The sequence below is a fragment of the Schistocerca cancellata genome, chromosome 6, assembly GCF_023864275.1.
Source record: "Schistocerca cancellata isolate TAMUIC-IGC-003103 chromosome 6, iqSchCanc2.1, whole genome shotgun sequence".
NCBI lineage: Eukaryota > Metazoa > Arthropoda > Insecta > Orthoptera > Acrididae > Schistocerca > Schistocerca cancellata.
The window spans coordinates 625,770,659-625,842,747 of NC_064631.1; positions in this window are offsets into that span (position 1 = coordinate 625,770,659).

The following is a 72,089-nucleotide window of genomic DNA, read 5'->3' on the forward strand; positions in this document are numbered from 1 at the left end:
TAAGCTGTAGGTTGGTACTGAACTTTGTTACGTGAACAATGACTTTCAGTGGCCTCAACCTAATGTCATCAAATAAATTTAGAAAGAAGAGCAAGCACTTTTACTTTGCAGTTACTTATTTTGAAAATTGGATTTCAAATTATTGTCTGAACAACTGAGACTTATTTTTTATCTCGAACAGAAATAAATAATAGAATACGTACCACACCAAACAGCCATGAGCTCCAAGTTATATGTAAAATAAATAAAACTTCTGCACTCTTAGTTTGAGAATTTCTTTAGATTTGGATTTTTTCCAGTATTTGATTCTCAAACTTGAAAAATGAAATTGCTTTACTTTAGTCATATACTGAAGGCTCTGTTGTACGAACGTTAATTGAAAGCAGTCTGAGGCTAAAATTCTTAAAAGTGCAATTTTTCATTAATAAACTGGCTGTAACTATTCAATTTGTTTCTTATGTCACTTGGTTACCATAAAAGGAAAAAAAAGAAACGAGGACCCTGCTTGGTAACAATGTCTGAGGACAATGAGGACTCAATCGCCCTGAGTTTAACTGATTATTATTTAAATAAATTTTATCAATCGAATCACATTCAGTTGTGTTGCTGGGTTAGCCATCAATATTTTCTAGCAATGAACAGTCTTACTTCAGTGCTGTGCATACGACGAAACTCGGAGCCGACGACGAATCTGTGTTGATGGAACTGCTGCTGTTGTTGAAGACGGTAGCATCTTGTGGGGCCACGGCTAATTCCAGGAACGGGCAATCATAATTAATACAACTTCTTCCGCCCGTCCACTGTCCGTACGCCTGCTCTAGACATCTGGCCGGCTCGTATGCAGCCGAAATGGTACTCTCTACTGCGAGAGCGGTAACACCACACTTCCGCACACCACAAGCGCTGGAACCCGTCTCCCTCTACCGCCGCGCGCTCCGCGCAACAACTCCCTACCCAAAGATTTTACAACACACAAGTACTGCTAATATCGTTGTTAGTCGATGCAAATAACAATTCTTCAGGCTTTTCCCCAGAGCTTATAAGTTTCACAGTAAGACACAAATAAATACAATGAAATATCGACAGACTTCTACCTAAATTTACACATACAGTGAAGGAATGTCCATACTTATTAAAAGAAAGCATTTATATTACAAATATTTACATAGAATTCAGCAAATAAAGTTTATATATTGGTAGTAGGTGCCATGCAGCTGAATTTTCGGTGTTACAAGTGGTGGCTTCCTTCGATAACTCGGAGTTACATAGAGATTTGACAGGTGCACCGACGACAGGTTACACAATAAATCTATAACGGAAGACTGCGTCACTACGTCACTAGATGCAGATATTTTATTTCGATGTGTTCAGTTAATATTTGTGTGGAAAACACTGCTTACTTTATCCACAAAAGTAATTCATTTGTAATTATATATTTATAAACGTTGGGTGATTCTAAAGCATGTTAATAAACTGCGACGTATTTCGTTAAGTACTAGATCTCTAACTGAAGACATCGACATACACCGCAAGTCAACATTCGGTGCGTGGCCACTACTGCTCCTTTCCTGCTAATTTCTCTAGTCTTGTCTTCGTGGTCCTTCCACCAAATGTATGTTGGTGGTAGTACAGTTGTTCCGAAGTCAGGTTAAAATAGCAGTTCTCTATATTTTCTCAATAGCGTTTCTCCGGAAGATCGCTGCCTTCCCTCCAGGGGTTCCTACTTGCGTATGCGAAGCATCCACGTAACACTTGCGGTTGTTCGAACTCACTGGTAACAAAACAAGCCGCCCGCCTCTGAACTGCTTCGATGTCTTCCTTTAATCCGACCTGGTACGATTCACGAACACCCGAGCAGTAATCAATAATAGATCGGTCTAGCGTCCTGTAAGCGGTCTCCTTTACAAGTGGAGCTTACTATCCCAAAAATTCCCCCAGTAGACCGAAGTCGACCATTCACCTTCTCCACCACAATGTTCGATCCATTTCACACAGCTTTTCAACCTTTCTCCCCGACATTTAAAAGACTTGACTATGTCAGGCAGTATACTTTTAATGCTGCAACCGAACATTGTTTTTTCTACTCATCCTTCTGTGTTTAGAGATAGCTGTCATTTATCACACCGATTAGAACTCCTTCCTTTCCGCCAGATCATTTATGTGTACAGAAAATAATAGCGGGCCTATCACACTTCCCTGGGGCACACTTAACGAGGATCCAGTTATCCTATGTGGTAATTAAAGCACAGTGTTTGTCAAGACTCGAAAGAACTCTTAATACAGGGATCATGGAGAAGGATAAATATATCAGTTTGATATAGCGTACTCTTGCCTGGAAACGACAGAGTAAAAAGATATAGGCGAAAACCGTTCTGATACATCTCCCAGTGTTCCTATTCTACTGCAAGGTCTTTGCTTTCCATTTTCTTGGAGGAAGTAGGAGAGCCCAAAACAAGAGAACTTTGTCAGACATGGGCTCTAAAATGCATACCTTATGAGCTATGACCATTTGTTCAGTAGAAGAGACGTGTTTCACAGTAGCAAAGATGAACAAGTGCTCATACCTCTTAAGGCGTGCACTTTAGAACTGATATGGAATTTACATATTTTCTTATTTTCCTTCAAACTATCTCCTCCCAATGTATGGAAAGCTGTAGAAGAGGTCGACAGTCAGAGGTATCAGAACGATTTTCGCTTTTCAAGTTTCGACTTGGTCGTTTCCGGATAAGGGTCCAATAGGTCAGATTACTAGTGTTCCCCTCCTCCATAATCTCTGAAAGTCTTGAGCATAATCACGGAATCGCCCCTACAATGAGGAAGAGTTAACGAAGAAACATCTGAAACATAGCTTGAAGGAGATAGTCGGTTTTTCTGTACGACAGAAGCATAACAGAAACATACAAATGGTTGGGAGGTGGCAGTCTGCCACAGAATTATGTACACTGATGAGCAAAAACGTTATGTCTACCCTAATAACGCGCTGATCTGTCGTTGTAGCACAGCGCAGCAGCTATTCTGTGTGACACGCTTTCGACAATAGTTTAGTAGATCACGCAATTCCACTGTATGAACAGTAGGTGTGTTGTGGGGGCGAAAAAGGAGACCGGCACCATATGAGATGAGATCCATCTCATTCAGATGAATCTGGTGTCCGAGACATCAACGTGAGGCTGCTGTCGTACTCCTAAAACCATTTCAGCGTAATTCCGGCATTGTGACAGGCGCTATAGCAATCGGGGAAGACGCCAAGCATGGAGGGATTTGGTTGGTACGCAATAATGTTCACGCGATTCACAATAGTGAAGTTACACCCGTTTACTACCAAAGGTCCCATGGAAGCTCAGATGACTGTCCCCAACAGCTTAATACTGCCTACACTGGCCACAGTTCCTGGAGCATCGCATCTTTCGAACAGCCACTCGCCTGTGTTAATTTTTATTAACAATTTATAGATTCTAGCATACGTATCTTTCAACTAACACAAGTTAAAAGAATTTGCAAATATATTAAAGTAACACTAGGCCATCTTCTTAGATACGTTTAGCCCACACAATCTTAAATTTACCTTCAAACTGAAATTGTTATGTGTAATTATACTAGTAGGTACAAGAAAGCTAACCACTTGATTGTATTACACATTTATTTCACTTCGTTAATTAATTTCAATGTCAGGGTGTGATGAACTGGAGTAGTGCAAAGTGCCAGACGATGCTTTGCGGATAGCAAAAATTGTTCAAATGGCTCTAAGCACTATGGGACATAATATATGAGGTCATCATTCCCGAACACATCCATGCCCGAGGCAGGATTCGAACCTGCGGATAACATTTTCACTGAAGTAGGATCTGTTTTACGTCACCTATTGCGTCGTAAACATACTGACATCTGGGTTTCTAGAATAACACGATTCTATATAAGTTGGTGGGGAAAGATTCGTGATTGAGATACATTCTCACAATGCCATTGTTTTCCCCGTCTTCCTGGACTGTATTTAACCATGGATTTCTTGGTATGAATGCCCATATATGAACAGCTTTTTATCGCTTGTTTTCTTGACTTCCTCTCCATACTTCCAGATAAGAGAGATTAATTTTCAGGAGGTAATCTGCGCACAGGAGTTCTCTGGCGACGCGTCTTCCGTTGTTAATGCATTTCTCGGTGGTCGATCTTCTTTAACGTAGTGTGTAACGCCCATACGAGATTTAATCCATAAAAATTCTGTAGACTGGCCAGGCTTCTTTGCTTGATAATACTGATCTACTAGGTCCAGGAAGTAATTACTATTTGCTTCGCTGATATATCTTTAACTAAGTAGTTTCTAAACACTTTGTGGTCTGTTGTTATTACTATTTTCGGGATTTTGAGGGATATATGTTATGTGTTTTACGGCCCCCAGAGCAGCAAATGTTTCAGTTAGAAATAAAGAAGCATCACCTGCTAGTTTCAACTTCCTTCCTTCCGCAGTCTGTAGACAGGAGAAAGTGCTTACAGTGTGATTTTCGGTCTCCAATGTTTATAAGTTGGTCTATATTTGAAAATAACCTGCCCACGTTTCTTCGAGATGCGATGTAACTGAAAACTGCCCGTTTCCTTTTCTTTCGGTGGGACAATTGACAAATGGTACAGAAATATTTTGATAGGTCCTATGTTAGTCCACAGGAACACTGAGAGCACTTCGGCGTATTTTATTTTGCAGATTTTTCTTGCGTCAATACCTTTTGTAGATATGATGCTGCCTGTTCCCCTGTATTATTATAATGCCCAATTTGAGAGAGTGTTTCACCCTTTTCTATTATTAGCAGTAGCTGTTTAGCATCTGCCGTTTTTTGGAAGATATAATGATCACACAGTATTCTTCTGAGATTATGTAGAGGAATTTCTGTTGCTTCCGGGAGAAACGCTTCGGTGGCGATGAAGTGGGTGGGGATGGGGTAAGGGGTAGGGTGGAGGGAGGGAGGGGAAGAAAAGCTAGCTCCGAAGCTAATGCGTTGGCTTTCGTACAGCACTCTGTGCAGCAGCGCTGGGTGCTTTTGTGCAGCGTTGTGGTAGACATGCATCTCTATAAACAGAATGTAGGGGTCAACTCTTCACCGAACTCGCGTTGCCGATCTCGTAAGTTTCAATGCTTTTTGGCATAGACAATTTAAGTTTTCTGTGTGACGTCCCCAACTCATTCTTGTGTCAAATATAACGCCCAGATATATGAGCTGGGATTTTTATTTGTGCATTACCTGTGGAGAGTCTTAAACTGTTCTAACAGCTTGGTACCGATTTTTCTGTAGAGTGCTTACGTTATCTCCTAATGGGCAAGAACACGTGGAACAATTAATTTATTCCGGAAGCGAACCCATATCCTTTTTGGTCGACAAAAGTGCTAATTCCTTAATTGAGATGTGGCGGTATTCCGAAGGTTTCCAACTTCTTTAGCTACACAGATAACACTGTTGTAGGCTACAACGATGTCAAGATTTTTTTTTTTTTGCTTCTTACATGCCACAGGTTAAGATATTGAAATCATCATCTGCTGCTTATCCTTTCTAAACTCAAACTGATACGATCACACGGTTGATTCCAGCCACCATCACAAACGGTTTTTGATCAGACCCTCTACAGTTCCGCAGGTGTGGAGAGAGAGAAAGATGTAGGTCTGTATGGTGTGGCTTTCTCATCATTTTTATGTCGCTCCAAGATAGGTAACAGTATTCGAATTATTGAATCCTCTATTAGTTTTTCGTTCATTCATATCTGGTTAGATATCTGCAAAAGTTTCTAAGAGTTACTTAACAGATATTGAAACGTCCTCTTTGAAAAGTTATTAAGAATGACTGTGCTGGGAAACTACTTTATTTGATTTTTCAAACAGCTGAGCAAAACTCAACGTACTCAAACAGTTTTCTCTTTACTTATACTGACACACAATTTTTTAGGGCGAGGGAAGGAACCTCAAAGTTTTTATTTCTTCTCCATGGATTTTAATACCTACTCCGAATTTTTCTTTTGTTTCCTTTACTGCTTGCTCAATATGCAGATTGAATAACATGGGGGAGAGGCTACAACCATGTCTTACTCCCTTCTCGATTCTTAAGTGAAGGGCCTTGTCCACAATCTTGACACTGTGATTGTCGGAATATTGAATTCCCTGAATATTTCCGAAATCGAATGTCCCATTTGTCCAGCTCCAGATACCGCTCCACATTCAATGTCTGTTAGTCTCCATCGTGCGGCCATGATCACTTTGGAAATCTTCTCACATGAATCACCTGAGTAGAAATGACAGTTCCTCCATGCATTGCCCTTTCGTACCTTGAGCATGCTGCGCTAACGCCATCTGTACATGCCCACTACGGAATAGAAGTCCACTTATCTTCCTCAGTAATTGAAGTGAACGGTGTATAGGCATCTTTCAGATCTTAAAATGCTCTGGGAGGTAGTTGTGTAGTTCGGCCATTCAGCTTCCTTCATTTTCCACCTACTGTTTAGACAGATACCTTTAGCTGGATTTGTAGGTGTATCTATTGTTATTTCCATAAGAGCGTGATTTAAGCCACGACATTCTCGTTTAACAGTTGACTTCTTTACACGGTGCAAATCTGCAGCGCTCAATATCAGATACGTGGTCGATGGTCCTCTATACCTTAAGTATCATGGTAGGAGAGCCATCGTGTAGAGTTACTTAACTGAAATTTTCTTAAAGTTCAGTCAAATCTGACCCATCTGCCTAATCTGTTTCACATCCTCATAATGAGTGGTGCGCATGGAAATCTGTACATGTAACATATGGCACTGGAAACAGTGCGATAATTTGGTACAGAAGCAGGTGTCCTATTTTATTCTTAGGGGGTGTGTAAATGATGACAATGGCCATCGGAGGAATAAATTACAACAGCAGATGCTTGGTAATCTGTCGTTCTAAGAATGATGCGACATTTTTTTAAACCAAATTATTTCTTTAATCAAGTTGGATGCACCTTCATCTCCACCGACTCTGTCTTTCCTAAACGTTGAATATCACTTCAGTTTCGGCTCTGTTGTTCCTGAACGTTACATATCCTATGACTTTTATTCGAGTAGTTGGCCTGAACCACAGTTTAACAAATACAAGCTACTTTTATGTGGCTGCTGTTAACTTCCCTATACAGACGTTCTTTGTTCTGTATTGTAGATCGTTTATTCACCTGGAGGACTTTAAAGGGCAGATTTCAAGAATATTCAACAGCGTTCCTTTTAAGAGCCTCGCCGGTCGGAGTGGCCGTGCGGTTCTAGGCGCTACAGTCTGGAGCCGAGCGACCGCTACGGTCGCAGGTTCGAATCCTGCCTCGGGCATGGATGTGTATGATGTCCTTAGGTTAGTTAGGTTTCATTAGTTCTAAGTTCTAGGCGACTGATGACCTCAGAAGTTAAGTCGCATAGTGCTCATAGCCATTTTAAGAGCCTCTGTCGCTTCTATATTTGTTCGATATTTTAGGGAAAGAAATATCTATGTAATTAAAGCACAAAAATTGTTAATACGAGCTTCTCCATGTGGGTGAGATGTGTCCAGTGGCGTGGGAGGACAAGGACTGTTTCGTATAGAACTCTTTGGACACTGAAATTCATGTAACATCCTCAGAATAGCCGCCTCTGTACGGACTGACAATGAACTTTTAATTTTTGAATGATCTTGGAGATGGACCTGATGTAACCGCATGATTAGCTCCTTACTACGGACGTTTCTCTGTCTTGTTTATACCATCTGATTTCCCACATCTTTATGCCAGTCACAAGCGGAGCTCAGTCACGTCGTGGTAACATCAGCAGCAACCTGTGCAAATGATATGCTTATATGGATATGGTGTCTGTTCTTTCGGACATGTCTTCCAAGAGTAATGAGTGTTTTGGGTAGGGAAACTACGAATGTAGTGTGTGGACATATAAGGTAAGAATGTGGGTCTCGCGGGAGGCGTGCGCGAGATAGTCCCTGCAGTCGCACTATCCTCTGTGCCCTTGGTGACTCAGATGGATGGAGCATCTGCCATGTGAGCAGGAGATCCCGGGTTCGAATGCCGGTCGGGCCACACATTTTCACTTGTCCCCGTTGATATATATCAACGCCCGGCAGAAGCTGAAGGTATTAATGTATAATTCTGATTAGTGCAAATGATGGTCGCAAGCATGAGGCATAATACGGGTGCCTGGCAACCACGTGCTGCCAAGTAGTTGGGTAACTGCAGTCAGCAGAGGCGTGGTTTTCTGTCCTCTCCGTTAAACGCGAGAATATGAAGTCTCTGATGCACATTTGCTCAAAGGCCACTACAACAACATTGTGCACTTAAATGAAAATATGTAAGACAATTATGACATTTCAGAACTGACTGAACGTGCAGAGCAACTGGTTAGCGCATTGTGAACAAATGCACATATTGGTGAAGTTGCTGAGATTTGAATGTTACGAAGCATTTATGAATTGTACAGACTTTCACTTCTCCGTCTTGAATTATCTTTGACAACCTTCTTATGTCGGTTACTAAATATTCAGACTTCCTTTCTGCAGTGATATTGGCGTTAGATACTGCTCCGTCAACATCGCGAATAACTCCCCGCCTATTTATTAGAAAATTAGTAATGTAAACGTCAATACTTTTCTCCCGAAAGATATCGAGATATCTTAATCTGTTTGTTGACTGTCCAGATTTGGTTTCAGTTTTATGTTTCTGCCAATAAGTGAAATATTAATATCATGTTGTAAATTATTACTTTCTTTAAACATTCTCCTGAAGGCCATGGAATCTAACTATCCCACATTACCATTTTCTCCATCAGCAAAGACAAATTGTCCTATGTCTGCCAATTTACAAGTGTTTTATTTGATAACATGTTTCTGTTGCTACGAAACGCATTATATCCTGTAGAAGCTTCAGAATTTATCTCTCAGCTGTCCACGTCCTTGCGACTACCAGACGTTTGGGAAGCAGGATGACCTTTTCAGTTTCTGTCTACTGAAATAACACTCAAGTCGCTGTACTTCTATAAATTCTGCTGTGTAGTCTGTATCTGCAGTATCTACCATAACTGCGTCTGCTACGACATTACTACTAAGCATTCCACTTTTTTCATTTTCTTTGGTTCATTTGTGTCAGAAGGAGATACTTGTTTTCATGGTGGTGGTCATGACTTTGGATGTTGTTTGTGTGAGACGGCAACGGGACAAAACTGCGCAACTGATGATGTTCCACTTCCATCTGATAATTCTGAGCACAGTGATTTTAGAATCCCATTTCAGTGCTGATCCGCAGTTAGTGCTGCTAGAGAATATTAGGTCACGAGTTGCTCGACGATGTGACACTTTTGCAGTGCCATAGGAGACCACTGTCTGGCTGGGAACCCTTAATTATTTTCAATTTTAATTAAGGCGCTGAGAACAAATTTACAGCGACCTTGCTTTGCGCCCGTTGCAAGCAATTCGATGCATAAACGAATTCGGGGAAAGCCATACTGACATGCTCTCACTACGGTGTTGACTCTACTACGTTTCTGATACAATTATTCACCTACATGTCAGTGTATCCAGACACAACCACCGTCTGGTATAACAAAGAAACGTGATTCACCCCAACAGGCGACACGTTTGCATTGAGACAAGGTCCAATTTCGATGATCGATGTCCACGATATAGTTGGGTCAACAGAGGAACACACACACACAATGTTGAAGACGGGCCTCCGTAGTACACAGTGCGGAGGTCCATCTTCAACAGTGTGCACGGGACAGTGTGTTCCGAAATACATTTTCCCGCTCGAGCATTGTACGTCGACAGATGTGCCACAGATCTCCGCCTTTCCTACTTAACAGAGCCTGCAAATCTGGGACCTGCGCATTCATTAACGAATGACGAGGTGCAGATGTCAGTCACCTGGTTGCCTACTCGTTATTTCGCCGCACCCCTCCCCCCTCCCCCCCGCCCTGCCTCCAATACCTTTCCGCAGACGCTCATGATAGCAGCACACAAACTGTTGACCAGTTTTGCCGTTTCCTAGATGCTCATAGCGCCACTATGGGCATACTTATCAGGTTTGCTTTAAATACACTCTTTTATGGTTATGGGCATTACTTACCTTTGTGTTTATAACCTAGTATGCTGTAATGTTGGCCTACTCGATCATCGATGTCTCCAATCGAGCACATATGGGGCGTCATCAGACAAAAATTCCAGCGTCATCTACAACCAGAATTAACCATCGCTGTATTGACTGACCAAGTGCAAAAGGCATGGAACTCCGTCTCACAAACTGACATCTGACATCTATACAAGACATGCACTTTTGCAAACTTGGATTAAACATTCTGACAGCTACAACGGTTACTACCACAGAATCAATTTACTTTTGCAATGATCTCGCGCTTACTTTAATCTGTGACGTTGCAATGTTAATCACTTAAATACGTTACCTAGATCAATGCATCTCCAAACTTTGACTGGTTTAAGTTAATTGTTTGTAGTATTGCGATTATTTTCCGTCAGTGTACTTCCGGAAATTTCAGTCAGCAAACACTGGCTAAAATTTTAGTTGAAATATTCTAAATGGGATTATCTGGGGTTTATTAGTGCACTTCTTAGAGCAATCAAACAAAAAGAAGCCCCACACTTTCCTACGTGATAAATATCTCCACTGAAGATATTTAACCAGCAGTAGACTGTAGCATGGATGCAGCTACACTTCCAGTAATCTCATTCGCAAAATAGTCTGTGATGTGGTAGAGGCCTGTTGCTCGGTGAATGCAAATCGCCGTCGCGTGGTGGACCCCCATCTCTGCACCACACGTCTGTGGCTATTGCAGACTCCGACACAGCAGGCAATCTGCCAGTCCTAATAGGACTACAGTGGCTTCCTTGGCAGGAGTGCGGCTCAAGCTAGCTTTCCTCATACAGTTCCCTTTCCTTCAGTACGCACCCGTCTGTTTTCGGGAGGGCCAAGCAGCTCACTAAACATATTCAAATGAATTCCATGCGACGAGTTCCGTGTGAATATGCAGAGGGATACCCGCGCACACGATCGCCGGCTGCGCAGAATCTCCCTCTTCCTGGCGAGGCGTCCCTTTCGCTCCGCCCTGGCTGCTGCGCCGCTGCCGGCATAAATATTCAGCTCGTTTGCGTCGGCGCCGCGCAGAACGCCGTCGCGGAAGCTTGACGCGGACGCCTGCAGCGTAGGCAACCCGCTGCGCAGATGCCAGGAACCTTGCAACGCCTTATGCATGTTCTCGTCTCCCCCACACGCCAGAAGATCTTTACCTGCCTTGTTATAAACAGGGTGGTTCAATGGGAATGTCACATAATTTGTGAAGTGATTTTACTTGTAAAAATAAACGGAAGAGTGTTGTGAGCATGTTTCGATTTTCAGTCGTTACGGAACTGGAACAGGTTGAAGACTACACGCTTCCTTGAGTGAATTTGAAGACAAATCTAAATATTAGTTACCGAAAAGGTGTGTAGGGGCTGTGGTGGAGAGAATAATGGTGGGGCAGATAACTGATCGATCCTACAAGATGTGTGCGGGTTCTCCAAAATACGGTAGCACTTTGTTTCGTACAGGCAACAGCTGTAAGCGTACCCAATTTACGTGGGTTGCATTAGTGAGCTGTCGTATGTCTGTGTGCGTGTCGTGCTTGAGTGTACTTTAATTGAGCAAGGTATAATGTCCGTGGATACCAACGTCCAGCACACATTCAGTCATGCAGAATGTACAGATATGTTGTATGTGTATGGGTACTGTAATGACAGTTCCCATGCTACTGTGACAGTAAACCAGACATGTTTCGCTGAATGACGCAACCCTATGCCAGGACACGGCGCATCTGCATCCAGGTGACTCATTAGGTAGAAAACTATTGTAATGGTTGTCTGGATTCAGAGACTTCTTGAAATACAGGTAATTTACAAATGAGGCTACATTTGCGAGCAGTGGTATGATGAACACCTGCAATTCTCATGCTTGGGCGATGGAGAACCCACATGACACTCGCGAAATAAGATTCCAAGTTACGTTCTCAGTGAACTTGTGGTGTGGTATGATTTGTGATCTGATGATAGTGCCCATGTTCCTGCCAAGCCGACTGATAGCCGCAGCATACGCACATTTTCTGACAGATGACCTACCTGCACTTTTGGAAGAAGTGACATCAGAGCAACGACGACAAATGTACTTGCAACATGATGGATTACTGACTCACTGAACCAGAAAAGAATCATAGTATTTGAATAACACATTTGCCAATGGCCTTGCCGCATTGGTAACACCGGTTCCCGTCAGATCACCGAAGTTAAGCGCTGTTGGGTTTGGCTAGCACTTATATGGGTGGCCATCCGGTTTGCCGAGCGCTGTTGGCAAGCGGGGTGCATTCAGCCCTTGCGAGGCAAACTGAGGAGCTACTTGATAGAGATGTAGCGGCTCCGGTCTCAAAAAGTGATATACGGCCGGGACAGCGGTGTGCTGTCCACATGCCCCTCCCTCTCCACATCCAGTGATGCCTGTGACTGAGGATGACACGGTGGCCTGTCGGTACCGTTGGGCCTTCATGGCCTGTCCGGGAGGAGGAGAGGAATAACACATTTCCTCAATGGTGAATTGATCGTGGCGGACCCGCTAACTGGCCAGCCAATTCACCTGACATAACCTCATCAGACTTCCGTTTATTAGGCTTGTTAACGGGTAATGTGTCCGCTACCAAAACGGATACAAACGAAGAATTTGCAGGTAGCATCGCCGCCGCTGTTGCTCTCTTTAAAACTAGAGATGGGGGATCCGCTCTTGAACTGATTCATAGAGTTGAATCTTTCAAAGGAGTAAACAATCAGTGATTCAGAAAAAAAGAACGGTAGCTTCAAACGTTTCCCACGGCAGAGAAAGAGACAGAGAGAGAGAGAGAGAGAGAGACAGAGAGATGGAGCATATCAGCGGTGCCTCTGCTGGTCGGAGCACAGTGCACGCCACACAACACAGCCGGCGCCGGCCTCTGCCCTGCTTCTGCCTTGGCTGCCTGCATTGTGCAGTGCCCCATTGGATTTTGTGTTTCACATGTGCCGTACCGTCTCTGTGCGTCCTGCCACGTGCAGTGTCTGGCGCAGCTTAACTTAGCATCGCACTCTGTCGGCGATCGTTTCAGTCGCACGTCCTGCCCTCTGGGCAGTTGATGCGAGCAACAGGACAGAGAGCCTCCTAGCGGAGAACATAAGAACTACTTGCAACAACCTGCTCGCAAGAGAACGGACGATTTGTCTCGGAGCGGGTGACTGGTGGCCGTTCACCGCTCCCCCCATCCTCGAAACTCGCCAGCTCAACGCTCACTGCACCGTTCTCGACTCTAGCCAGAGCGTTGAGCAAAGCAACTCAGGTGTCACTCTGGTCTCTGCGGTCTTAGCTCATGCAGTAATACAGCTCGCAGCTCGACCTGCTCGACTCAGCGCCTCTGCATCGGAGTTCGTCTCTACTGGATATTGTTCTTCGTAGTAATACCGCTATGTATATTACATTATTATGTTATGTATACATCATTTGTTTTTATTTTATTTTTATTTGTTTAAACTGATCAGATTAGGTTCCTGACGACACCTCTTACTATAGGATTTTTATTATGGACACTCGAATTTACGCTTTAATTACGAGCGAACTGATAAACGTATCGCAAAATGTGATACACCAATATTTTCCTTGTTTTATTCTGCGTAAGGCTGTATGCAGCACTTTATACTTACAGTCAAATTTATATTTTTTTTCTTATTCTGGTACGGATTTTGCGATTTTAGGCATCTTCGGAAGGAAACGTTCACTTTAAAAATACATGGCTTGCGATGTATTTGTAAGAGGTTAATGAAATTTTAATACATCGTAGCCAAATATATTGTTAATGTAAATCTCAAGTTACAACATTTTCCGATCACCCAAAAAACCACGATAGTGCAAAATAAATCAATAATCAAAAACTTTGTCATATCGTGGAAACTTCAATAAACAATACAAAATTCTTACTCATTATCTGTGTTACTTCAAAATAGGATCAAATAAGATCAAAATATAGGTATAGTACTGGAATAAACCAAGTTTAAAGGGCAATGTGCCTTCCATTTATTTTCTATTGTGAATGAGTGGTGAGTCATGGAAAAGAGCTAGTTCATTTCAGGGAGTGAACAGTTCTGATCCGAATTCTGAAAAGAACAGTTTTGCCCATCTCTAGTTAAAACCTCCAACGTGATGTTCGATGTCAACATTTCTTGTAGGATTGATCAGGCATCTGTCTCACCATTATTGTGTCCACCACAGCGTCTACACACCGTTTCGGTAAGTAATGTTCACAGCTGTCTTCATAATCATTCATGGATATGTGTAGTCTTCCACCCGCTCCTGTCACGTAACGATTGAAGATCAGACACAGGTTCATAACACTTTTTCGGTTTATTTTCACATGTAGAATGATCTTACAAATTATTTGACGTTCCTTCTGAATCACCCTGTATATCAGTAATACTGTAGTCCTAATATCAAGCTTCTTTTCTGTTCTTTAATTAAAGAAAGGTATCCAACGAAGAAAAATACATTTTGTCTTGGGATTATTTAGTATTCAGAGCAGCGTTATGCAAGTGAGTGTCAACTCCAGTGGCAGAAGCTATATTAGAGGTACTTTGCTTCACGGAGAAGGTTGCTGTTGAAATTCCGAAACCCTGCCTTGTAAGAGGAGTCGGCAACATATTAGTTACTCCCGCTTGGAGAGAATGCGTATTAAATCAATTAATTGGAGCAATTGAAACGTGGCGTGAAGAAACAACCTTTTCGTGTGACGAAGATAAGCAAGGAAACACACCAGCGTTGTTCAAGTAGGAGGATCATGAATCTCAAAATCATTCTTAAACTGCACGGTAGGAAAAAGGCTCAACATTGCTAAATGAGAAGGTGTAACGTTTTCAAACTCTACCGTCTGGCCGGAAACGGCCACCTGAGCCTTCTCTCTCAAAAGACACCTTCCCTGCACCAACAGGCAAAGGCACTAGCGTCGTAACGGGCTTCGGTCCAGCTCTCCGTTCGAACGATCCTAGTGCCAAAATTATAAGTATTACTGAAAATTTTCCCTTCAACTCACAAGGGGAGGATACGACTTTGCGATCGCGGGTTTACTTCAAACTTTGTATGCCTTTAGTAGACCATTAAAACAACATAGTATGCAAATAGTAAGGTGCACTACTCTGGCGATTACAAGGAAATCGCAACAGAAATTTTACGTGTCTATTATGTGACTAATACATCTGTGCGTACGGGTCAAACGTTAGAGTTCATTGTGGTCAAATGGTTCAAATGGCTCTGAGCACTATGAGACTTAACTTCTGAGGTCATCAGTCCCCTAGAACTTAGAACTACTTAAACCTAACTAACCTAAGGACGTCAAACACATCCATGCCCGAGGCAGGATTCGAACCTGCGACCGTAGCAGTCTCGCGGTTCCAGACTGTAGCACCTAGAACCGTTAGGCCAGCCCGACCGGCCGTTGTGGTTAAGTTGTTAGCTTTCAACCTTCGTAGGACGAACGTTTATCAGACGAAAGTTCCATTGCCGGTCAAATTTTCATTTTTGCAGTGCAAGTGTAAATTCTGTGATACTACAAAAATTTGCATCTTCACTATTCGTTCTTGCTCCATTACCAACGTCTCACCGCTAAGCAGGTTAACTGAAAAAAGGGGCATGCCTTTGCGCCTGCAACTCGAAGCGTCGAGGTGTAAAGTAGTTCCGTGTACCTTACCATATTGCATGTTGGAGGTGAGCCACCATCTCTCTCTCCACGTCCACCACTGCTGGCGGCACACCTCCAACTGCGCAACGCAATGCGCTGTTAACAGCCAACTGCCCAACTTTACTATAGCGAATATTACAACAATGCTAACCAGACACAGACTGCGCACGGCACAGCCAGTGATTTTCATACAGAGCGCTACGTGGCGTTACCAATATAAAAACCTAAACAGCCTACTTTCAAAGGGTGCAGAGGTATTCAGACGTGCAAATAGTGACTGTGCGTTGAAAATGGCTAAAGAAACACATTGATTTCAGCAGACAGGAAACGTATCCAGGCGCTACAACACAGGACGTCCACAGTGTACAACACCACAAGAAGACCGATATCTCACCATCACTGCCCGCAGACGGCCACGGAGTACTGCAGGTAGCCTTGCTCGGGACCTTACCGCAGCCACTGGAACAGTTGTCTCCAGACACACAGTCTACAGACGACTGAACAGATATTGTTTATTCGCCCGGAGACCTGCAAGGTGTATTCCACTGACCCCTAGTCACAGGAGAGCCCGCAAAGAACACAGTACATGGTCACTGGAACAGTGGTCCCAGGTTATGTTCACGGACGAGTCCAGGTATAGTCTGAACAGTGGCTTTTCATCTGGTGTGTACCACGAACCAGATACCATCCCCTTAATGTCCTTGAAAGAGACCTGTATGGAGGTCATGCTTTGATGGTGAGGGGTGGGGTTATGATTGGTGACAGTCTTTGACAGAGGAACTGTAACAGGTCAGGTGTATCGGGTCGTCACTTTGCACCAGTGTGTCCACCTATTCAGGGGTGCAGTGTGTCCCACCTTCTTCCTGATGGACGATAACGCACGGTCCCACCGAGCTGCCATCGTAGAGGAGCACCTTTAAACAAAAGATATCAGGCGAATGGAGTGGCCTGCCTGTTCACCAGACCTAAACCCTATCGAGCACTTCAGGGGTGCTCTCAGTCGACATATCGCTGCATGTCTTCAAACCAATACGACACTTCAGGAGCTCCGACAGGCACTGGTGCAAGAATGGGAGGCTATACCCCAGCAGCTGCTCGACCACCTGAGCAGAGTATGCCAAACCGTTGTGCGGCGTGTGTACGTGTGCACGGTGATCATATCCCATATTGATGTAGGGGTACATATGCAGGAAACAGCGGAGTTTGGTGACACATGTGTTTCGGGACGGTTTACTAAACTTATCACCAATACTGTGGAGTTAGAGATCTGTGTCGTGTGTGTTCCCTGTGTGTCTCTGCTATTAGCGCCAGTTTTGTGTAGTGTCACGTTGTGTGGCACCATATTCTGCAACTATCCGTAATATATGAGCATGAATGTATCAAAACACGACAGGCATACTTTTTCAGGAAAACTCTATACGTTTCTTCATTTAATTGCCGACAGTATGTTTGTTCTAATAATTAAATTAATGAAAATAGAAATTCATTGAACTTCATGCAAATAAAGGTGTTTTTTAATTATTTTACCTCTCAAATGTCATATAAATTAAATGATATGACCAGTGATTGAAAAACATGTATTAACATTTACGTTCGAGCACGAGTCGAACAGTAACTTCATATACGTTCACCTATCAAGGCTAAAAACACTAACTACTTGCCCGGCATGAACTTCCCACTTGCAGCTTCTGCGCATAGATACATCTGTTATATGATAGACGCTGTAAACTCTCGCGATTTTCTCTGTTCCCAGAGCAGTGCACCTTATTACTTACACATTATGTTGTTCTAATGGTCCACTAAAGACGTACAAAGTCTGAAGCAAATCTGTGATCGCAAGGTCGCGACTTGCCCTTGTCAGTAGTTTGTTTAACTTTCACGGAATGGCACACCAACGAACCAATAGAGGACACTGTCAGATTCTAGTACACCAGCAAATCGACAGATGGAGCTCTTAGATTTTTTTGAACTCCATGCCAGATTTATTTTCGGAAGTGTACGTCAGTGACAGAATTAACTGCCGCAGTCTTATCTCTACGAATATAAACTAACACTGAAGTTACTTGGCTAGCGTATACGGATCTACTTGTTACTGTTTGTGACTTATAAACTTAGCGACATTGCTTTGCTTCTGTCATTACGTTTCATTTATATTCTTTCCCAGGAAAAACGTTTTCATTACGTTTGATTTGTGATCTGGGTGTCTATTTAGCACATTTTGGTTTCAAACTGTTTACAAATACAAACGCCTGGGAAACTGTCAGGTCTTTCTGAATACATAATAACGGGTAATAGACTGAGGCTTACTCGTTTTGAAGAATGCAATGAAGATCGTAAGCTGATACTTGCTGCAGCTCGAGAACATCAGGCTTTAACTATCTCTTCGTAAACTCTTTCTAAAAGTGAGGCAAGACGTAACTCTGATCGAGGGCGTCATGCATTATCTCGGGTGCTCAGAACCCTTCACTGACAGAACTTAAAATTACTTCTCTAAAATATAGCATAGGGAAATTTTGACGGGAAATGGCACAGGGGTGCGAATTTTGATAACCAGAACCTCATTTAATCATAACAGCTTACCTTTGCGCTTTAAATGTGTACAATTCCCGGTGAGCTTATGCTATCCCATGGCCATAAACAAGTACAAGGCAACTCAGTGTCAGTTACTTTTTGCACACCCAGGTCTACGTGGCTCATTCCTGTGTTAACGAAGGGAATCAGTTGTTCTTTCAGGTCCCAAATCATACTACTTCAGATGTTGTATACAAAGAAGCTTCATAAGTAAAAAATGATTTTTACATACCCAAAGTCTCGAGCACAGCTGTAAATAAACGCCAGAGCAACGCCAGGTGTCGGAACTAGTGGCATAATAATTTCAAGGTGTTATAACAGCAATTAAATGTGCCATATTTCACGACTGCCTTGTTCGGCAGAATGTATTGTAATCAGACAGAAGACCAGCCTATCTGAAGTTTCTCAGCTTTCTGCTCCATAACAGGAGCGATGAAGAAACAGTGGAAAAATGTATGAAGCACACATTATTTAAGAGTCTGACTTAAATTGGTGTGTTGTAACCTTTTAATAAAAGCAAGATAGTGTGCGTGGTGTGCTGTAGGAATGGGAAAATGAAGAATAACTTTTCATTTCTTCAGAATTGTAATTGACCTTATATGTTCAATTCTCCAACAAGGACTACCCCTCCCTCCTTGTCACGGCAGTGGTGTGAGGAGTATCCGGCAAATCACCTGATGCTACAGTCACACGATCTATCTACAGTACTTGGCCCTGAGCACTATGGGACTTAACACCTTAGGTCATCAGTCCCCTAGAACGTAGAACTACTTAAACCTAACTAACCTAAGGACATCACACACATCCATGCCCGAGCCAGGATTCGAACCTGCGACCATAGCAGTCCCGCGGTTCCGGACTGCAGCGCCTAGAACCGCACGGATACCTACAGTACTCGTCGATGCCTTCCACAGACAGTAATTTTGAGGTAGGGAGGCCATCCACAGTACTGTTGAGGGACGTACGCTAACTATAATGCTACCAAATCGCCAATGGGAGGACTAGATGCGGGTCACGTGGAATAAGCCAAGCATGTCGGGTAGGAAGTGCCCCTAAGGACGGCTGGCTCTCTTGTCTACCATCTTCTTCACCCTCTGGACGTGTCTTCCAGCCCCTCCCTTGGAGGTCGAGATGGCTCTCACTCGGACTGTGTTCACTTTAGTGACCACAGGATCTGTGGCCCTTAGGAGTAGTTGATAGGAAATAAACCTCCGTGGTTTTCAGTGTACGTGTTTTCATTCACGAAGGAACTACAGAGTCCACCCCGGACTCCCAATTACCGCTCCTAAGACCATCCTGACTCCGCAATTGTAAGAGGTGGAGGATGCACTCAACAAATCGAAAAATGTATGTCAAAACGGCACACAGTGTTCATAACATCTAAATGTCGTTGCTCAAACATTCGTATGATATCTGAAATTCAACGGAGGAAAAAGACAGACAGTTAACAGCCATTCCCTCATTCAGGGGAAGAGATGAATTGTTCTCGTAACAGAATACATAAAGTATTTTGAGCAAAGGGAATGTAGTGTAGTTGTTTTCTCTACGTGTTACATTACGGATATTTTAATTAAAGCTCCGCACAGAGAGATTGCACGTCACAGAAGCTCTTACAAAAAATATCGCACATGATCGTTGACATACATACGGATACATCAAAGTGAACATCGGGTCATTAGTATTAAGTTGTCTTTTCGTGCAGTATAGACTGTATAACGTTGTATATGCTTGCGGTGAAACTCATATATACATTGCCCCCTTGTAAATTCATAACCGCGTAAAGACTGGGATGTAAAATACAACCAGAGATATACTGCAACTCTGATACGTTGTGAATTTTTATGTTTCTGTGTAAAAGTATGTCTTGTAATTAAAATCATAGTAAAAATTTCCGGTCGGAGACTTTTACTAAAGAGACCAAACGGAAACGAACTCTATACATCTCTTGTTGTTAAACAGATGAAGTGGCACGTCACTTCTACTCTCAATCTTGTGGTGTGTTTTTTTGTCCAGCTATTGCAGTGTAAGCACACATGTTTTAGTGTACCAATTGTTTAGATAAAATATACTTTTTTAAATGTGTAAGCAGCATTTAATTTTAGTATCCGACCTGATCATATATGAGCCGTGTGAGCTCGTTTTACGACATGTTATATCGAAAAGCACTCTCAAGTAATTTTACTGGTAATCTTGAACTTGTAAAATTTTTCTAAATAAGGGCAACCTTCTTTGTTTTAAGTGTACTACCTAATCAGTGGTTTAGAGATTGTTATGGTAATCCTCTTTCTGTAATTGCAGTGAAGTAAGATTAGCCTGGTTGAAATCTTACGGATGGCAAAAGCGCCCACGAGTTCCATTTTTATGATTGTTACAACTGTAATTTTAAAGAGGTATTACGTGTACTTAAAATAGAAAAAAATTTGTAAGTTTACTCCGTTTGGTTCTACGTCCTCAAATGAATCTGACAGTTACTATTAATTTAGTGTGTTATTGACGTTATTGAGCATGGATTACCAACTATTGTGAACCAAGAAATCGCCTTCCGTAAATTCAGCCTACTTCCCCCCCCTCCCTCCACCCAATCTCCTAGGGCGTCCACTGAGGTTTCAGTACCCCATTTTAATAAAAAATAGCCGTAACTTTGTATCAATGTTTGTATGAGACTAATCGAGGTTACAACGCCCGAACGCAATAAATGTCCTCACGTTACCCATTCAATAGCGCTAAGCAGAATCACCCTGAGATAGAGCTGTTGTTCATTTCTTTATATTCCTATGTTTTTTACGTAAGAGTCAGGTTGGTTGGTCAATTTCCAGAAGCCGCTTCATTAGATTTATATTAATAGGCGTGTAAGGAGTCAGGCCAATGCAACACCTTCCATGAAAACCCTGACAAGATAAGCAAATCCAGTAGTATGTCACATAGCTCCGAATAAATCGTGACATTAAATGAACCAAAGTAATACGAGTAACGAGCGAGCAAATGGAATACCACAGACTAACACAAAAATGCCTAAATGCATGTCATACCTTCCCACCATGAGACAGACGCAGTTCCGAGGGGAGAAACGAGAACAGAAGCCGAGAAGAGAACCGTGTTAAGCTAGAAGGCCCTACGTTAAGGGACGGACACCCACGTCGCCAGCTAACCGATAGGACCACCCCCCAGCCCATGTTAAAAGCTAGAGCCCTCCAGAAGAACAGTATTGATCTTACGATAACACTAAAAGGGCCACCCCAGCCGCAAGTTTTAGCGTGAGACTTTTTCGCATATCTGTTACGTCAGGACCACCCCGCAGCCCATGTTAAAAGATAGAGCCCTCCAGAAGAACAGTATAGACCTTACGATAACACTAAAAGGACCACACCAGCTGCAAGTTTTAGCGTGAGACTTTTTCGCGTCTCTGTTACGTTGCAAACTTTAAAAACATTGCCCCACCACGAAAAGTATAACGTTTCTGATTGGATAGACAGAATTTATGTAGGCAGAGCTTAAGGTTAACATTGAGACCCTGATTGGTCAGATGAAAACACAGCCAGATAGATATTTTAAACCAACTTCGGTAAATTGTAATAAGGAGAAGTTAGGAGAGAGTTGCTTCCAAGACGGCGAGGTGAGCGGAGCTGTGCTGCCCGCCGCCCCCTGACGAACACAGACAAGGTAATGAACGCACGCGATTCCGCATAACAGCACATAAAGCTTCACTCAGAACTGCAGAAGTCTCATCTGTTACACCCCCTTTTTGCGTAATACTAGTGTCGATCGTCAATTACAGCTCATAGTGTTCACATTTGCCACTTGAAGTAAAAATTTGAAACGCGATGATTTTTCAGTTATATAGTTATTGAGAAGCCACATCAGCCACTGTAATTTACAAGTTAGATAAGTAATTAAAGGTAATTGAGGGTCACTGTAGACCATTTTGATAGTTTTGTCTTTTGCGAAACTTAATTTAAACCTAGATTATAGGTGTGATATGGCATAGGTCATCCTTCGATCCATTGTAGAACTTGGAAACCCATTCAGGGGATATTCGTTCACATTTTTGTTGAACGCAGTTGGTTTTTACCATCCTGTATTAAAACATTTCCTTTTATCAATAGTGCAATTTATAAACAATGTTTTGTGAGTAGAATAAAATTTCCAATGGTAAACTTAACTGCTTTTTCGACGTTATTTTACCAGCTAACCAAAAATAGGAAAGCCTTGAACCCCTTCCACTAAATTTAGTTAGTATTATGATTCTTTTACAGGGAGTGCAGTGGAGCTGACGCTGAAATCATTAAGTATTTGGTTATATCATCGCTAGTGTCACTGAACTCTTCTTAACTCCACATGTCATGTGTGGTCTGACGTCTCCTTACCAGCAACAGGTTCCAGGTTCAAACTAGTCAATTCCCTAAAATACACGCTCAGAGTGTCGTTGCGCGAAAGTGGTAGGGAGACACGATATAGAACAACAGACACCACGCAGAATGTTAGAGGCGGTAACATGATAATTACGTGAATACGCAATTTATGTCTTTCGATAGTTGTAATTAAACGGTATTTTTTGCCAGGGTTTGTCATCCTTTGCACGCTTGTCTCGCCATTTACGGAACTACCATGCCGCACAGGGAAAAGTTTTCCTAACAGTAATATTCCACGCCTTCCTCATGCACAATAAATTAGAGAGGGGAACGTTTCAATGGCGCCCAGCCTGCGGCTCCATAAATGAAAAACTGAATTATTTATGAAAATACAATGCTCTTTTCTGTTGCTGTACCTAGGTGAATGGAAGGCATTCACGAAAAACTGTGAGAGGGTGAATTTACCCAAGATACACTCCTGGAAATGGAAAAAAGAACACATTGACACCGGTGTGTCAGACCCACCATACTCGCTCCGGACACTGCGAGAGGGCTGTACAAGCAATGATCACACGCACGGCACAGCGGACACACCAGGAACCGCGGTGTTGGCCGTCGAATGGCGCTAGCTGCGCAGCATTTGTGCACCGCCGCCGTCAGTGTCAGCCAGTTTGCCGTGGCATACGGAGCTCCATCGCAGTCTTTAACACTGGTAGCATGCCGCGACAGCGTGGACGTGAACCGTATGTGCAGTTGACGGACTTTGAGCGAGGGCGTATAGTGGGCATGCGGGAGGCCGGGTGGACGTACCGCCGAATTGCTCAACACGTGGGGCGTGAGGTCTCCACAGTACATCGATGTTGTCGCCAGTGGTCGGCGGAAGGTGCACGTGCCCGCCGACCTGGGACCGGACCGCAGCGACGCACGGATGCACGCCAAGAGCGTAGAATCCTACGCAGTACCATAGGGGACCGCACCGCCACTTTCCAGCAAATTAGGGACACTGTTGCTCCTGGGGTATCGGCGAGGACCATTCGCAACCGTCTCCATGAAGCTGGGCTACGGTCCCGCACACCGTTAGGCCGTCTTCCGCTCACGCCCCAACATCGTGCAGCCCGCCTCCAGTGGTGTCGCGACAGGCGTGAATGGAGGGACGAATGGGGACGTGTCGTCTTCAGCGATGAGAGTCGCTTCTGCCTTGGTGCCAATGATGGTCGTATGCGTGTTTGGCGCCGTGCAGGTGAGCGCCACAATTAGGACTGCATACGACCGAGGCACACAGGGCCAACACCCGGCATCATGGTGTGGGGAGCGATCTCCTACACTGGCCGTAAACCACTGGTGATCGTCGAGGGGACACTGAATAGTGCACGGTACATCCAAACCGTCATCGAACCCGTCGTTCTACCATTCCTAGACCGGCAAGGGAACTTGCTGTTCCAAAAGGACAATGCATGTCCGCATGTATCCCGTGCCACCCAACGTGCTCTAGAAGCTGTAAGTCAACTACCCTGGCCAGCAAGATCTCCGGATCTGTCCCCCATTGAGCATGTTTGGGACTGGATGAAGCGTCGTCTCACGCGGTCTGCACGTCCAGCACGAACGCTGGTCCATCTGAGGCGCCAGGTGGAAATGGCATGGCAAGCCGTTCCACAGGACTACATCCAGCATCTCTACGATCGTCTCCATGGGAGAATAGCAGCCTGCATTGCTGCGAAAGGTGGATATACACTGTATTAGTGCCGACATTGTGCATGCTCTGTTGCCTGTGTCTATGTGCCTGTGGTTCTGTCAGTGTGATCATGTGATGTATCTGACCCCAGGAATGTGTCAATAAAGTTTCCCCTTCCTGGGACAATGAATTGACGGTGTTCTTATTTCAATTTCCAGGAGTGTATAATATTTATGTCTTACTAAAAATGCAGACAACATTATTGTATGAAATAGGAAGACGCACCGCATCTAAACCGTTGATCCACGCTTGCACTTTTTCGTGCTGCAACGACTTCCAGACAGTGCCATAAAGAGCTCAGTGTTCAAATCTACCGTTATAACAATTTCAGATTATTTCGGTTGTGAAAATTAGCATTTGTAAAATTCATTATTTTAATGGGAGAATACTAAGCAACATGGATCCTATTAAGCTCTATGCGAACAAGATGGGTGGAGGTTTTCTGCTTTTGTTTCAGAGGCATCCATCTTGTTGTTGTTGTGTCTTAATTCAGTTTTTCGGCTCGACATTGCTCCAAAGTATACATAAATGCTGTGCCGTGACGAGTTTGAGAAAAGTATGCCAGTCTTTAGTATCACAAAATTTCAGGGAAGTTGCAAATATGGATTAGATAATGATAAAAATATTTCAGTTGTCGGCGGGGACGATATGCTCAGTCCGATAAGGCCTGATACGGATAAAATAGCGTAGAAGATGACAAAAAAATACAGCCTGAATTAACATAAGAAATTCCGTAGATGAGGGCTGCTCAAAATCCTTTCAAAATTTTGTTCGGTGGGATATCAAAGACAGCTTCCAATGCATAGCACAGAAACAGTCAGAACAGGTAACAGGCAGCTTTGATAAACTGTCTCAGCAGCAAGCAGTGCAGGTTAACGAAACTCTCGAGCCGGTTTGCAGGGAACAGTCAGAACAGTTGAGGTCTGATTTCCATCACACACTACACAAGAACACTTAACAGGAACTTTAGATAAACTATCTCAACAGTAGCCGGCCGCGGTGGTCTAGCGGTTCTGGCGCTGCAGTCCGGAACCGCGGGACTGCTACGGTCGCAGGTTCGAATCCTGCCTCGGGCATGGGTGTGTGTGATGTCCTTAGGTTAGTTAGGTTTAAGTAGTTCTAAGTTCTACGGGACTTATGACCTAAGATGTTGAGTCCCATAGTGCTCAGAGCCATTTGAACCATTTATCTCAACAGTAAGCAGCGCAGATTAACGCAACTCTCGGACGTGTTTCCAGGAAACAATGCGAACTGATGAGAACTTTCTTTTATAGTATCGCTAAAGAAAAAGCGATACACACGGAAATGACTGCATTAAAATACTTATCAGGAAATACCCGAAGCAGTAAAAAATTACGGAACATATCGGCACCCCAAGAACTGCGCATGATACACTGCATGGAAATTCCACTCAACTTACACGGCAGTTGAATGAATTAACCGCTAACCAGAAGCGAAAATTAATGAGGGACTCGCAGCACAGGGTACATAAGTGGTAGATTATTTCAATCGCTGGTTACTGGAGAAGCATATCCAAATCAATACAAAACTGCCGCGCGGTCCGTAGCTGCAGATGCACTGCGTGTATCGGGCGCTGTGGCGAAATCGTCCAAGGCGACTTTTCACAAGATAAAAAAAGGTAAAGAGCGAATTACCAGACTACCACGATAGTGCAAAGGGCACAGGATACTGATCTGCGTCGTGCGGTCCCTTCTATAAAGAATACCGAACGTAATGCGTATCAGACAAAAGCAACTGACCGTGACGTGTTTGGAAACGCAAATTAGTAAAATCAGGATCACAGAGATGGTCCGAGCACAACTAGTCCATACAGCGGCTATTCATCCTAATCGGAGGGGGCAACTCCAGCTTCGACAACCGATTTATCAGAAGAAAGCCTCTTGAAACACCAGCAGTTTCAGGTTTTCACACAAGAGAGGATTATTACCAAGGTCACGGAATGAGAAACACAAATTTTAATACCGCTCGCAGTGGCCGCGCGGTCTCGGGAGACATGTCACGAATTGCGCGGCCCCTCCGGCAGGAGGTTCGAGTCCTTCTTCGGGCATGGGTGTGAGTGTTGTTCTTAGCATTAGTTAGTTTAAGTTAGTTTAAGTAGTGTATCAGTCTAGGGACAGATAACATCAGCAGTTTAGTCCCTTTGCAATTCACATATATTTGAACATTTTTGAACAAAATTTATTTTGTCATATCCCACATTCAGAGCGACCGTAACCTCAGAACCGTAAATAACTTATGATGGATTTGAGATAGCTTTCCGCGCTTTCCGCGTGTTGGTCGAGATTGTTCACGAGAGATTTCGGAAAGAAGTTTTTTCTACAGAGGTTTATGATCCGAAACATGGAAATCTTCGAAAGTACTTTGACAGTTGTGTCGTGAAAACCCGCCACTGGGATGAACCCATAGCGAATAAGGACCTTTTGAGAATACTCAGAACTTAACTGTCCATATAGATACAGGAAAAACTCATTAATGTCGTGGGCAGTGATTCCCAAAATTTCTTATCCGTCTTGGATTCGACTGATCTAATCCTAGAAGATTGTAAGAACAGCAAAGGCAACGGTGAGGGGGCAGCTTCCACCGGCCATCGGGCGAAACGACAATCAAGTACTTTAGGAGGGCAGCATGGCAATGGCGCTGCGCTATAGCACATAACTGAACACCAAAATAGACAGCAAAATATCCAGAACCTATCGCACTCAGACAGCAATGAAATCAGAATAATGGGCATCGTTTTACTCCAGGATATAACGGCCTTCGGAATAATAGAAGTAACGGTATAAGTAACCACAGTATTCTAACACATGACAGCCATATTTTCGGCACCCGTCGCCGAGTAATTATAAGAGTAACGACCACGGTAAGCCTGTACAAAAAATGTGGTCTCCGCCTAATTGGGCGCCAACAACACAGGATCATCCGCATGAGTTGCAGAAGTGTCCGAAGAACGGCCCTCAAACAACTCCCGTGGGTCAGTCTAAAGCCGATCCCATCGCGCTCCCTGATTACGGTCAGACATTGAATGGGAGTGGTAGTCAGCGTGAAGAGCTTCACATACTACGATATAATGTAAATGTCGTGCGGCTAGCGCCTCCCTTTGGGTAGACCGTCCGTCGGGTGCCAGTCTTTCGAGTTAACTCCACTTCGGGAACTTGGGCGTCGATGGGGATGAAATTATGATGATGAGGACAACACAACACCCAGTCCCTGAGCGGAGAAAATCTCCGACCCAGCCGGGAATCGAACCCGGGCCCTTAGGATTGACATTCTGTCGCGCTTACCACTCAGCTACCGGCGGCGGACACTACATTATAATGAAAAGATTAATATCAGAGAAGAACTTCGTAGCGATTTCGTACATCGTGCACAGAACCTAAAGGAGAACTGGTTCAGGGCAACAGTGAAAGCTCTGGTGGGACATACACCCACGAAGCTTCCCATCCAGAATGGTACAGCCCCAGTGCTGTTGGTCTTAAGGGAAAATTCATTACATGGCAAGAGGAGACAGATGCAAAATTTCAGGGTGGAACAGTAGAATGTACGTTTCTCACTGTAATAACAATTGCCTCTGTCCTGACTGTTAGGCATGGAGTTGCTGCAAAGTGGGGACGCAAAGAGCGACGTTCCTAGAGGAAAAAGTCAGTCAGTAACTGGTGGGAGGACACTTAGTTTTATTAGTTCAGTACCAAAGAAGGTACTGGGTGAAGGTGAATGTCAAGGTAATAAGAGTCAGGTGCTGTGCACTACTGATGAACAGTCCTGTACTCACAATTCACGTGAATGTCAGAATACGGAAGATGTCACTGGTATTTTATCCCGCACTCGGACGAAAACGGGAGTGTACATAACACCACCAAAAAGCTGAACTGGCCGACCCATTATATATATATATATATATATATATATATATTCCTTTGTAATAACAGGCTTATACCAGAATATATATATATATATATATACACTCCTGGAAATTGAAATAAGAACACCGTGAATTCATTGTCTCAAGAAGGGGAAACTTTATTGGCACATTCCTGGGGTCAGATACATCACATGATCACACTGACAGAACCACAGGCACATAGACACAGGCAACAGAGCATGCACAATGTCGGCACTAGTACAGCGTATACCACCTTTCGCAGCAATGCAGGCTGCTATTCTCCCATGGAGACGATCGTAGAGATGCTGGATGTAGTCCTGTGGAACGGCTTGCCATGCCATTTCCACCTGGCGCCTCAGTTGGACCAGCGTTCGTGCTGGACGTGCAGACCGCGTGAGGCGACGCTTCATCCTGTCCCAAACATGCTCAATGGGGGACAGATCCGGAGATCTTGCTGGCCAGGGTAGTTGACTTACACCTTCTAGAGCACGTTGGGTGGCACGGGATACATGCGGACGTGCATTGTCCTGTTGGAACAGCAAGTTCCCTTGCCGGTCTAGGAATGGTAGAACGATGGGTTCGATGACGGTTTGGATGTACCGTGCACTATTCAGTGTCCCCTCGACGATCACCAGTGGTGTACGGCCAGTGTAAGAGATCGCTCCCCACACCATGAAGCCGGGTGTTGGCCCTGTGTGCCTCGGTCGTATGCAGTCCTGATTGTGGCGCTCACCTGCACGGCGCCAAACACGCATACGACCATCATTGGCACCAAGACAGAAGCGACTCTCATCGCTGAAGACGACACGTCTCCATTCGTCCCTCCATTCACGCCTGTCGCGACACCACTGGAGGCGGGCTGCACGATGTTGGGGCGTGAGCGGAAGACGGCCTAACGCTGTGCGGGACCGTAGCCCAGCGTCATGGAGACGGTTGCGAATGGTCCTCGCCGACACCCCAGGAGCAACAGTGTCCCTAATTTGCTGGGAAGTGGCGGTGCGGTCCCCTACGGCACTGCGTAGGATCCTACGGTCTATGCGTGCATCTGTGCGTCGCTGCGGTCCGGTCCCAGGTCGACGGGCACGTGCACCTTCCGCCGACCACTGGCGACAACATCGATGTACTGTGGAGACCTCACGTCCCACGTGTTGAGCAATTCGGCGGTACCTCCACCCGGCCTCCCGCATGCCCACTATACGCCCTCGCTCAAAGTCCGTCAACTGCACATACGGTTAACGTCCACGCTGTCGCGGCATGCTACCAGTGTTAAAGACTGCGATGGAGCTCCGTATGCTACGGCAAACTGGCTGACACTGACGGCGGCGGTGCACAAATGCTGCGCAGCTAGCGCCATTCGACGGCCAACACCGCGGTTCCTGGTGTGTCCGCTGTGCCGTGCGTGTGATCATTGCTTGTACAGCCCTCTCGCAGTGTCCGGAGCAAGTATGGTGGGTCTGACACACCGGTGTCAATGTGTTCTTTTTTCCATTTCCAGGAGTATATATATATATATATATATATATATATATATATATATTTTTTTTTTTTTTTCTGGAATAAGCCTGTTGTTACAAAGGAATGCGAATATAACAGGGATGTACTCCAACATTAGACAGCTACGTAACCTTTTCCACTCGTTGGAGGCTGTAAGAAACGAACCTGAAGGAGAGGTATGCTTTGTTCTTGATGCTAGGGCTATCAATCAAATCATTGCTTCACTGAGAAGTAGACCAGACACATTAGACACATTACTATAGACGTTCCATTCTGTGTCTTGCATATTATACTGCTGGTTGGATCTAGGAAGTAAACTGCATCTACTTTTAGAGGAGGAGGAAGATGAGATTAGTGTATTACGTCCCGCCGACAACGATGTCATTAGAGACGGAGCGTAGGCTCTGATTAGGGAACGAAGGTGAAGGAAATTGGCCGTTCACTTTCGAAGGAACCATCATTGCATTTGCCTGAAGCAGTTTAGGGAAATCACGGAAAACCTAAATCCCGCTGGCCAGACGCGGGTTTGAACCTTCGTCTTCCCGAATGCGAGTCCGGTGTGCTAACCACTGCACCACCTCGTTCGGTACTTTTGAAGGGAGATCATATCATTTCTGAGTTTACCGTTTGATCTTAATGTAAGTTCGGTGGTATTTATAACTGCTCTTGGTACGGTACTGGGTCCAGAGCTGTTGGACAAGGTTACAGATTATGTGGACGACCTGCTAGTAACCACAGAGATGTGGCAGGAACACATTAGTTCACCATCAGAGATGCTACAGAAATTTTCTGATAGCGGAATCACAGCCAGTGTTAAAGATTCCTGGGCATATTATTCCTCTCTCTTCCCGTAAAATTACCATGACGAGCCAAAATATTATGACCACCTGCTTAATAGCTTGTTGGTCCATCTTTGGAACGCAATGCAGCACCGATTCTGCGCACCATCGATATTGCAATAAGTTGGTAGGGTTGTGGAAGTATGTGGCAGAACATTTTTTCGAACAAATTGTGTAATTCCCGTAAATACTTGCCACTGATTTGCGTACGCCCAGTAGCGACGCAGAAGGCTTCCTTCGAATTCACATCAGGCAAATTTGGTAGCGAAGACATCAACGTCATTTCACTATCATGCTATTCGAACCGCTCTGTTGCGCGATTCTTGCTTCGAGACACGGACAATGATGCTGCTGAATGATGACATCGCCGTCAGGAAAGACATCGAGCATGAACAGAGGCAAGTGGTCTGCAGCTGAAGTCATGTCTTCGATTACTAAGAAATGTCCCTTACAGGCGCAGGAAAATGTTCTCCATAGCATAATTCTGCTCCCACCGGACTGTGCCCCTGGCACGGTGCATGTTTGGAGCCGTCGTTCGCCTCAGTGACGGCGTTTGTGGAGACGTCCATCGACCTGGTGTAGCACGAATCCGAAGATTCGACACGTTTTCCATCGTCGAATCCTGATAGGCACAGTGCTCACTGCAGTCGTAATTGTCGACGTCGTTGGGCCAACATGTGAACACGTAGATGTCGACTGCTGCGGAATTCGATGTTGAGCAATGTGCCATGCACAGTGTGCTCCGGAACACTTGGGGTGCCCAAGGACTGTGCTCTTTTGGCAGAGATACCACAGATCAATATGTACGTTACTTTACAGAGCAGACAAGCCTCCGCACACCACGTTCTGTGAAGAGTACTTCATGTCTAACCACTTAGGTTTAGTGGTAATTTCACAGTTCTTCTATCACTTTTCGTAGACTGACAAACTGCCTACTGGCTTCTCTCTCGGTTTCTTCGGGCGACGTTCATCTAATGATTTTACTGACGTTTCACCAGCTAGAGTGGCTGGCATTGTCAAAGGTTCACCCTCCACTGCCGGTGGTGAACTGGAGCCGAGCTAGCGGCCGTAGATAGTATGTACCTGGCGCGCCGACGTCCGAGGGCTTCTCCGCGGTCATTTCCGGTGCGTTTCTCCACTTACTACCTGAGACGGTCGTTCGCTATAGTACGGGAAGCCAGTATCCGTTTACCGTAAGGCTTTCCTCTTTCTTGTCGAAACCGTTCGCGTGCTTTTGTATTTCTACAGCTTCTTTGAACAAACGCGTGTGATAGTGCTTCTCTACAGCTAGAATTTCCGTGTCGGCGAATTTTATTGGTTCAAATGGTTCAAATGGCTCTGAGCACTATGGGACTTAACGTCTATGGTCATCAGTCCCCTAGAACTTAGAACTACTTAAACCTAACTAATCTACGGACATCACATAACACTCAGTCATCACGAGGCAGAGAAAATCCCTGATCACGCCGGGAATCGAACCCGGCAACCCGGGCGTGGGAAGCGAATTTTATTACTTGATTCTTCTCACTCAGTGCGTGCTCTGCCACGGCCAAGTTCTCCACTAGCCCCAATCTGCAATGTCGCTTATGTTCCTTGATCCTGGTGTTGATTGATCGTTCAGTCATTCCGACATAAGCTTTTCCGCAGGTGCACGGTACACGGTATATTCTTGAAATTGCAAGTGGGTCCCTTTTCTCCTCTGCCGCTCTAAGACACTCTTTGATCTTCCTTGTTAGTTTGAAAACCGTCTTTACGCCATGTTTACGCAATATAGGACCGATTCTGTGCGTCACTCTCACAACTGTATCACGTGAACATTCGACCCGCCCTTTCTCAGAATAGCTTATCTCCCCATTTACAGCCCATATCTGCGCTAGTGTGCACCCCCTCCCCCCCTGCCAATCCTTCCCTTCTCCCTGCTTCGCTTACACAGTTAACTTACCGCGTTACGCATCTGCAACGCCTCCAGGGCAACATCCAATGTCACTGTGCGAAATGGCCATAAAGTTTAGGCTGTCAGTATAAGTGCTATTAAGAATTTTCCGCCTCCCACTAACAAGAAACAGTTAAGAGTATTCTTAGTACTTGCATCATTTTTTAGTGTTTTTTATTACTAAGCAAAAATATTTGTGTCACTGTGTCAGGAAAAATCTGAAAAAATTAACTCTTCTGATTTGCTCTGACATTTTACATCATCCAAAGCCGGATGAAAAATTTTGTATAGCATCAGCTGCCCAGGACGCCTGTTTGTTTTAAGTAATAGAAGGTAATGGAAAGAAAGAAGTATACATCATTAGTTTTGTCCGAGTTCTATCCGAGAGTGAACGCTGTTAATCGGGAACGGAGTTAGAAGCACTCGCAGTGGTATCGTCATTCAAAAAGTTTGTGGTAATGAAACCATTGTGTTAGGTGACCGTCAGTCCTTTAATTACATGCTGAGATGCTAAATTCTGATGTTTAAAGCTTTCCCGGCGTACTGATTCGTCCGCCGCTCGTGGTCTCGCGGTAGCGTTCTCGCTTCCCGAGCACGGGGTCCCGGGTTCGATTCCCGGCGGGGACAGGGATTTTCACCTGCCTGGAGATGACTGGGTGTTTGTGTTGTCCTCATCATTTCATCTTCATCCAGGAAAGTGACGAAATTGGACTGAGCAAAGATTGGATAATTGTACGGGCGCTGATAACCACGCAGTTGAGCGCCCCACAAACCCAACATCATCATCATCATCATCGTACTGATTCTTCCATAAAAACACGGGAGAACTGCCGGATATCAGTAACGTCCTGCAACGATATTTCGGCGCAGAACCTTCTGGCCATTTCAGTTGAGTGCCACTGTAGTACTACTACAGTGGCACTCACCGGAAGATGGCCAGAAGACTCTGCGCCGAAATATCGTGGCAGGACGTTGCTGATATCCGGCAGTTCTCCCGTGTTTTTGTGGAAAATGCTAAATTCTACTTCCAAGAATCGGTAGCTGGTCTTCATTTTTATAGGAGTACGACTTTGCAGCTGTGCACATGAAAGGGAGGTTCAAATGGCTCTGAGCACTATGGGACTTAACTTCTGAGGTCATCAGTCCCCTAAAACTTAGAACTACTTAAACCTAACTAACCTAAGGACTTCACAAACATCCATGCCCGAGGCAGGATTCGAACCTGCGACCGTGGCGGTAGCTCGGTTCCAGACTGTAGCGCCTAGAAACCCTCGGCCACCCCGGCCGGCTGAAAGGGAGGCACAGTGTCATAGCTTCCAGAATTCGAAGAGCTAACTGAACGGATATCAGGTTTAAGGTGTTGCTAAAGAACGATCAGACACACAGGCGTTATTACTTAGAGATATGCAAAGACATGGAAAGGCTACAACATGCCCATCCAAAGTGGGAAGTTCCCCTTTACGTGTATGGTACTGGGATGCCAAAGGAGAAAATTCGTCAAACGTCGATATCACTCACAGCCACTGCTAATTTACGAAAGTCAGCATGTGACAAAAGACTGGGACCTATGAAAAAATTCATAGTTCGTGTAAATGTGCTCCTTAAGACCCACACTATATTCTGACCATTGCAGAATAAAAGCGAGAAATGCGATCGTTATACGCTATCCTACACGCAGTTGCGAGAAGTCTACATGAGGGATGCTTTCTGATAGCCGATTGTGATTTAAAGAAAATAAAAAGACCGTATCATCAGAGGAATCTTAAAATGTATTTCCACTAGAAAGATAGTTCTATCTAATGCTTCTATACACTGTATGTTTTAGCTGAAGTGTAAAAATGGCATAAAAATAAGTGTTCCTTGTTGTAGATACGTGTACAAAGACACTACATAATGCCCTGGTTAAAGCAAAGACAGTATTTTGTTTCATAGCAATGTGTGAAACTTGAGCAATATTTAGTATCTGTAAATAATTCCATTTCATTCGTAGTATAATTAGTTCCGTTTGCGTTTCAAGCAAATAAGTCTGAAGAACGCCTCATGTAAAATGAAAGATGTTCCGTAATTAATTACAGACTGTATATGTTTTTGTTCAACGTCAGCCAGTTAAAGAAAGATGATCAGTTGTGCTAATGATATTGTCTTGTGTACATAAGTGTGTATATATTTCTTTGTACACACACTGAAATTTTATCACAACCTTTGAAACAGTAGACGTAATTGATTTTCCATGTACTAGTTAGGCAGTGACAAGTAAAACCTTTAACTTTAGTCCATGAAAAAGAAATTACGTCTACTGTTTCAAAGGTTGTAATCAAATTTCAGTGTGTGTACATAGAAATTATAAGTGGAGCATTTGAGCTTCATAGGTTGAGAGTAGCAATCTATGACAGACATACGTAGTATGTGAATGGATACTAGAGTAAGAACCATAAAGTCACGATTTAGCTGTCAATACAGGCAGTATGCGTAGACTGCGCTGCCAAGAGGATATAAATATAAAGCATTAGCTATGCAAATGTGACAAAATAAGTAAATGTTTATAGCTTACGTTTAATTATTTCAAATTTTGCTCAGAACGTAATAATTAAGCGTTTTTAGTGAAGTTTCATAAACAAATGATGTAAGCTCATATTACTAATAAAAGGATCTGGCTATTAGTTGCTTATCGCAGTGTCTTGCCAGTCTTATAGTTAAGACAAAATTTCTCTCTCTGCATCTTTGGATACACAAAATTTTATTCAAGTAAGAGGTAAACGATTTCTTGCCCATTTTTCTGTTTTGGTCTTTTAGGCTCGGTCGCAGATGATCTAATTGTATATACATGTAAGCGTAGAACAGTGTTGTCCCGGACGACGAAAAACACAATTTGGTGATGTGGAAACTAATCACATGTAAACATAAGGTCACGTAACAAGGAGCACGGCCAAATATTAACAGGATATAAGAATCTTGTATACTTAGTTACACTTTTAAAATCACTGAGAAAAATTTTAAATACTTAAATAGTTTTAGCGTTGTAAAAAGTTTCACCATGCATAGGAACCGAGTACTTGAGTAACCCCTATTTGTTTATAAAGATACACACACACACACACACACACACACACACACACACACACACACACGAGCGAAAACATATGCTCAATGATCCCATGTAAATAACAATTCAGACTATAAATATATAACTAGTTTTAGCGTTGTAAGAAATTTCGCGAGGCATGGGAACACAATATCCAAATACTTTGTGAAGATACACACAAGCGAAAGCAGAAACCTAGTGATCCCATGTAAATAACCTCCAAACTATGTGAGAAACTCAGGAAATTTATTTAAGTCATAATGCAAGACTAAGCTAACCGAACCAAACGAGAAACTTGAAAGCGCACAGTAGTATATGAATATGTACTAACCTTTGCTGTGTTGAGATATGGAAGCAATCGTTTAAAGTATCCTCAGACGCTTTTAATTGTGTGTGTCTTCAATAAGTGATGTACAAAAACAAGAATAAACACACGTGATGAACGTGGTACTGCTACAGCGAAATTCCGGCCGGAATGGCCGAGCGGTTCTAGGCGCTACAGTGTGGAACCGCGCGACCGCTATGGTCGCAGGCTCGAATCAAGCCTCGGGCATGGATATGTGTGATGTCCTTTGGTTAGTTAGGTTTAAGTAGTTCTGTTCTAGGGGACTGATGACTTCAGAAGTTAAGTCCCATAGTGCTCAGAGCCATTTCAACCATTTACAGCGAAATGGTGTCTGGCAAAATGGTACCTACAAATAATACTTACGCGACCAGTATTGTTGCCATGTGTGATTGCGCTTGTATAACGTACAAAACAATTCAGGATGTGTAAATAACTTGTGCCGTGCAAGAACAATTAACCAGTGATTGTGGTACACTTCTGTAAATGTAGTTTGCTGGCAGGAGTGGCCGAGCGAGTCTAGGCGCTACAGTCTGGAACCGCGCGACCGCTGCAGTCGCAGGTTCGAATCCCGCCTCGGGCATGGATGTGTGTGATGTTCTTGGGTTAGTTAGGTTTAAGTACTTCTAAGTTCTAGGGGCCTGATAGTAGTAGAGCAACCTATGTGTCAGCGCACTCTCCATTGTTGCCAAATTTATTCAAGGTGGCGGCGATGATGTCTTCCAAGATGGCGGATTTTGGCGGGAAAATAGGCCAATTGGGCTACCTCCACTAATGCAACCCCCAGAAACAATGGTGGGAAATTTGAATTTTGGTGGGAAAATAGGTCAATTAAGTCGGAACTCATCAAATACAATGGAACGTCAGGTCTTAAATGGCTACACAGAATAATTGAAATGGTGTGGGAGTTGGGACATGTTCCATCAGACTGGAAGAAAGCAGTAATCACACCAATCTTTAAACATGGAAACAGAAAATATTGTAACAACTACAGAGGTATCTTTTTGATCAGTGTTGTGGGTAAAATCTTCTCAGGTATTGTTGAAAGGAAAGTTCGAGTATTAGTTGAGGACAAATTGGATGAAAATCAGTGTGGGTTTAGGCCTCTTAGAGGTTGTCAGGACCACATCTTTAACTTACGGCAAATAATGGAGAAGTGTTACGAGTGGAACAGGGAATTGTATCTATTTTTTATAGATCGAGAAAAGGCATATGACCGGGTTCCTAGGAGGAAGTTATTGTCTGTTCTGTGTGATTATGGAGTAGGAGGCAAACTTTTGCAAGCAATTAAAGGTCTTTACATAGATAGTCTGGCAGCAGTTACAGTTGACGGTAAATTGAGTCCATGGTTCAGAGTAGTTTCAGGGGTAAGACAAGGCTGCAACCTGTCTCCACTGTTGTTCATATTATTTATGGATCATATGTTGAAAACAGTAGACTGGCTGGGTGAGATTCAGATAGGTGAACACAAAATAAGCAGTCTCGCATATGTGGATGACTTAGTTGTGATGGCAGATTCGATTGAAAGTTTGCAAAGTAATATTTCAGAGCTAGATCAGAAATGTAATGACTATGGTATGAAGATTAGCATCTCCAAAACGAAAGTAATGTCAGTGGGAAAGAAATATAAACGAATTGAGTGCCAAATAGGAGGAACAGAGGTAGAACAGGTGGACTGTTTCAAGTACTTAGGATGCCTATTCTCACAGGATGGCAACATAGTGAAAGAACTGGAAGCGAGGTGTAGCAAAGCTAATGCTGTGAGCGCTCAGCTACGATCTACTCTCTTCTGCAAGAATGAAGTCAGTACCAAGACTAAGTTATCCGTGCACCGTTCAATCTTTCGACAAACTTTGTTGTACGGGAGCGAAAGCTGGGTGGATTCAGGTTACCTTATCAACAAGGTTGAGGTTATGGATATGAAAGTAGCTAGGATGATTGCAGGTACAAGTAGATTGGAACAATGGCAGAAGGGTGTGCACAATGAGGAAATCAAAGAAAAACTGGGAATGAACTTTACAGATGTAGCAGTCAGGGCGAACAGGCTTACATGGTAGGGTCATGTTACACGTATGGGAGAAGCAAGGTTACCCAAGAGACACATGGGTTCAGCAGTAGAGGGTAGGAGGAGTCGGGGTAGACTAAGGAGAAGGTACCTGGATTCGGTTATGAAAGATTTTGAAGTAATAGGCTCAACATCAGAAGAGGCACCAATGTTAGCACTGAATAGGGGATCATGGAAGAATTTTATAAGGGGGACTATGCTACAGACTGAATGCTGAAAGGCATAATCAGTCTTAAATGATGATGATGATGATGATGATGGTGGGAAAATAGGTCAATTGGGCTACGACCACTAACCTAATCCTCCAGAAAAAAATGGTGCGAAATTTGTATTCCAACAGGATTATGCATGCCAAATCGTACTTGTCTTTATTATTATTAATTATAATTTATTAAAATTCATTATCATTAACTATTAATTATTATTATTAATATCATAATTATTTATTGCCCTACCACCACTAGATAATTCGCGCCAAATTCAAATTCCAGCATGATAATGGCTGCAAAACAGCACTTGTCTTTATGAGTACTGATTATTATTCATTATCATTCATCATTTATTATTATTTATAATTATTAGTGGTCTACCTCAACTAGAAAATTGCGGAAAATTCTAATAACAACGCAATAGTGGCTGCAAAACCGTACTTGTCTTTAATATTATTGATTATTATTCATTACCATTCATCATTTATTATTATTTTTATTATTATTGGTCTACCTCAACTAGAAAATTGCGGAAAATTCAAATTACAACACAATAATGTCTCCAAAACTCTACTTCTATTTACTATTATAATATATTATTTATTCAAGATGTCCGATTTCAGTGGGGAGAAAGCCTTTTGCGTTACATCCATAACAAAAAATATCTCACAAGTTCAAATTCCAACACCATTATCTAGCACAAGTACGAACTTTTGCACTCATTTATCCTTTCACTTGCTAAGCTATGAATACCGCGTCAAATAATGAAGTGCACTTATAGCAACCTAATTCACCTCCTTTGATTCTGTGTGGGAAAAAAGGGCTTATGTCTTTCTTTCAAGCAGTATGGTCATCACTTTTTCTCCAACACATTCAGTACACATCTTCGATGTCCCAGTGCAGTCGCCACGACGTCCACACTACAACTGAATTAGTTGAAATCGTCTCCGCACCTGGCCCCATCTCCCAGGCGCCATGGTCGCCGAGCGAGCTTCCGCATAGCCCCGCACGCCACAGGTAAGGGAGCGTCCGCATCGCCCGTCAAGGCCGGTCCACCGCTCTGGTCAACAACACGTTTTCGTGGACAGGCGAGTCTGCCCCCACCAACCAGTTAGCGCCAAAGCCGTTCGCTGAACACGTTCAAACCTGTCGACGCCGACCGTTCATCGCCCACCTCGTGTCTTTGTGCGAGCGAGAACGGCGTGTTACACTTTTGGTGCCAAAGTCTGCTCGACAGTGGATTCCATCATGACTATATAACAATACGTTTGCTCGCCACGAGACCTCTCGCTAAGTTAATTGACTCTCTCTCGTGCGCGCGTTATAAACGGACACTCGCCGCGCCGCCGCCCCGCTTACATCACACACCCTCGATCACCCCCTCCATACTCGCGACGGACATAGTCTTCCGTTCAAAAATGGCTCTGAGCACTATGCGACTTAACTTCAGAGGTCATCAGTCGCCTAGAACTTAGAACTAATTAAACCTAACTAATCTAAGGACATCACGCACATCCATGCCCAAGGCAGGATTCGAACCCGCGATCTTAGAGGTCGCTCGGCTCCAGACTGTAGCGCCTAGAACCGCACGTCCACTCCGGCCACCCTAGTCTTCTGTAAATATGCTAACTCCAACATCGCTCATATAACCTAACAATTACCTAAGTACTTAATTCCATTTCAATTTTAATCATATTAAATAATTCAATTTTCAATTTCATATACATATGCTAAAGTGTTCAAGTACCTACTTTCAACTACTTTTCAAGGACCAGACCGCCACCTCTTCCTAGGAAACGGCTCTGAGCACTATGGGACTTAACTTCTAAGGTCATCAGTCCCCTAGAACTTAGAACTACTTAAACCTAACTAACCTAAGGACATCACACACATCCATGCCCGAGGCAGGATTCGAACCTGCGACCGTAGCTGTCACGCGGTTCCAGACTGTAGCGCCTTTAGCCGCTTGGCCACACCGGCCGGCTCCTAGGAAACCTCACCGAGTTTCAATGCTGTCAGTAAAGAAACGTCACTTGCGCTTTCGCTACCAACCCAAGAAAATAGCGCCTAAGGAAAGGGCACTTGTACTAACTTCATCCACCCGAGCACCACTTCCTCCTAGGATCAAGTGCCAAGTGTGAAATCTGCCGGTAAACAAAGCTCACTTGCGTCCTTGCTACCAACGTAAGAAAATTGCTCAAAACGAAGTGTACAACCACCACCACTTCCTAGGGAGTGGTTGGTAAAACGACTCAGCCTGCACTAGGCTGATGGAAGGAGGAACGAGTGTACTTTACTTATTTGGGAGCAATGTATTTAGGGATGGAGTATATCTGTCACAGAATTCAAGCTCTCACATGCCCCCCACAGCATAAAGACCTGAAAACTACTCCTATATAGCTCATGTATCACACTCTACACGCACGCTTGCTAATTATAAACCGTCAAAACAGTCACTGGACAGCCTACAGACATGTGAAGCACACCTAGATAATTCAAAACATTCACGCCCATAGTACAATACAATTCTTAATTTTTCTAAATAATAATCTATCTAAAATACCCTACTCCATAATCGCCAACTTTTCAAAATCATACACCTGTCTTTAATCAAACAACTAGAGATAGACAGCACCACCACCCTCTGTATTCACCACTCAGTCCACAGACGAGCTCTGTACTGTTAAACTTTCTAAATAATGCACAGCGCAGTCCACAGACATGATCGCAAAATAGTGCAACAAACGAGCCCAAACACCCTCACCCAATACCCTGAACCCAGCTGCCAAATCGACCAACAGTCTCTGCTCGGCCTCCCACAAACATGACCACCTCACAGTCGCATTCGCGCCTCAGACCGGAGAAATACCTATCACCTATGCGTCTTAGATTACGCTCCAAGGCAAGCCGCGCGCGAATGCGGTCGGTGGAAGAAGGGGAATGGGGTTGGCGGTTCCAGAGCCTCCACCCAAGTTCAACTTCCGTGCACTCGTGACAACCGACCAGAAAGGGCGCTGTCCTCTGACACATGTGAAAGCTGCTTTATTCTTCTCATGTATACCGCCAGCGTCTCAAGTCTGGACCTGCCTTCACGTCTGTCGTCAGAATAGCCCATAGCTCATTGACGCACACGTTTAACGCCGCCGAAAAAACACTTATTATTCGCCTGCAACCGAGATTGTGACAGAAAACCAAACACTGATCTGCGCTGTAGGGGCGTGTATGGATTTTCAAACAACTGATTTAACAATACAGTATATCTATCATACTATCACAGAACACCCACCCAGATGTGCCCTGGGCCATGTTGCACAGCCAACAGACACGCACCCAACTCATAATTTCACTACATACAGTAACAAACTGCTACTAAATAATTCCTCACGCTGATGTGTAGATACGCCCAGTATTCGTAAACTTTCCAAATAACGCATAGCAGAGCCTGCAAATCCGCTCTCAAAATAACTCAGCAGACGTGCGCAGGTACCCCCCACCGCCCCCTGTTCACAGGATCGTGAAGTCATGCATCCGTCTGATTACAGACCGCCCACAGCCCCTGCTCGGCTTCTGCAAGCGAGAGTTGGCGCGTTCGACGCGCTCTTCAGCTGTCAAAGCACACACAGAAGACACATCATAGCAGCAGCACATGTCTTTACCTCCTATGACACACTGCCATTGCTCCTGACACGACATTACACGGCCATTTAACTAAACATAACTACAAATCCCTGCTCTCGCCCTGTCACGTGACCAGCCATCTAAAACTTTCTCAATATTATTCTTACGTTACAACATTTTTTAAAAGAAAAGTAAGATCTAATTTACTCCTCTCACTGCCGCACCTAACATCAGACCCATCCAACCATCAACTTACGCAAACGTCCTCAACCCTATCTTGACGCTCGTATAACACCCCACAAACCATGTCCATCAATCAATTTACCATTCTCATCGCCTCTTTTCGAATTACAAACATAGCCTCTATCTAAACACCAATCAGCTCATGTTTCTCGCACTTTCAGCAGTAAATTTAATTTTACACACACCCCGAAATACCAAACGCAATTAAAGAGTGGAACTTTTATACAGACCATTAAGCACATACCACTCTCACATCAATACTCAAGGCCTGGTCCTTATTTACTACCTCCAGCTTGAATTAAATGTTATTACTGTCGCCCCAACATTCTGCCAGCGTTCGATTTGGACCTATTTTTCGGCTTTTAACTCTTGTCACTAGCGGCCCAATGCAACTATTTATAGATTGCATAAATTTCCACATAAAAAAATCTAGTCCAATTATCTATGCATCAAGCTGCACCCTCTCAAGATAGCATTAAACTCATCTTCCCTAGTCATTATACAACTTTTATCAGCGACCCGCCTGAGTCACAATCCCCAATAATGAATACCCAACTAGTGATTGTAAGGGCTGTGAAGACATCACCGACGTGGGTTTATGTGCTGTAATCATCATTTCATTGAACAACGAGGAAGACGCGAAGTTGCTCGTCCTCAATGTTTTAATGTCTCACTCCTTTCATCCTGCATTACACTTCATAGATTCAACATACATATTCATGCGCGCCACCGTTTAGAGACTCCTATATCCGAACACATACCATCATTCAACAACTATCACTTATGTTCTATTGAGCTGGGTTGTGTGTGGGGCTGTAAATGCTTGTACAAAATTATTGCAACAGGGTGGGTGGCATAGAAGTAGAACAAGTTCTGTGAAAGCGTGTGTTGAAGGAATGAGTGAATGGATGACACGACTCATCTACAACTGTATCATCAGGACATCTACATAAATGTCGGATAAGTATCTTCGCGGCGGCTTTAATTGTGTGTGTAAACAAGCTATGGGCTATTCTGACACAGACGTGAAGCCAGGTCCAGACCAGAGACGCTGGCGGTATACATGAGAACAACAAAGCAGCTTTCACATGTGTCAGAGGACAGCGCCCTTTCTGGTCGGTTGTCACGATCGCGCGGAAGCTGATCTTGGGTGGATGCTCTGGAACCCCCAACCCCACACCCATCCTGCCGACCGATTGAGCAAGCGGCCTGCCTTGGAGCGTAATCTAAGACGCATAGGTGATACGAATTTCTCCGGTCTGAGGCGCGAATGCGACTGTAAGGAGGTCATGTTTGTGGGAGGCCGAGCAGAGACTTTTGGTCGGTTTGGCAGCTGGTGGCAGGGTACTCGGTGAGGGTGTCTGGGCACGTCTGTTGCACTATTTTGCGAGCATGTCTGTGGACTGTGCTGTGCGTTATTTGGAGAGTTTAAGAGTACAGAGCTAGTCAGCAAATATTGCAAACTATATTATTTAAGATCAATTTGCTATTGTGCGGTGAAATTAGGAGTTGTTAAGGTGTTTGTGGCCTGTGTCAGATGACCACAGTCAGATCAGTGCGAGTGTTTTGTGACAAATATACTCCATTACTAAATAAAAGGGCCCTAAATAAATGGAGTGCAGTCCATCGTTACTTCCCCGACCAGCACAGCGCAGTCTGAGCGGTTTTTGCGCAAAAAACGGTAATCTGGTCAGACTGCGAGTGAGTCAACAAATAACTGGACAAATGTATCTGTAGAGGAGTTAGAGGCCTGGATTGGAATGAATATCCTGATGGGGGTGGTTGTTTTGCCAAGTGTAGTGCAGTACTGGAGTTCAGAACCTGCCTTAGGTCAGCCTTACGAATTGAAACCTATGAGATGCAAAAGTTTCAAAAATATATGTGAAACTATTCACATATTCTGATGTCGGATGGGCTGTCCTGTGCACTAAGTCAGCTGGACCGTGGACTGGGTGGCGAATACAGAGGGTGGTGGTGCTGTCTATCTGCAGTTGTTTAAATAAAGACAAGTGTATGATTTGGAAAAGTAGACGATTAGGGAGAAGGGTATTTTAGATGGATTATTATTTAGAGAAATTATGAGTTGTTCTGTTCTATGGGAGTGAATGTTTTGAATTATTTAGGTGAGCTTCACATGTCTGTAGGCTGTGTAGTGACTTTCTTTAGCGGTTTACAATTAGCAAGCGTGTGTATAGAGTGTTGTACATGAGTTATGTAGGAGTAGTTTGCAGGTTTGTATGCTGTGGTGGGCATGTGAGAGCATGTATTCTGTGATACATATACTCCATCCCCAAATAAATTGCTCCCAAATAAATAAAGTACACTCCTTCCTCCTTCCATCGGCCTAGTGCGGGCTGAGTAGTTTTACCAATCGCCCCCTAGGAAGTGGTGGTGGTGGTATGCTTCGTTTTGAGCAATTTTCTTACTTTGGAAGCGAAGACGCAAGTGAGCTTTGTTTACTGGCAGATTTCACACTTGGCGCCTGATCCTAAGAGGAAGTGGTTGTCGGATGGTTCAAATGGTTCAAATGGCTCTGAGCACTATGGGACTCAATATCTTAGGTCATAAGTCCTCTATAACTTAGAACTACTTAAACCTAACAAACCTAAGGACATCACACACATCCATGCCCGAGGCAGGATTCGAACCTGCGACCGTAGCAGTCCCATGGTTCCAGACTGCAGCGCCTGAACCGCACGGCCACCGCGGCCGGCGGTTGTCGGGTGGATGAGGTTAGTACAAGTGCCCTTTCTTCAGGCGCAATTTTCTTAGATTGGTAGCGAAAGTTGGTAGTTGAACACCTTTGCGTACGAATATGAAATTGTAAATTGAATTATTTAATATGATTAAAATTGAAATGGAATTAAGTACTTAAGTAATTGTTATGTTAGATGAGTAATGTGGGTTCAAAAAATGGTTCAAATGGCTCTGAGCACTATGGGACTCGACTTCTAAAGTAATTAGTCCCCTAGAACTTAGAACTACTTAAACCTAACTAACCTAAGGACATCACACACATCCATGCCCGAGGCAGGATTCGAACCTGCGACCGTAGCGGTCCGCGGTTCCAGACTGTAGGGGGGCGATCGAGAGTGTGTGACTTAAGTTATATAGTCACGGCGGATTCCACTGTCGAGCATACTTCGGCGCCAAAAGTGTAGCACGGTGTGCTCGCTCGCAGAAATCCGTGTGGTGGATGGTGAACGGTCAGGCATCGACAGGTTTGAACGTGTTCAGCGAACAGCTTTGGCGCTATCTGGTTGGTGGGGGCAGACTTGCCTGTCCACGAAAACATATTGTTGACGAGAGCGCTCGACCAGCCGTGACGTAGAGCGATATGGCTGCTCCCTTACCTGTGGCGTGCGGGGCAATGCGGAAGCTCGCTCGGCGACCATGGCGCCTGGGAGATGGGGCCAGGTGCGGAGACGATTTCAACTAATTCAGTTGTAGCGTGGACATCGTGGCGAGTGCACTGGGATCTCTAATATGTGTACTGACTGTTGGAGAAAAAGTGATGACCGTAATGCTTGAAATATAGACATAAGCCCTTTATCCCACACAGAATCAAAGGATGTGAATTAGGTTACTATAAGTGCACTTTATTATTTGACATGCTTTTCATAACTTAGCAGTGAAAGGATAAATGAGCGCGAAAGTTTGTACGTGTGTTAGATTATGGTGTTGGAATTTGAACTTGTGAGAGATTTTTTGTTATGGATGTAATGCAAATGGCTTTCTCCCCACCAAAATTGGACATCTTGAGTAAATAATATATGGTCATAATAAATGGAAGTAGAATTTTGGAGAAATTATTGTGTTGTAATTTGAATTTGGCCCAATTTTCTAGTGGAGGTAGACCAATAATAATAAGTAATAATAATAATAAATGATGAATGGTAACGAATAATAACAATTAATAATTAAGACAAGTACGGTTTTGCAGCCATTATCGTGCTGGAATATGAATTTGGAGCGAATTTTCTAGTGGTGGTAGGCCAATAATAATAAATAGTAATAATAATAATAACAAATAGTAGTAAATGTTAATAAATAATAATAAATTATAATGAATGTTAGTAAATGATAATCAACAATAATGAATAATAATAAAGACAGTGCGATTTTGCATGCATTATCCGGATGGAATTCAAAGTTTTCCTGGAGGGTTAGGTTACTGGATGTAGCCCAATTGATCTATTTTCCCGCCAATTTTGATATTTCCAGCGATTTCTTCTGGGGGTTAGGTTAGTGAATGTAGCCCAATTGACCCATTTTCCCGCCAATTTTGAAATTTCCCGCCATTTTATCTGATTCTTAGGTTAGTGGAGGTAGCCCAATTGGCCTATTCTCATGTCAAAATCCGCCATATTCGATGACGTCATGCGCTGTTACCAAGTCTACATGGCGCCATCTTGTATGACGCCATCACCGCCATATTGAATAAGGTTGTCAACAATGCAATGTGTGCTGGCACATAGATTGCTCTAATGCTACTGATGACCTCAGAAGTTAAGTCCCATTGTGCTCAGAGCCATTTGAAACATTTTGTAAATGTAGTTTGCTGACGGGTGAACTATACACAACAGGCTAACAGTGACTGTTTAGTGGAAGCCACGTGTAGAGCAGATCAGTAACAGTATTACCAATATACATTTTGTGAGAAACATCACTTCCCATTACACGAATGGAACGAATAATGATAAACGTGTAAACTATATGAAAGTTCTTACAGGTCAAGTGTACTAATTAGAATTCTCTTTAGGGCCGCATAGCGCATAATATAAGTATTTTTGTCTGTTGATGTTGCCCTTCATTTGTTGCATATGATCCGACGGCGAGCTGTAAGAAGAGTTACGAGCTTGATACGCCATGCCTACCCCAATGCGAGCGACAGGCATCTGTTCCTGTCAACTGGCGAGGGGGCGCCGTCTAATGAGGCATCCAAGTTCACCGACCGCCTGACGTGGATCGTCGTCGAGTGAACTCCACCTAACGCCGGCGCCATAGCAACCGTGTGCGTCGCCTACCTGACCAGTGTGTTTCTACAGAGTCATACCAAGTGTAATTTTAAAGAAAAAAAAATTAACATTGACTAATGACACATAAATCTGAAGTTCTCGATCGTGTGAAATTTTAGCTTCGCTTATTACGCAAAAACTAACACTACCATAACAGGCACAGTACTGAAACGTAACTAAGGTTTATTATACAAAATTATTACATTTACTGACATGGTAGGAAGCGGATTAGTCACATGTGAAAGTTTCTCTGTTTCATGCAATAGTAAATTAGCACAATTTTACATATGTCTGTCGGAATTCATAATTGGGTGAAGATAGTCATGAAAAATACCAACAGGCTCATATTAATACTCGTATAGAATTAATCTGTGTAAAAATACGTCTTGTACTTAAAATCATATCGAAAACGTTATGTCAAGGCTTTTGCTAAACAGGCAGCCAAACAGAGACGTACTCTTTATATCATTTGCTGCAAGACAAATGATATAATTTATTGGCTGTGCACACGCCCTTCCATACAGCGGTACGTCCCACAGGACCTTGGAAGCCGGAAGTGTTGTAAGTAGGCTGTTTATGTTTTCTTATTGGCAACGTTACGTAGCGCTCTGTACGAAAATCACTGGCTGTCCTGTGTGCAGTCTGTGGCTAGTTAGCATTGTTGTCTGCAATTGTAGTGTTTGGCAGCGGCAGCTGGATGTGAACAGCGCGTAGCGTTGCGCAGTTGGTGGTGAGCCGCCAGCAGTGGTGGATGTGGGAAATGAGATGGCGGGTTTTTGAGTACAGAATGGATGTAATGAACTGCTATATATATTATGACTATTAAGGTAAATATATTGTTTGTTATCTATTAATATCTTTCATTTGCTAACTATCCCTATCAGTAGTTAGTGCCTTCCGTAGTTTGAATCTTTTATTTAGCTGGCAGTAGTGACGCTCGCTGTATTGCAGTAGTTCGAGTAACGAAGATTTTTGTGAGGTAAGTGATTTGTGAAAGGTATAGGTTAATGTTAGTCAGAGCCATTTTTTTGTAGGGATTTTTGAAAGTCAGATTGCGTTGCGCTAAAAAATATTGTGTGTCAGTTTAAGCACAGTCATGTATAAATTGTTAAAAGGGGACGTTTCACTGTCAGCAAAAGAAGTCGCGCGCCAACAGGTCACCAGCCCTTTGTTGACAGCTTTTGGCGTGCAGAGGCTCGTCTGCTCCTGCCTCCCGATGACGTCATGTTCACCAGCTGCACTGCTGGCGCTATGTGGGTCACTGCTGCCTATGCAGCCAGCTGCACCCACCCCTCCCCCCTGGCTCACAGGGCTGGCGGACGACCTTGACTGCACCATTTTTCTTGATGTGCTGTCTCCCCCATCCACTCAGCTCTTGTAGTCTGCACAATGCTTTCATGTGGGCTTAGTGCCATCATCTTTATTGCAAATATGTTCACAGGATAAATACAGAGAGAATTATAACAAAACTGTAAAGAATTGCCTTACATGATTACTCCAAGAAAAATAAAAAAAATAGTTTACAGAGCTCTTTTGACAAAAAAGAGAAATTTGATTCTATTCTACAATTATTCTTTGATTGTATTACAGCAATAATTTTAAATTATTAATTTCCTGTGTCTAAATCGTTGTAATCTTAAGTAGTGGTGAGGTTATGATGTTGTAATATGTGGTAGTGAAGTGTTAATTTTCCACAACCTTTCATGCAACCCAAAGTACTAAGCTGGCTTAGGTTACATATGCATTTCAATCCCTCTCACACCATTTAAGTCTATTACATATTAATGCAACGCAACTACTATGAAAGATATACGAACTACTGAAGGTACTAGAGATTACTTCCCCATTACTTAGTCATCACGGTGGCGCTGTCGCTGGTGTATGGCATGAATGTCGATGAGTGCCGATGCCACCAGTCTGTTCTCTGTGCTATGTGGGCAAAACAATTCTGCTGCGAAATTCTCTTTTTGCTGAAAGTGACACAAAAATTTGTCATATTGGTTTCAAAATTCTCCAGTCCAACTGCTGAAACAAACTTAAAAATCACCACAGGGTATTATCGACATTTTACTGTAAGGCTACATTTCTTCCATCCTTCTCTTTCTCACACACTGATAATGTGCCTCATTCACTCAGCAAAAACTTAACAAAGTGACTCGCACATTCCGTGCTCACGCCACATAGTATTAACTATCACCCAAGATCTACCAATCAAGCGGTGGTGAACCACTCGTGAAAGCCCACACAAATATCATCGCACAATTGTGCGGAAAACCACATTCGAAAACCATAAGCGAATAACCACAGTGAACAACAATCAAGTAATATGCGATAGCTCATCTGTGTAACCACACTCGAATAAAATATCCCATCCTCTTCCTTCGAACACAGGTAAAGCCACTATGGCTTCAGTAGAGCACAAAAGGAAGAATGTTAATTACTGCGAACCATTTCATCATAAGAATGAAGTCAGATTGTACCAGATATAGCAAACGAGTAATATAGATCGCCTTCCCTAAGAACATTAAACAGCGTGACACTGTATCAAAAGTGAAAGTGCCCTGCAATCTCTCATCTAGCCACATCTTTTCTACGCTTACATGATCAGATTGGAAGGAGTGAAGATTGTCCCTTAAACAGGTGTTATGAGCATTTTTATGAGCTTTTTTATGCAGACATTCGTTGTGTTTATTTTTGATGGTTGTAGGTGCTATGGTTTTCAGCCCTGCAGCAATTTCCTTGTCGTCGCTAATCCCTGTATTCGTCACGGTACTCCCTATTTGTCCAAGATTATTTGTTGCTAAGAGGTCAGGTATGCTTTCGCAACAATTTACGCTTCGAGATGGCTCAAGGACCAATTGTTAAATAATTTTATGAGCAAGCATTCGGTACAACTTCGGTTGACGTTTTATGCCTGCCACCGGCTTTAAAAGTGTAATTTTTCGAGCATATCGAGTGTACATAAAAGTCACCACTGACTATAATTGTATAAGTGGGGTACGTATTTGAAATTAGACTAAAGTTTGAGCTGTTCAGCAACTATATCTTCTAAGTCGGGGGTGGGTGAAACGATCCATTGTCTGATATCATCCGCTAGGGAATAGATTGGATGTTATGTTCTGTGTTGTCTCAAAAGCAGGAAATCTGCGACGCCTCGAAATAATACTCACAGAGCAGATACACTTCCTCCTTCTATTAATCTGACTTGGCGTTTGTGCTGCTGCACATTGAAGCCAACACATTGCCCAAAATACGCACAGTAGTTCGCCAGAAGTGACCAACCTGATAGACATCGGTCAGGTTCTCCCATTTTTTCTTTTTTTAAAAGCTATGATTTTAACAATCTGGTAAAGAGCGCGTTCTCGAGATGATTCATTTGTGAGGATTAGAAATCATTAAAATCTTATGCTGCAAATTATATTATACACCGATAATAAACAAACTTAATGACAGCAAATAGAGCTGACATCTTTGAGGATGTCCACACTGAAACTGCTATCAGTGACCATGAGGCAGTTGTACTAACAATGATTACAAAATTATAAGTGAAACTAAAATAAATAGAGGGATATAGAAATTTGGTAAAGTAGCTCAAAAACAGCTATGTCTTCCCTCATAGGTGAACTTGAAACTTTCAGCATGGGACAGGAGTATGAAGAGGAACTACGCCCTAAATTTAAAAGAATGGTAGACCATGCACTGACAGATGAGTACCCAGTAGAACAGTTCATATTCGGAGGCATACAGTCACTGTAAAAAAAGTCTAAAGAAACAGCGACTACTGCGTGATAAGTGTAAAACGGAGAATTGAACTATAGATAGGGAGATGTTGACTGAAAATCCTTTGGCTGTCAAAAGAGAAATGCGTGATACCGTCAACGACTAACGTAGCAGAATACTGTCAAATGATCTTTCACAAAACATAAATAAATTATGGTCGTATTTAAACTCTGTTAATGGCACCAAGGTTAATGTTCAGTCACTCGCGAGTGAGACAGAAACTGAAATGGAGGATAGCAAAGCAAAAACAGAGATGTTTACCTCCATTCTCAAATGTTCCAATACAGAGGAAAACCCAAGAGAGGATCCACAATTCAATCGCCGTATCACTCAGAAGATCAGTAAAATATGTGGTAGTGTCAGTGACGCTGAGAAACAGCTGAAGTCGCTAAAACTGAGCAAGGATCGAGGGCAAGTTGGAATCCCGACCAGGTTGTAAACTGAATTTGCAGCTTACACTGGTACCAAAAATTAAACCAACAACCCACTACTTCCCCGTACTGTGTACAAGTCATGATATACTGCCTACATACGTCGGTATGATCGTGTCCGGCATGGAAGATGGCAATTTAGCCAACAGAAACAACGCCAACGGTGACTTCAGGGCACCTGTCATACAGGGTAGTGTGTGCCGGGTAGCCCCACATGCACAACCGCTCTGCACAGAGTCACGGTCGGTGCAGTATTGAAAGTTTACCGTCTAACCTCCTTGCCTAGGAACGCCAGATGAAATTTGAAGTCGTCAAGCCCTGAATCAAAATTGCGCAACGGATAACTGGGGAGGGGAGCTTGAGAGCGCTACCTAGAGAGCGTGCCCTTTCTGTACGATACTAGGCAAGGGGCTGGAGGGCTCATACGCTGATGTGTGCGTCCCTGCATTCTATATCTTTTATTTTAAATGAATTCCTTTAACTTGACTTCTTTGTGATTTTTAAGGTATGTTAAAGATTGATGACCATTGATTACGTATTTCTTTTAAATATTATCACTCGATTTTACAGCGATTGCAGCAATTGTTCCAGTCTAGAGATATTACAATTTTACAACTTATAGCTCGGGTATATTAAATACTAATCTGCACGCACATTTCTACGGGCAAGACGGAATCGCGTTGGCCAAATGAATACCACCAAAGTCTCCCAGTATTTTACATAGGACATCCACTATGTGAGGAGGATAACGGGCAAACTGGGGACAAGTTACATTAACACAGCGGCTCAAATTCCCTAAATTAAAGAGATCGTTCACATACTTACACAATCCGAAGCTGGAAATAAAAAGAATTAGTACAAATATTCAAATACCTCTCTTCCATGCGTGAACATTGAGACAGACGCGCTGAGGGTACGTCTGCTCACATACCAGTCTTCTGTAACACTCCAAGAATATGGCGGGCACCCGGAGGTCTTCCTGGGCCCCGGTGAGGGGGTGGTCGAACCACTTGCCGTGACCAACCTCTCCACCCCAAATCTAGTGACACTGGAAAGTCTTGGACTTTTTACTTGCCTGTGCTCTGATCCCCTACCCAGGAGTAAGGTTGGCACTACTATACTACAGAACTACTTCCCAACGTTTTACGGAAAGGTGTGAGGAGGATTAGGAAAGTTCATGTGCAGATTCACTTTCACGTAAAAGAAATGCATAATACACGACACATATAAATACGTATTATGAAGACTGACACATTTCTTTCCACCCGTCCACATGGGTTCTGTTGCACCCGCGGCCGGCCGCGTCGTGTAATAAAATTGGGTGCGGAGCCGCCTCTGTATCTATTTCCCGGTACGAGTGAGCAGCGAAACCTGCTGCTTATAGAGCGGAAGCTACTGTACTGTTTCAATATTGTACAGAGAAGACGCCTATCAGGCTCTCTGAGGTGAATTGCCACGCGAAGAATGGAAGTGGGACAGTCGCAGCCGGCCGCGGTACCCGAGCGGCTCTAGGCGCTTAATTCCGAACCGCGCGACTCCTACGGTCGCAGGTTCGAATTCTGCCTCGGGCATGGATATGTATGATGTCCTTAAGTTAGTTAGGTTTAAGTAGTTCTAAGTTCTAGGGTACTGATGACCTCAGATGTTAAGTCCCATAGTGCTCAGAGCCATTTGAACAATTTTTGGGACAGTCGCAAACTAATGTGGCCCGATGGCTTAATGTGAATCGTTCTGTTGTTTTTCGGATGTGGAGACAGTTTATAGAGATCGAAAGTATCCAGAAGACCAGGCCGGGGCTGACCACGCGCAGCATCAGAAAGAGGGAGCCATTATTTAGCTGTAAGAACACAACAGTAGGCACCGGCCTTGCCGCAGTGGTTACACCGGTTCCCTTCAGATCACCGAAATTAAGCGTTGTCGGGTGTTGCAGGCACCAGGATGGGTGACCATCCGGACCGTCATGCGCTGTTGCCATTTTTCGGGTAGCACTCAGCCTTGTGATGCCAATCAAGGAGCTACTCGACCGATTAGTAGCGGCTCAGGTGACAACTACTGGGAGGACGGTGCACTCACCACACGCCCCTCCTCTCCACATACTCTGCTGAGGATGACACGGCCGTCGGAAGGTCCCGATGGGCCACTTGCGGCCTGAAGACAGGGTGCAAGGACATGACGGTACCGCCTTAGTACTGCATGGCACCTAAAATCTGACGAACGCTGTGCAGAACGGTTCGGCAGAGTGGCCCTTACTGTCAGAGATCTGCTGTATGTGTACCTCTGACGAGTCTTCTCGGTGCGGAACGTCTATAGTGGAGACGTGAACATGCCACCGTGATGGTCGAACAGGGTCCAGTATTCTTCGAACAGATGAGACCCGATTAGGTCTGGACAGTGATTCTCGATGGATAAACAACTTCTCACACCAGTGATCAAATGTGTGTGAAATCTTATGGGACTTAACTGCTAAGGTCATCAGTCCCTAAGCTTACACACTACTTAAACTATATTATTCTAAGGACAAACACACACACCCATGCCCGAGGGAGGACTCGAACATCCACTGGGACCAGCCGCATAGTCCATGACTGCAGCGCCTCAGACCACTCGGCTAATCTGCGTGGCCTCACAGCAATAAACGCTCCAACACCAACAGTATTTATTCTATCCTTTCTGAACACGATTAGGTCGTTTGTAAAAACCGAATAAAATTAACATGAAATAATTTTTAAGCAGACATACTTTGTGTGGCCGTCTTCGAACAGAAAATCAAATTGCTCCAGTTATAATGCTCAGACGATGACCACAAGGTCGAAAGAAATCAAAATAATCATGTAAATAAAGTGTTGCACACTAACCCACGTAATCGTCCCATCTCCGGACTGTGTTTATTGGTGCCAAGTCAGTAACCACTTCGCTTTGTGTCAAGCTTCACAATAGCAGTTGATACATGCCCGGTACTCCCCTACTGTGAGAAGGGTTTATGATGATGCTGCCTAAGTAATTTACAAAATGTTGTTGATAGTTAGTAGTATCCTTAAGTGTGCTATGATTGTCTACCAGAGTCAAGAACCATCGTCCCCTCGCCTCGGAATAAGTAACAAATGGACATCCCTTCAAGCTATGTCATTCTCCAAATTTGGAAAGTAAGTACCCTCTTGTCACAGGAGTTGGAGGTCAGTCATATCAGGTGGGGCGCGAAGACATAAGGTGAGGATTTTCTGCACCAGAATCCATACCTCAAACGTTGATCCGCATGTTAAATTGTGTTGGTCAATGTCCAGAAGGTGGCATCGCAGGCAGGTTTGGAGAATCCGTCAGTCCAATAACCTGCAATTTACGTCTAGTTGCGTATATGTAGTTGGCAACTGGCTATGACATTACTCCTACCCATGTAAGGAGGGAGGGCCGTTGGACTGCTCTCCACACTGCAGGCTACAGTGTCGCCGAGCTTTAACTCTCAATCAGATATCGGGGATAGATCGTAGCACCGAACGATAAATGAATGGAGCTTGATCGCTGGGAGGTCAGGGTGTACATAACTATATGGAGATGAAGGAGAGAGGAAGCTATGTGCGGAGTCGTAAGAGGTAGCAGGATGATTGACGGCGTCAACAGGTGGCCCGTACTTGAACTACATATGTTGACAGGTACACAGTTTCACTATTGTGTACAAAGATAAGACAGCAGACCTTGCTCTAATATTTGTAAGATCCAGTCCGCCTTTAAGCGGAGGGAGAGTTAAGGTGCGGTAGTGAACTTTAAATATGGATCCAGCAGTACGGTAGTATCGAAAAGCCGCCTGCAGTTGGCGTGCCATTGCTCTGGGTAATACACCCGTGGTCTAGGGATAGCGTCTTTGATTCATAATCAAAACGTCTTCGGTCCCGGGTTCGATCCCCGCCACTGCCTAAATTTTGATAAATCATCAGCATTGGCGGCCGAAGACTTCCGGCATAAGAAGTCAGCCTCATTCCGTCAACGGCCTTGTCAAAGAGGGCACTCTCTTCTCTTAGGGGTGGGAAATTGCCCCTAAAGGCGGAAGAATCAGCAATGATCAACGACATGAGGATGCAGAAGGCAATGGAAACCACTGCATTAAAGACACGTCACATGTATCCACAGGACAGGTGGCCTGTCATTGAAGAAGTGTCATGATGATCTCTCCATTGGCAAAACATTCCGCAATAGTCCCCCATTCGGATCTCCGGGAGGGGACTGCCAAAGGGGAGGTTACCATGAGAAAAACATTGAATAATCTAAGAAAGGATAACGTTCTACGAGTCGGGGCGTGGAATGTCAGAAACTTGAACGTGGTAGGGAAACTAGAAAATCTGAAAAGGGAAATGCAAAGGCTCAATCTAGATATAGTAGGGCCAGTGAAGTGAAGTGGAAGGAAGACAAGGATTTCTGGTCATATGAGTATCGGGTAATATCAATAGCAGCAGAAATTGGTATAACAGGTGCAGGATTCGTTATGAATAGGAAGGTAGGGCAGAGGGTCTGTTACTGTGAACAGTTCAGTGACTGGGTGGTTCTAATCAGAATCGACAGCAGACCAACACCGACAACGATAGTTCAGGTATACATGCCGACGTCGCAATCTGAAGATGAACAGATAGAGAAAGTGTATGAGGATATTTAAAGGGTAATGCAGTATGTCAAGGGTGACGAAAATGTAACAGTCATGGGCGACTGGAATGCAGTTGTATGGGAAGGAGTAGAAGAAAAGGTTACAGGAGGATATGGGCTTGGGACAAGGAATGAAAGTGGAGAAAGACTAATTGAGTTCTGTAACAAGTTTCAGCTAGTAATAGCAAATACGCTGTTCAAGAGTCACAAGAGGAGGAGGTATACTTGGAAAAGGCGGGAGATACGGGAAGATATCAGTTACATTACATCATGGTCAGGCAGAGATTCCGAAATCAGATACTGGATTGTAAGGCGTATCCAGGAGCAGATATAGACTCAGATCACAATATAGTAGTGATGAAGAGTAGGCTGAAGTTCAAGACATTAGTCAGGAAGAATCAATACGCAAAGAAGTGGGTTACGGAAGTATTAAGGAATGACGAGATACGTTTGAAGTTCTCTAACGCTATAGATACAGCAATAAGGAATAGCGCAGTAGGCAGTACGGTAGAAGAGGAATGGACATCTCTAAAAAGGGCCATCACAAAAGTTGGGAAGGAAAACATAGGTACAAAGAAGGTAGCTGCGGAGAAACCATGGGTAACAGAAGATATACTTCAGTTGATTGATGAAAGGAGGAAGCACAAACATGTTCCGGGAAAATCAGGAATACAGAAATACAAGTCGCTGAGGAATGAAATAAATAGGAAGTGCAGGGAAGCTAAGACGAAATGGCTGCAGGAAAAATGTGAAGACCTCGAAAAAGATACGACTGTCGGAAGGACAGACTCAGCATACAGGAAAGTCAAAACAATCTTTGGTGACATTAAAAGCAACGGTGGTAACATTAAGAGTGCAACGGGAATTCCACTGTTAAATGCAGAGGAGAGAGCAGATAGGTGGAAAGAATACATTGAAAGCCTCTATGTGGGTGAAGATTTGTCCGATGTGATAGAAGAAGAAACAGGAGTCGATTTAGAAGTGATAGGGGATCCAGTATTAGAATCGTAATTTAAAAGAGCTTTGGAGGACTTACGGTCAAATAAGGCAGAAGGAATAGATAACATTCCATCAGAATTTCTAAAATCATTGGGGGAAGTGGCAACAAAACGACTATTCACGTTGGTGTGTAGAATATATGAGTCTGGCGATATACCATTCGACTTTCGGAAAAGCATCATCCACACAATTCCGAAGGCGGCAAGAGCTGACAAGTGCGAGAATTATCGCACAATCAACTTAACAGCTCATGCATCGAAGCTGCTTACAAGAACAATATACAGGAGAATGGGAAAGAAAATTGAGAATGCGCTAGGTGACGATCAGTTTGGCTTTAGGAAAAGTAAATGGACGAGAGAGGCAATTCTGACTAATGGAAGCAAGGCTAAAGAGAAATCAAGACACTTTCATAGGATTTGTCGACCTGGAAAAAGCGTTCGATAATATAAAATGGTGCAAGCTGTTCGAGATTCTGAAAAAAGTAGGGGTAAGCTATAGGGAGAGACGGGTCATATACAATATGTACTACAACCAAGAGGGAATAATAAGAGTGGACGATCAAGAACGAAGTGCTCGTATTAAGAAGGGTGTAAGACAAGGCTGTAGCCTACTCTTCAATCTGTACATCGAGGAAGCAATGATGGAAATAAAAGAAAGGTTCAGGAGTGGAATTAAAATACAAGGTGAAAGGATATCAATGATACGATTCGCTGATGACATTGCTATCCTGAGTGAAAGTGAAGAAGTATTAAATGATCTGCTGAACGGAATGAACAGTCTAATGAGTACACAGTATGGTTTGAGAGTAAATCGGAGAAAGACGAAGGTGTTGAGAAGTAGTAGAAATGAGAACAGCGAGAAACTTAACATCAGGATTGATGGTCACGAAGTCAATGAAGTTAAGAAATTCTGCTACCTAGGCAGTAAAATAACCAATGACGGACGGAGCAAGGAGGACATCAAAAGCAGACTCCCTATGGCAAAAAAGGTATTTCTGGACAAGAGAAGTCTACTAATATCAAATACCGGCCTTAATTTGAGGAAGAAATTTCTGAGGATGTACGTCTGGAGTACAGCATTGTATGGTAGTGAAACGATGGGCTGTGGGAAAACCGGAACAGAAGAGAATCGAAGCATTTGAGATGTGGTGCTATAGACGAATGTTGAAAATTAGGTGGACTGAAAGGAATGAGGAGGTTCTACGCAGAATCGGAAAGGAAAGGAATATTTGGAAAACACTGATAAGGAAAAGGGACAGGATGATAGGACATCTGCTAAGACACGAGGGAATGACGTCCATGGTACTAGAGGGAGCTGTAGAGGGTAAAAACTGTAGAGAAAGGCAGAGCTTGGAATACGTCAAGCAAATAATTGAGGACGTAGGTTGCAAGTGCTACTCTGAGATGAAGAGGTTAGCACAGGAAAGGAATTCGTCAGTAGACTGATGACCAAAAAGGGAGAACCTGACCGATGTCTATCAGGTTGGTCACTTCTGGCGAACTATTGTGCGTATTACCTACAGTAGACGTCTGTATTTCATGGTGGCGGTATGACGCACGTCCTGTGTAAATGTCCAGATATCTGGTCACATCCTCATGTGTGAGGAGCGTCACGCAGCCCTCTTGGTGGCCCCTTTCAGTATGCATCGCCGTTGACTTGGTTACCTTCATGTGATTTTTCGCGGCCAATCCATACCGCTTAATCCATTCACACCTTATCACCTGATCGGACCAGCAGCAGAAGATCATAATCATATCCTCTCCAGTGGAAGGTGTTTCCACTAAGCGGAATCCACAAGAGTGTGTTTCAGCCTTGTAAGTCGCACGAAACTACGTCGAGAAAGCCAGGTAGGATGCCCACGCAGGACAGAACTGACATAAGAAACTTGTGGTGCAATCTGTCGAAATAATTCTCGAAATCATCTGAGATTACAGCAGTTCCGAGGCGACAGGATGTGCCGCTATCAAATCCCTAAATTCGTCAGTGGCAGTTTACTTGATAGTCTCCCCTTCATGTTTCGTTTCTTCCACTGACAGGGTTAGTGGCATGACCATCATTGTGCGCCCCGCTAGAAGCCGGGTAAAGATCTAATAGTTCCAATTTAGCGTTGTAATCGGGCGGTAGTTCTCGATCGATCTCTTGAAGGCTTTTGTATCGTGGTGAATAGTCCGTCTAGGCAAGCAAAAACCGTGGGTCATGAGCACTTGATACATGGTGATACAACGTAGCATCATCAGGACGTGGGAAGTCAGATAGAACTTGCTAAGCACACCCTTGTCTAGCACATCCTCAACGTCGTCCCACGTAATCGTCGTTAAAAACGACGTCGCTTTTTTGCGTAAACGGTGAGCAACATGTGCTGCAAAGTGTCGTATTGTCACCCTCATGTATACTCCCCTCCTGGTAAAATCGTCTATAATGGTCAGAAATGGGTTCCACAATGGTTGCCTGGCTCGTTAAGGATCAACCATCTGGAAAAATGAGGTCTGTGTGTAGCTGTCGGAGACGTCGACGGATATCGAGCATGATATGGTGCGTATACAGTGAACATTAACAAAATCGACAACTTGCAGGAACGGATTCCTGACTGGAAATGGAGGAAAAAGGCCTATAAAGATGTGTCCGGAATTGAATTGTTTCCACGATAGATGGGGCTGACGAATGAAAGCTCCTCGGGCCACATGCCATGTATTGCTTGTTTATTGCAGGCGATGTGATTGACGCAGCGTACTGTAAGCAGTAGAACGATCCGGTATTTACGCCGGGAACAAGTCGAGAAGGTATTTGTGTATGGCCAAGCAGATTGAAACGGCTGTAGAGGCAGCACGGCTATGCCAAAACAAGCACTACATCTAAATCTACATCTACTACATCTACCTCAAAGACACCAACCACACCACACAACATCTCAAGTCCTTTTTGAGTGTCTGCTTGATCATGTGTCCTTTCAGACAGTCGAACGTGCAGGGAGACGGCGGACTGTGTTTATAAGTGATTTGGAGCAATTGCTTCCACAGGATATTGAGAAGAACCCTCGCACAAAGCAGGCAAGTGACCCGCCAGCATGGTGTAAGCTGAAGTGCGATTGTGTGTATCCTGCGTGATAACCGCTACTACCCCTATCACCTTCAGTCCCACAGAGGCCACTCTGAACATCCATTGTGGCATAGATACGTCGAAGCTGTACGACATCCTGCGACGACTTGTTGTCGTAGCATGCACACAGTCCATTTCCAGACACTTATTCATAGGACAATTGTTTCCTCCATTTTCTTTCAGAACTCCGCCCCTGAGTGTGTCGGTTTGATTAATATTTACCCTATAGATGGAATTTAGCCGCTCGCTCGGTTTTCACGCCACCACTACGAGAAGACCCCTTCCAGTTTTCGCCACGTAAGAGTCAGTATTTTGCCTTTAATTCGTTGGCTTGCCATCTGTCTGTCTGCTGACGATAGCTGAGATGTGAGTTCACGAAGTATCGTTCAATCAAAGTCCGAAGTATGACGATACCATGCAGCAATGTACTTTCCATATTGTATAAGCAGAAGTCGGAACGCTGGTTTTGCACATTCCATCTACCATTCCTACGCCGAATGGGATAGTGGAAGACGGCAGTCCTACCAAGCAGCGGTGATACCCTGACGGCATTCCGGTTCCTGGAGGTGTGCTGCAATCATCTTCCAGACCTCACGGCAGTTGCTGCAGGTTAATTGAGTGTAAGATGGCACTATGCTCTGAGAAGAGAAAGAGCCATAATTCAGCGTCCAAAATACTCAGCGCAATTTGTGTCAAACAAAAACGTAGTCAAAACCATAGCGAAGTGACTGGTAAGATATGTGTGTCCGGTGCCGTCACTTCATAATTTGTCCCAGGTATCGAAGAGAAGCAGCTCTCGCATCATTATCTGAAGTTCTTGACAAATCGAAAAATGTAGGACCTGGTCTTTAGTGTAGAGCACGTAGATAAATAGCAACCGAAGATATATTAATCATAACGACTCAGAAAGAGGGAAGCAATTTACTCCAAGTAGAACTGTGATCTCTCGCGGCATTTGCCAATTCCTGATGGGGCGGAAAAGATGGCGCCGGTGGTTTAGGAACGATTCCAGCGGAGCTGTTGGAGGTGGCCTGAGGTGAAGGGGAATCTGATGTTCTACAGACACTACTGAGTTAATTGATAAATTAACATCCACAGTTCAATGACCGGACTACTCTGAGTTTATGTTCGCCTACTTGGAGACCATTTGAACCCTTTCATGGACTTCATGCTGCACAACAGTGAATCATTCACCGGGGCACAATATTTCGTTACCCGTTTGAAGCACACTCTGGACAATTCGAGCGAATGATCCGGCCACCTAGAACTCCCAACATAAATCCCATCGAATATTTATGAGATCTAATCGAGAAGTCAGCTGCGCAGAAAATCCTGCACCGGCACTTTGGCAATTATGGACGGCTGTAGATGTAGTGTATTTCACTATCTCTGTTCAGGTCTTCCAACGGCTTCAGGGAGTCCGTGCCACGTCGGGTTGCTGCACTAAACTGGCCAGAAGGACGTCCGACACGTTGTTAGGGTGTCTCCCATGACTCTTGCAACCTCACTGCATTGTAGTGCCACACCTAACCTCAGTACGATTGGAACAACCGACAAGATCCCTCTTCAGTGAGGGATGCTTCATGCATCGGATATTGAATTTGCTTCATAGAAAGAAGTGCGCTTCACGTCCTACCCCGTCTTGTACGGATAAGCGACGTATATGACACATAGTGGTCAGAGTGGGAGCGGTCAGGTGATACCAGCGCATGATACCATTGAAATCGAAGATGTGATACACTGTCCCTCAGCCAGGAGGCTGCCGACCGCGCTACTGGGTACACGTCTTATTAACGGCGGCTCTGTCAGAGTACAGTCCGTGACACGCAGAATAGGCATTTCGTCTTCCTGTCGCATCTCGAGGATGCTGCGTTGGGTCATCAGCGAGTCTCATGTGCCGGGGTGAAGCGGCAGCAGTCGTGAGGGAGGAAACGTAAGTCACGGGCAAGCAGCATCGGCTTCGACGGCGACACCATGTCCGCCGGCGGCAGTTGCGTCATCCGGCGTTGGATACATTCGTATCTGAGGTGTTCCTCCTTCCCACATCCGGAACAGGTTTTGTTGACTATCGTTAACGTCGATGGCACCGCAGCAGCTGATATAAAGGGGGTACATGTCTTTTAAGTTCAATTCGGAATTGCTTGACTCCATTAAGAACAGTTGATTGTTGTTGTTGTGGTCTTCAGTCCAGAGACTGGTTTGATGCATCTCTCCATGCTACTCTATCCTGTGCAAGCTTCTTCGTCTCCCAGTACCTACTGCAACATACATCCTTTTGAATCTGTTTAGTGTATTCATCTCTTGGTCTCCCTCTACAGTTTTTACACTCGGCGCTGCCCTTCAATACTAAATTGGTGATCCCTTGATGCTTCAGAATATGTCCTACCAACCGATCCCTTCTTCTAGTGTAGTTGTGCCGCAAATTTCTCTTTTCCCCACCTATAGTGAATACCTCCTCATTAGTTATGTGATCTACCCATCTAATCTTCAGCGTTCTTCTGTAGCACCACATTTCGAAAACTTCTATTCTCTTCTTGACTAAACTATTTATCGTCCACGTTTCACTTCCAGACATGGCTACACTCCATACAAATACTTTCAGAAAAGAATTCCTGACACTTAAATCTATACTCGATGTTAACAAATTTCTCTTCTTCAGAAACGCTTTCCTTGCCATTACCAGTCTACATTTAATATCCTCTCTGCTTCGACCATCATCAGTTATTTTGCTCCCCATATAGCAAAACTCCTTTACTACTTTAAGCGTCTCATTTCCCAATCTTATACCCTAGCATCACCCGATATAATTCGACTACATTCCATTATCTCTTTTTTGCTTTTGTTGATGTTCATTTTATGTCCTCCTATCAAGACAGTATCCATTCCGTTCAGCTGCTCTTCCAGGTCCTATTAAGAACAGTATACGTTCAGAATTTGATACACCTTCCAGCAACATGACTATACACCGTGCTGTAGAGGCGATGATCCGAATAGACATATTCTGATGGGAGTTCAAATGAAAGTTCAAATAACCTGTTCGTAAGGAGCCCTAAACCAGCATGATCGGCGTCCACAGTAGCGACATAGTTATCAGCATGGCAGAAGCGGACCCGTTTACATGTTGTGTTTGTAATCTATCCCCTCCTTTCTACTGATATCTGTTGTCTGCAATAAGCAAACTCTTATATGAAGAATATGAGAGGAGCGAAGATTACAATAAACTTTATAGTTTAATGTGCTTATCATGTTCAGTTGACTCCAGTTCTTCTTGTCTAAGGGTCTGATTCTTGAAGCTGAAAATCTCACATTTTAGGTCCTCACGGTTCAATTGAACTAAATAAATTTGATGATTGTTGTTGCTGAATTGTTGGGTTTACATAAATATATTTTGTGACATTTTAGTATATCGTACAGTCTTTAGATTTTTCATGTTAACAAAGCCGAGATTACACTGATCGCACAAAAATACGTCCGATCACATCAGAGGCATGCTCACGACTCTCAGCTCTGCAGAAATAATCGTATTCCAAAGGGTTTACCATTTTTCTTAACAAGTGAATTTCTACTTGTTTGTGTCACATTATTACTTTCCACTATTATTTCATTATGAATCCAGAAATAAACATAGTAACAAATACAGTATTGCTTAATTAATAATAGAAATTTTAAGTTTGCCAGTAGTTCGTAATTTCAAACGTTATTAAAAAATAATTTTAACTGTACATTCAAAACTAGCACTTATCGATTGTAATATCGAGACTAAAACATTTTATAAAGTAATTAACTTTCATCAATTTTAGCTTCAAACATAACATACTGCATATAAAGCTATATGAAATATTTTAGAAAAACAACTGACATAATATTGACTTGCCCAAAACTCGAAAAATAATACTGGAATCGACAATTACTGTTGAGAAGAAGTAATGCTAGAGGAGGATGTTCTGTCACATGTTGTTGATGATCTGTAGACTACTACTCATGATCGGTAAATGTATGCCAATGATGTCGACTGCCCGGGTTTTGACCTCTTCTCATAAAAATGGTTGTACCGTAATTCAAGTGATTTTGGTTGAGCAAATGAACGTAAATTTCAGCGTCGATTTGGTGTATTGGTCCGCCATGCTGATCTATTTGCTTAAGCTGGAGCGCACTGAATGCCTGCTTCCCGAGTAAACAACCCCAGAGCAGATTCCACGGCGAGGACACAAACAGAACGTCCGCACCGCTGCACTGCCAACAGAGAAACTTCCGACTTCGGCTATCCGAGCACGTCTGAAGAGCCGATCCGAACTTCCGTACTCCCTAGTGTCTTGTCCCATAATGCTCGCACACTTTGTTATTCCTTTGCAGGGATCGACAAAATTGTACTCGTCAATTGGCCTTGCTTTTGCGTGAAATACAGTTACTATAGTATTTTGCAATACACTGTGACTTTAATGTCAATCAATTACATTTGGAATAAGTGAAATTAGTCTACAAAGGAGACCAATTAAAAATAACTCTTGCGATCCATCCCAGAACATTAAACAAATGTGTGGAATGTCTAAGTAGGACTAACAGAGATATAGAACGTACATAGTGTTAAAAACGGTTCAAATGGCTCTAAGCACTATGGGACTTAACAGCTGAGGTCATCAGTCCCCTAGAACTTAGAACTACTTAAACCTAACTAACCTAAGGCCATCACACACATCCATGACCGAGGCCGGATTCCAACCTGCGACCGTAGCTGTCGCGCGGTTCCAGACTGAAGCGCTTAGAATCGCTCGGCCACACCGGCCGGCAAAGCACTGCATTTCTCCTATATTTATGGCTGCCACTCCCTACTGCACACTTTGTCTAAATACATTTTTCATGATTTTAGTCATATGTTCCCCATTTTGCCTGCATGCTTTATTGAGTTTTTGTATGTCTAGCTTCCGTCAATTACAGTTAATATCGCATGTGTTATTGAAGGATCTCCATTGGGCTTTACTTTTAGCCTAGTTATTTCTCTACTCCCTTCACTATATCTTAACTCAAGGTACCGTTCTCTATCTACATCTACATGGATATTCTGCAAAGGGTTCATCGGCAAAGGATTCATCGAACCACCTTCACAATTCTCTGTTATTCCTATCTCCTATAGCGCGCGGAATGAACGGACACCTATATTTTTAAGTACGAGGTCAGGTTTCCCTTATTTTATGATAGTGATTGTTTCTCCCTATGTAGACTGGTGTCAACAAAATATTTTCGCATTCGGAAGAGAAAGTTGGTGATTGGAATTTCGTAAGAAGATTTCGCCGCAACGAAAAACACCCTTGTTTTAATTATGCCGCCGCGCAGGATTAGCCGAGCGGTCTAGGGCGCAGCAGTCAAGAACTGTGCGGCTGCTCCCGGCGGAGGTTCGAGTCCTCCCTCGGGCATCGGTGTGTGTGTTTGTCCTTAGGATAATTTACGTTAAGTAGTGTGTAAGCTTAGGAACTGATGATCTTAGCAATTAAGTTCCATAAGATTTCACACACAATTGAACAACATTTCTAATTATGTCCATCCCAAATCGTGCATCATTTCAGTGACACTTTCTCCCCTATTTCGCGATAATACTATACGTGCTGCCCTTCTTTGAACTTTTTCGATGTACTCCGTCAATGCTATCTGGTAAGGGTCGCACACCACGCAGCAGTATCCTAAAAGAGGACGGACAAGCGTAGTGTAGGCAGTCTCCTTAGTAGATCCATTATATTTTCTTAGTGTCCTGCCAATAAAACGCAGGCTTAGGTTAGCCTTCCCCATAACATTTTTATGTGTTTCTTCCAATTTAAGTTCTTCGTAATTGTAATTCCCAGGTATTTAGTTGAATTTACGACCTTTAGAGGTGACTGATTTATCGTGAAACCAAAGTTTAACGGATTCTTATCGTACTCATATGAATGACCTCAAACTTTTCATTGCTTAGGGTTAACTCCCAACTTTCGCACCATACAGATATCTTTGCTAAATCGTTTTGCAATTTGTTTTTTTCTTTTGATGACTTTATTAGTCGATAAACGACAGCGTCATCTGTAAACAACGTAAGACGGCTTGTCTGATTGTCTCCCACATCGATTAAATAGGTGAGAAACATCATAAGGGCCTGTAACACTACCTTGCGGAGCGCCAGAATTGACTTTCCGTCGATTACTACGAACTGTGACCTCTCTGACAGGAAACCACGAATCCAGTCACATAACTGAGGCGGTATACGGTAAGCAAGCAATTTAATTACAAACCGCTTGTGTGGTACAGTGTCAAAAACATCCCGGAATTGCAGAAATACGGAATCAGTCTGAAATACATTGTCAACAGGGCTCAACACATCATGCGAGTCAAGAACTAGTTGTGTTTCACAAGAACTATGTTTTCTAAATCTGTGTTGACTATGTTTCAAAATGGTTCAAATGGCTCTGAGCACTATGGGACTTAACTGCTCAGGTCATCAGTACCCTAGAACTTAGAACTACTTAAACCGAACTAACCTAAGGACATCACACACATCCATGCCCGAGGCAGGATTCGAACCTGCGACCGTAGCGGTCGCGCGGCTCCAGACTGTAGCGCCTAGAACCGCTCGGCCACTCTGGCCGGCGACTGTATTTCAATAGACCGTTTTCTTCGAGGTAATTCATAATGTGCGAACACAATATACGTTCATAAATCCAGCTGCATATCGATGTTAATGACATGCGCCTGTAATTTAGTGGATAATTCCTACTACCTTTCTAGAATATTGGTGTGACCTTTGCAACTTTCCAATCTTTGGGGACGGATCTTTCGTCGAGCGAACGTTTGTATATGATTGTTAAGTATGGAGCTGTTGCATCAGCATATTCCGAAAGGAATTTAATTGGTATAAAGTCTGGACTAGAGGACTTGATTTTATTAATTGAATTAAGTTGCTTCACTACTCCGAGGATATTTACTTCTACGTAACTCGTGTTGGCAGCTGTTCTTGATTCGAATTCTGTAATATTTACTTCGTATTCGTTTGTGAAGGCATGTTTAAGGCTATGTTTAGTAGCTCTGCTTTGTCAGAATTGTCTTCGATTGTGTCTCTTTGCTATCGTACAGAGAAGGCATTGATTGTGTCTTGAAGCTATCATACTTCAGCACGACCAGAATCTCTTTGGATTTTGTGTCAGGTTTCGAGGCAAAGAGGTACCAACATAGAGGTACCAAAGACAAAATCAAAACCTTTCTCCTGACGGTGATAAATTACATAACCCTTCTTCTATTCGATAAAAGTCATAAAGTCTGAGGTTCGATAATGCAATTACGTATTGTACACAATGGCATCAGCTACGCTTGGAATATCATTATTCCATCACGCATGACCATGGATCCGCAAAACGTTTCGGACCTTAGAAAGGGAAAAAACAATTTCCAAAGTCCTTGATGTAATGTGCGTAATTAGACGAAGAATATGAGAGATTACCCCCAACTACTAAACCCACAAGTAGTTCTTTAGAAGGAAAATTTTATCTGGTTAGGGTAAAGGCAGTGGCTTAAATCAGTATCGTTATTCTTGTAAAACTGAAACACACATTATTCTTATACAAAACATGGCAGGTATCGAATAAAAGAGAGACCATTGCTGGTGGCACCTGGTACCTGGTGCAAATGCCCAATATCGTGTAAGGCCCCCGCGAGCACGTAGAAGTTCCGCAACACGACTTGGCATGGAATCGCAATCGTGCTGGAGGTAACTGACACCATGAATCGTGCAGGTCGATTCTTAAGTCCACAAGAGTGCGAAGGGATGGCGATCTCTTCTGAACAGCATGTTGCAAGGCATCCCCGATATGCTCAATAATGTTCGTGTCTGGGGAGTTGAGTGACCAGCGGAAGTGTTCAAACTCAAAGTGTTCCGAGCCGCTCTGTAGCAATTTTGGACGTGTGGGGTGTCGCATCGTCCTGCTGGAATTGCTCAAGTCCGTCGGAATGCGCAATGGACATGAATTGATACAGGTGATCAGACAGGATGCTTACGTAGGTATCACCTGTCAGAGTCGTATCTAGACGTGTCATGGGTCCCATATCAGTCCAACTGCACACGCCCCACCTCATTACAGAGCCTCCACCAGCTTGAACAGTCTCCTGCTGACACGCAGGTTTCATGGATTCATGAGGTTGTCTCCATACCCGTACACGTGCATCCGCTCGATACACTTTGAAACGAGGCTCGTCCGACAAGACGACATGTTTCTAGTCATCAACAGTCCAATGTCGGTGTGGACGGGGCCAAGCTAGGCGAAAAGCTTTGGGTCGTGCAGTCAACAAGGGTAAACGATTGGCCTTACGGCACCGAAAGTGATATCGATGATGTTTCGTTGAATGGTTCAGACGCTGACACTTGTTGATGGCCTGGCATTGAAACCTGCTGCAATTTGTTGAAGGGTTGCGCTTCTGTGACGCTGAACAATTCTTTTCAGTCGTCGTTGGTCCTGTTCTTGCAGGATCTTTTTCCGGTCGCAGCAAAGTTGTAGATTTGATGTATTACCGGATTCCTGACGTTTACGGTACACTCGTGAAATGGTCGTACGGGAAAATCCCCACTTCATCTATACGTTGGAGATGCTGTGCCCCATCGCTCGTGTGCCGATTATAACACCTCGTTCAAATTCACTTAAATCTTGATAATCTGCCGTTTTAGCAGCAGGAACCGATCTAACAACTGCCCCATACCCTTGTCTTATATAAGCTTTGCCGACCGCAGCGCCGTAATATATCTGATTACATACCTCTGTATTTGAATACGCATGCCTATACAAGTTTCTTTGCCGCTTCAGTGTATATGAACAAAAGACAGAATACCAGTACAAGCATTACTCATAAAAATAACTGAAAAAAATCGCACAAAATGAACAGAAAGAAACTACCGAACATTCCATGAAATAAATGATTTGATTTATTCAATACCGACAAAAAAATCTGTCTGTGCTAACCGGAACAAACACCAAGGTCTGTTCCAAGGAACATTAAATACTATTAGGTTGGCTGCAGGCACCAGAGTGCCATTTCAAAAAACTCGGCCGAGGCAGTTGCCGCGGAAGTTCGTGTTCTTAAGGTGGTAGGGGAGGGACTTCTCCTAACATTTGCCGACAAAAAGCGGAAAGCTCTCTGATTCGCAAAGAAACAGCCTTGCTAGTCCTCCCTGGGGAAAGCTACGGACGTCAGTGCCGCACAACCCAGAGTACACAAGATAGTCTCTGCTTCCCACACCGACAGATATACACACACGCATCGACAGATTCATAAATTGCCGAGACTGTCCAGGGAAACGGAAATGTTACGGAGTGACTTCTGTTTGACACACAAAATAAATGCGGTCGCACTTCCCGTGTTACATCACCAACAGATACAGAAAAACAGTCTGTGCAGCCTATACGGGAAAATTAAGCAGTATCAAACAGCGAAAAGTTAGTTTAGACGGCCACCTTGCATGACACAGTCGCTTGTGAAGAAAATTTCACAGGCTTTGTTTACTTTCAACATGTAGCAAAAAGCTGCCAAGAATTTTATTGCTTATTACAAGCTGGAGGCACCTCCAAGTCATAATAAAATTACTAAATGATACAAGCATGAAATTGATAACATAGCTTTCTCTCTGAAAGGAGACCAAATCAAAAAATACACAATCATACACATATAACATGTAATGTGTGTTCCAAACATCACATATAACATTTTCCTTGGCATCCTCGAACAACAAACGCTAAGCAAAGATACAACTATATTTAGACACAAGTGTTCGTGTCTGAACGTTTTTAGCAAGCCTACCGCGCGTGGCTGTAATAGGTCATCAATCAAGTCCTCATATACTAATTTTATACTTAAGTAAAATCTGAGCAAGGGAAGCAAGGGAAGGGAACAGTGTTATCACGATAGGGACTGTAAGTAGCGACAAACAGTGAAGAATTCTATTCTTTCATGACAATCGTAGAGCAAAAAGCAATTATTGACAGGAGATAGGGCTACACACACATAAAAGAAAACAGGAATAAAATTCTTCCATTATCACTGTCGAGCAAAAAGTATTCAGTGGACAGGTGATAGGATCAACTTATAGTACAAGGACTACTCCTACATGGGAAAGGAAACTGGAATGATGTGATTGAAAATGACCGTTTACTGGTGTAGTTACTCTTGTAGTAACATTACGAGAAAATGTGATAGTCGACACTACTACAAACTGGATGAAACTTGATAACTGGGCGCTTTTATAGAACGACTGTATCAGGAGCTGTAGTAGCAGTGCATTAACAAGCAACTTGGAAAAAATAGCGATTGATTTTCCTGATAATGGTCACCGTTGAAGCTATAGAAAGCGAGAGTAATGCCTTTATATCTGGCTCCAGAGACAGGAGTTTGTTGAAACTGTTCTAATCGTCTTCACTGAAAACATTTCAAACACGTAGAGAACACACACGTGTTGCCAATGTCTTGAAATTCATGATAGGTAATAGAGTCACGCTTCTTAATTTAGTTAACGTCAAGAAGGGAATCAATGATCGCAAGGCTGTCATTGCATCAATGACTGTGGATGTTACAAGGGATTTTAAAAAGTGTGGAAAAATAATTTTGGTTAGCAAATGTGAGGTAAAAAACTACAGGGTTTTTAAGCTCAAAAATGGTTCAAAAGGATCTGAGCACTATGGGACTTAACATCTGAGGTCATCAGGCCCCTAGACTTAGAAGTACTGAAACCTAACTAACCTAAGGACAGCACACACATCCATGCCCAAGACTGGATTCGAACCTGCGACCGCAGCAGCATCGTGGTTCCGGTCTGAAGCGCCTAGAACAGTTCGTTCACAATGGCCGGCCATAGTTAAGCAGTCAAAGTACATCTTTACCTCTGAGGATGAAGATACGGGGCAAAGATGAATAAAATTGAAATGATTTGTACAATGTCTTGGACGTGTGTGTGCCGAGAAAGGATGCACTTGGTTTTAAGTAGAGTAGTGCTGTGTGCGCGCGCGCGCGTTTGTGTGTATATACACTCCTGGAAATTGAAATAAGAACACCGTGAATTCATTGTCCCAGGAAGGGGAAACTTTATTGACACATTCCTGGGGACAGATACATCACATGATCACACTGACAGAACCACAGGCACATAGACACAGGCAACAGAGCATGCACAATGTCGGCACTAGTACAGTGTATATCCACCTTTCGCAGCAATGCAGGCTGCTATTCTCCCATGGAGACTATCGTAGAGATGCTGGATGTAGTCCTGTGGAACGGCTTGCCATGCCATTTCCACCTGGCGCCTCAGTTGGACCAGCGTTCGTGCTGGACGTGCCGACCGCGTGAGACGACGCTTCATCCAGTCCCAAACATGCTCAATGGGGGACAGATCCGGAGATCTTGCTGGCCAGGGTAGTTGACTTACACCTTCTAGAGCACGTTGGGTGGCACGGGATACATGCGGACGTGCATTGTCCTGTTGGAACAGCAAGTTCCCTTGCCGGTCTAGGAATGGTAGAACGATGGGTTCGATGACGGTTTGGATGTACCGTGCACTATTCCGTGTCCCCTCGACGATCACCAGTGGTGTACGGCCAGTGTAGGAGATCGCTCCCCACACCATGATGCCGGGTGTTGGCCCTGTGTGCCTCGGTCGTATGCAGTCCTGATTGTGGCGCTCACCTGCACGGCGCCAAACACGCGTACGACCATCATTGGCACCAAGGCAGAAGCGACTCTCATCGCTGAAGACGGCACGTCTCCATTCGTCCCTCCATTCACGCCTGTCGCGACACCACTGGAGGCGGGCTGCACGATGTTGGGGCGTGAGCGGAAGACGGCCTAACGGTGTGCGGGACCGTAGCCCAGCTTCATGGAGACGGTTGCGAATGGTCCTCGCCGATACCCCAGGAGCAACAGTGTCCCTAATTTGCTGGGAAGTGGCGGTGCAGTCCCCTACGGCACTGCGTAGGATCCTACGATCTTGGCGTGCATCCGTGCGTCGCTGCGG